This window comes from Mauremys reevesii, linkage group 1, assembly GCF_016161935.1.
Source record: "Mauremys reevesii isolate NIE-2019 linkage group 1, ASM1616193v1, whole genome shotgun sequence".
Lineage (NCBI taxonomy): Eukaryota > Metazoa > Chordata > Testudines > Geoemydidae > Mauremys > Mauremys reevesii.
This window is the reverse complement of record NC_052623.1, coordinates 319,657,690-319,729,778: the sequence shown is the minus strand read 5'-3', so window position 1 is coordinate 319,729,778 and position 72,089 is coordinate 319,657,690. Positions and strand designations below refer to the sequence as shown.

The 72,089-nt window shown below is 43.4% G+C and overlaps 1 protein-coding gene across 1 annotated transcript; it reads left to right on the top strand.

Moving 5' to 3' along the window:
* The first annotated feature begins 26,238 nt into the window (after window positions 1-26,238).
* Window positions 26,239-43,990, top strand: GPR37 (G protein-coupled receptor 37). The gene is made up of 2 exons (XM_039520799.1): window positions 26,239-28,326; window positions 42,708-43,990. Exons 1-2 carry the CDS (start codon window positions 27,232-27,234, stop codon window positions 43,524-43,526), a joined length of 1,914 nt encoding a protein of 637 aa, XP_039376733.1. The 5' UTR covers window positions 26,239-27,231; the 3' UTR covers window positions 43,527-43,990.
* Window positions 43,991-72,089: the final 28,099 nt, after the last annotated feature.

The window sequence follows — 72,089 nt, the reverse complement described above, 5'->3', positions numbered from 1 at the left end:
TTGGCACAGTATTTTCCTGCAAATATTGCTGTACTTCACTGAATTTTATGATAAATGTACTGTAACAAACTTTTTAGTGCATTGTGGTTTTAACAAGCACCTTAAAAAGCAGCTTTAGAGACAGATCATATGGTATGTGAGGCAGAGGAGGAGGGAATGATTTTTGTTCCCTGATAATATCACTGCCAGTCAAACCATAATGGCAATGTGACACACCAATAATATGCTGATACCACTGTGCATTGAAGGGAGATGGACAGGTAATGACATATGCACAGCAATCTCACAAAATATCTATTGGCCAAATTCTGAGGGCCTGATTCTGATCTCACTTATACCAGTGTGAATCAGGAGTAACCCCCAAAGTCAATGGAATTACACCAATGTAAACCAGGCGTCTCATTAGTTAGGCCCTTGTATTCACTCTTTATTCAGGCAAACACCCATTTGCAATGATGGGCATTGCTGAATAAGGACTGAATAAAACTGAGCTAGATTGTGTAACAGCCTGAACTGTTGGCAGTTGGAGCCTCCTCATCCCAGGGAGAGCATCAGGAGCCATTTACCTCAGAGAGACACAATGCCGCCAGGAGCTTTTGGGCATACAGCAGCCCTTTCTGGGGGTGCAGTTTACTATCCCTAGTGCAGCAGGCCAGTGGATAAATCTATAAAGTACCTACCCCATTCTCGTTCCAATCTCTCCTTGACAGGCACTTCTCTTGTGAATGATGCCCATGGAATGCTGTCAGCTGGTAGTGAGTGGACAAGCAGCAAGCTGAGCTATAGCTACTGATCTGCTGATTGGTCTCCATTAGTATAGGGCTGGCCAGAAAACAAGAATTCTGTTTTGTGAAAAATGTCAAGGTTTTGAGATTTGTTTTTGTTCCTAAGTGGAATGAAAAAAAGACCTTTCAAAAATTGTGGGGTTTGGGGGAATTGAGCATGACCTCCCGCAAGCGTTAGGGCTTTCCCTGGGATGTGGGAGACCCAGATTTCAGTCCCGCTCTGCCTTTTTGAGTAATCAATGTATGGGCAATCACTAGCCTACACTTATGGTTCAATATTAAAAATATTTTAGAGACCAAAGAGCCAAGCTTAGTCAGTTTATTAGTCTTAGACAGAGCAGTACAATATGAAAAGGCAGACATACTACTACTTCCAGGATGCAATCAATCTCACAGCATTCATTCACCTTACAGAGAAAATCAGCTTTGGGAATATGCACCTAAAACTAGCAATATTTATTAGACACCTATTTACAAACTAGACATCATTATCTACATCAATCAACACTTAACCCACCAATCCGTATCAGCTTCTTTATATTGTTTTTCTGCACCACCCTATACCTTCCCTTATCTTTGTTTTGGGCACCACATTCCAGCTATCAATGAGTTGTGCATTACCTAACTATACCAAGCACACCATTAATAAGACATCTTGCTTCTGAGAGGATTTGTTTCTGTATGTGCCAAACTGTTGCCAAGTGTTATGGGATATACCTTAGCATGAGTGAACAGGAATGCACAGCATTCTGGGAAAAGCATAATATGATTCACAACATAAAGCTTAATATAACTGCCTAACATTTATATATAATATAGTGTACATTAATGCCATTGGTTGTAATGTGGTGTGCAATACGCATAACATATGTGTTGGCTAACAGCTTGATTCAGAAGAGGGACTTGAATCGGGGTTTCCCACATCCCAGGTGAGTGCCCTAACCACTGGGCTATCGGCTGTTCTGGGTGCTCACTTTTTCTTGTTCTCACTCAATTAGAAATTTCATTGAATAGTTTCAATTTTGATGAATCCACATTTTCCAATGAAAAAATGTCAACAAATTACTAATCAATTGTAATTAACAATATGCCCATGTTACTGTTGCTCTGTCCTCCCTTCCTCTTTGTATCAGCTATCTGTTACATCTTAGTTGAAACTAAGATGCTACGCATTTGGAGAAGGGAGTGTCTTTTACTGTGTACAAAATCCAGCATTGTAGGGCCTGGACTTGACAGGAGCCCCTAGGTGCTACAGCAATACAAATGAATAACAATAATCATGGCCTCCCCATGACCCCGTGCTCCCTAACGTTTGCAGGAGGGGGAAGGTCCTTCTGCCACCTCTCACACTGTGGTCCCATGTAAAGGATAGGCAGGATCTGACCTTGAGCAAGGACCTTAAGATCCAGTCCATGATAAATAAAAGTATCTTCATTTTAGTGCTTAAACATTCTCTCTCTTTAGGGCTTAATCCAAAGTCCATTGATCTCAATGGGACTCTTTCAATGGCCCTAGGATCAGACCTTATAATGTCTTAATAACCAGCCAGGCCACTGCTTCCCAAACCTCTTGTTCCTTTGCTCCACCTCCAGTGCCAATGTATCTATCTGGTGCTTCTAAGCCCATTCTTCCCCCGCATCCCCCAGCCCAGGCACCTATCACTAATACTTGCTCTTTCGAATTGTCCTTTAGTTACAACTATGAATTCCCAAGCTGTAATGTATTTAAATACTGCATATGATATCTTATTGTTAGACACTTAAGTTGCAGCTCATCAGTTTCATTTTTATGCTGCTACAGTGGATTGTTGAGTTTTCAGTGATAATAACAGTAACATCCTTAGAGGATATTCAGAGGGTTATTGCTAATGATACTAAAACGTCATCAATCTCGCAATGAGGTGAATATAATTTTTTTTTTAAACTGCCAAAGTAGTCTATGAAACCCCATTTCTTTTTCTAACATATATCTCCGCAGAAAAGGCTAAAAATCTCAGACACTCATCCTGCCTGGGATTCTATGGGATTTCATAAGCCCCTGCGAATTAATGTAAAGATCTGAGCCAAAGAGCATGAGCTGCTTTCCCATTCACATTTCAATAGTAATGTCACCTCGTGCTGCTTTTCTTTTTATCATGCACATCATGTCAGGTGCTATACAGCAGCATGACCACTACATTAAAAGAGTGGGCACAAGTTCAAATAGGCCCTGCTCGCTTTTTAACAGAGTGCCTAGTTCTTAATTAATACATTGTAAAATCATAGGCCCAGGAAAAAACTGCTAGAGAAGAGGAGGCTCTGTGAGGTCCCCAGTGCTCTCTGGATCATTTTATCCTCTTCCATACAGCTGAACACTTTTGGTTTTGTTCACCAAGTGGCTGGGTCCCTGACGTCTGCAAGGACCATCCACGCACAGAAGCCCTGAGCCACCAGTGACTACATAGCAGCCATACAGTGATGGATTCACTCGCTAGGGCCTTCCCCTGGAATGCGTCACCAGTGGCTGTTCCAGAGCTCACAGAGGGTGCAGGCCAAAGTTAATACTGACTCCATCTTATTAGTGTTGCTAAAGGATCCAAACAGAGCTGGAGGGGGAATGAAAAACAGGAATCCCCAATCCCCTAAAGCCCCCCTTCCAGCCTAGCAAGAAGGACCAAATTTCTAGAATATTAGCCCTTTTGCCTCAGTTTTCCAATGCCAAGTGCAGTTGTCCATACAGGATGTCACAATTGGCAGAAACCTAAAAGACCCATTTTTAGAGTGCCAATCGTGCATCCCCAGTTATAACTCTGTGTGTGAGGGGGGAGGGGTGTCAGTGCTTTTTTTTTTTTTTTTTTAAATCATGCATGTTAACGAAATGGCATTTCCATTTCTACAAGGCTTGGCTCACTGGGCTTTATTGTCAGACTTGACAATGACTGTCTGGGATAATAAATGACTATAGACCTTGCACCATTGTTACCAGGATGCATCCCCAACTCTATTTTTAGAAAATTCCTGTAAAGCTCTGAAGTAGGAAACACAAGTGTTTTAAAATGCATTTACTAAATCATAACCAATAACTATGTCCAACAAAACCGAGTTAGTGATGTCTAAGTGTAGTGCCTTTGTCTCTGTTTTAATTGTAATTTTATAATAAGTATAATAATTAGCAGGCATATATTTGGTAGATACCAACATTTTTTTTCTAAGATGGACATATTTTTGTCTACTAACCTAACAATCCATCTGAGCCATTAGAATTATATCTGATTATATACACTTAGGGCAATTTAGGACTTGAGAAGAATAATACATTGAAAAAATACTTTGACTAACCGATATTGCATTGAAAGTAGATTGAAAGTGTGGCCACCCTGGCCTATTAAATGCTAGTAGAACTCAGAGTATTTTATGCATTATACTGTCCTGGAGAAGTGCCTTAGGAAGTGTTAGTGTTCAGATTTTTAAACAGCTCTAACTGCTGCCAAATGCCTGCTGCTTCTATTTTGTGCTGACAGCCAAGTCCACTCCTGTCTCTTTCTTCCCGTGAATACGAAACATAGAGAAACAAAAAAAGATCTTCCGCAGCATACATAGCCAAGATGGAGGGGCATTTCACTTAGAGTGAGAACTTGTACTTCAGGTGGCTGCCAAACCGTTCCAATGTGAATTCAGTGTATCCAGCATTCTACATGCATTGGCTTAGACATGGTGTCAGTCCTCCGAGAGAAATAGTTACACGTCCTCAGACTTGATTTAAAATGTGGTGTTCAAAATAGCCTGTATTTTTCCAGTGGTACAAAGTCGACGAGTGTTGTCACTGTTTGATTTCAGTTGCTTGTTCTCTTCTTGTGCTCCTGTCCTTGTCTGGACTTAGTAAGTGACTAATTTGCCATTGATGATATTAGAAATTCAAAGTAAATTTCATGGCAGTGGGGGAGGAGGAAGGCTCTTGTCATGATTCTGCATTTTCTCCAGTTCTCTGTCCCCGTTTTGGCCAGGAGGGGTGCCTCTAAGTAATATGTGTATCTCAAATAAACATTTGAGCTGGATATGGTCCAACACAGCAAAGATCTTGTCAAAAAGTTAGGCAGCTAGTCTGCTGAGACCACTGCCTATCACACTGGCCAGTACTGTCTCATTGCTGTCTTGTGCTTGCTCCTCTGTCTGTATCCCCCTATTGTCTGTTGCTTTATACACTGGCTATGGCTACACTAGAGAGCTTACAGTGGCGCTGCTGTAAGCTATGTAGTGTAACCACTCTAAGCCAACAGGCCAGAGCTCTCCCATCGACTTAACTGGGGGCGGGAAGGGGGTGGGGCTAGGTGGGAAAAGGTGGGTTGGGGTGGGGACTTCGGGGAAGGGGTGGAATAGGGGTGGGGCGAGGGCGGTGCAGGGGTGGGAAGAGGCAGGGCCAGGGGTGGTGGGGGTCAAGCACCCACCAGGCAGAGGGGAAGTCAGCACCTACACGTTGGGCAGATCCTGTCTTTTTGTTTTATGTTTGTACAGCACCTAGCACAATGGAGTCCTGGGGCTCCTAGGAATAAATAATATTAATAACAATAAACATTAGTTCTGGCTTCAGACTTCCCCAGAATTTGTGGATGTTAATGCCTGACAATTTTGGTTGGAACCATCCCCAAATGAAGCATATTTTGCATGAGCTATTTCAATAGAGAATTTGCTTCAATAAACATGATGGGTCTAATAGTATAATTTGCACAGAGCCCTAAATACAGGGTAGCACAAAGCTGCACTGCCTGGGTAAGCACCAAGACAGATTGTGCCTCAGAAGACGCAGTCTCTCCAGGAGTTGACTGGTGGAGATGCACTTTATGACATGCATTAGGCTGCTTCAGATTTCTTCCCTTGCCGCTCCATTTCCCCCCACATTTGTAGTTCCAGCCCCACTTTGTAGATTGAGAGAGGAAAATGGGGGGAGGGGAAATGGCCCCAGACCTCTGCCTTCTCCTTGCCCTCTCTTAGGCAACTTTCTTGCTGGTGAGAAGAAGGTTGTAAATAGTACCCCCACAAAGCAGATCACGAGCTACCCTGTATGTACTGCATACCATAGAAAACAGGTCTGTTTGCATTTCCATTACCTTTGGTATATATGTTAGAACAGGTGTGTTTTGTAATGATTGTTCTCATTACTTTAAAGTGGTTTCCATTCATACTTTCCTTTTCAGTTACTCAAGACTTTCTTTCAAATAAACTTCCCCGGGGATCTAGTTCTGCTTACTTTATCTCAGTGCAAAGGGTTGGAAAGTTTGAGGAGAATTGGTTTAACTGGTTTTGATTAAGCAGGCATGGAAAAAAATATTTTTCCAGCATTTCCCAAGCAGAAAAGTGGCTGAAGCTAAGAATGCTAAACTTGGCTTTTATTTTAGATCTTATTGCAACTTAAAAAACAAGTTAACTTTGAATATCAATTCAGAAGATTTAAATGTATAAATATGTATAATATGCAAAGATATTCAAATATTTCTATATTAAAATGTAGTTTAAGAAAGGTGAAGTTACCTTTTTCTTAGCAGCAAAAGGCAAAGAATACAGAAAAGAAAATGATCCAACTTCAGATAAATCTATGATTAAGCATTTAAACAGAAGTGTTTAGATTTCTCAGAGATGCAAATCTGGGCACCTTTATTTAGGTGCTTATTAGAAATTTAGCACCCTAAATTTAGACTGCCATGTTTGAAAAAAATTGATCAGTGCTCATAATCTAGCTAAAAAAGCAACCATGCTGCAGTTCAAGGACTTTTGAACTCTGCTGGCAAAGTGGGTAAAGTTCTGCTCCTTTTGGAGGGCTTATGGTGAGTCCTAGAGCTTCACAGAGAAATGGTTGTATATTTTTAACACGGACAAAACAATGTATTTTCCCTTAATCTCAATGTCAGAAACACCTGAACTCTTCTAGTTGCAACATAAGAAAAAAATACAATCTGAGGAAGACAACCATCACTGGAAATTGTAGCTCAAACAGTTGCCTAGGCAAAGATATAAGAAACTCACAAGCGAAATTTATAACAGACAGTGTCGGGCAACTGTAACTATAGTCATCACCAACTGTGTTACCTATAATAACTTGTAGTATCACGTTGATCAGGCTGGGTTTTTTGGTAGCTTTTTAATATGACTGATTATATGTTGTTATTTTAACAACTAAGGGATGTTGCAGGTGTTTCTGAAACTTCTCTCAGTCATGGTTATTGTTATTGATTTCTTGTATTATGGCAGTGCATAGAGGACCAATCAATGCGGGATGCCCATGTATGAGGCACTTCACAGATTTATAGTAGCAGTTAATCTGTGTTCCAAAGAATCTATATAGATCAAGACAGATAAAGAGCAGGAGATTCAAACTGTTACCATCCACATTTTACAGACAGGTGCTGAGGCATGGACAGTCGAAATATCTTGTCTAAGGTCACAAAAAAAGACCTGTGTCAGAATCAGGGCTTTAACTCAGGGAATCTGAATCCCACTGCAGCACCTTAACCACAAGGCCATCCCTTTAGCTGCCTAGAAAATGAGAGACAACTGGATGTGCTGCTCCACAGTAGAGGAATGTGAAATGTGGCATCCTCCAAGACTCCCTCCTATCTCCCATGCTGTATATATGAAGCCTCATTACTAAATGTAGGATAGACTATCATTGTGCTGTTGATGCAAATTGTATTTCACTTGCCTTGTGGAGATTGCAGATTCAGGCCCAGTCCTATAGAAAAGTTTGAGTGATGCTGCAAGTTGACTGCAGCAGCACTTACTCATCCCCAAGCAGTGAACACAACCTTGCAGCTCGGCAGAGGTCATCCATCGGAGTCGTCGCACTCCTCCAGTCACAAAATCATGCCATTTACACCGCCTGAGCCTTTTCTATTCACTGACGACTTTGCAACTGGAGCTCAGTTATTCTAATTCCCTCTTCAGAGGGATCTTGGTAGGGCATCTACATCTCTGCAGCTAATTCAGACTGCAGAGGTATGAGTGTTCACTGTCAGATCACAACATTACACCTGCCCTACATTCTTTACATTGCTTGCTGCCTATGGTTCTTTAAATCCCTTACCAGGCTTCACTCTAGCTCCATGTAAGACCTACTCCTTGAGCTTTGAACTGATGGGTATCTGTGCTTATATACCACCCATGGTTTAAAGATTCCACCATCGTGTCTGAAATCAGCTGGAGATCACAGTCTGTTATGACAGCCCTACAGCATAACATTCCCTCCCACCTCATCTTGTTTCCTTTGATCTCTCCCCATTTTCATTATTTTAAAATGGACCCTGTGTTTTTAAAAAATATATTTCTACTCTATTATGATCTTATTTTAATATACAACACTCCAGCATTTTGGCTAGAGGGAGGAGAGTAGTGATCTCGAAATAGCACCATATTGTATGCCTGTGAGGGTACGTGTGTATAACTGGGTGTGCATGCATATATACTATATATAAAACGTACATTTTAGTGTTGGACAGGTGTGTGGCAACTTGTGAAATTTCCTTGTGTATTGTATGAATTTCAGGATTTTTAGTATGTTCTCTTATATATTTTGTTGTATAAAGGTTCCATTACATATTGGGTATGTATATAATTTCAATCAGCTGTTGTTTGTATGCAATTACATTCTTAATAAAACGTAATAAAATGAATTCTACAATTTAATATAGTACTTCCATGTTCTGTACTAGCTGCCAGAGCATACTTATATTTTATTGAAAAATGCACTGTAGGCACCCACATGTTGGGATTTGTGTCCCTTAGGGCAACTCCTAATTTACTGAATGCCTGATGAAGATGTTTGTTTTTACTTGATTTATTTATTTTTGATAGTATAGCGGAATGGCTAGTGTACAGGGGATAATCTTGATGGATTTGCTATGACAGCTCTGGTGTTTTATAAAATTTTCTACCCCAGAGAAATCAGCTCTCCTGCATTGAGGGCTCACAGGAAGCAGAGATAACTGCCATTAGCAACCATGCATTCATAATAATTCTGTTTTCAGATTTTTAGAAACAATTTCTGGATCCCCACCCAGGTTTAAGATCATTGCAGGGAACATCAAGAAAGCAAAATTCTTTTGGATGTGAGTGGAAAAGGTAACTGGGTGTTTAGCGTCACTTACCAGCATGCAATCACTTGCACTGTGCACTTTCTTTCCTCCATTTTGACAGCTGTCCTTCACGGTTGTTCTGTCACCACCTTTGTATTTTTCAAGGAATGAAGACACTTATCCCACCCACAGCCCTCCAGTTAGGAATCCCTCCCCTAACATACAGCCTGAGTGTTTTGCATCTGTCTGTCTGCAGTCATTAATCCAAAGACCTTCAATGAAGTCAGGACTCTCACCTTACAGGCTGGCTGTTTTGGTTTCATTTTACTTTCCCGCTTTCATTAAATCTTTTTGATCATCTATGGAAAATAGCAGCCTTTAATTTACTTAATTTACTTTAATTTCTCTGGGGTGCTCTAGTGGATGACTTACCACACTACTGGACCTATGCAAACATTCTTTCTCCTCCACAAAAACATAATGATGGAAGACACAATACAGAGAGAACTAGCTTCCTGCTGCTAGCAGTTTTACAGACATACAGTAGCCTTTGTGATACTAGTATGCTAATGAATATATGTGTTTTGTTTGTTTCTTCACATAAATATACTGTTACTGGATAACAGAAACCTATGTTGAAGCGGACACAATAAAGACTTTTGCCGATACTGAGGTATACTGCAGTAGGGCACAGTGATATAGACTTTGTCAGAAGGGACCATTATGATCATCTAGTCTGACCTCCTGCACAATGCAGGCCACATAATCTCACCCATCCACTTCTATAACAAACCCCTAACCTATGTCTGAGTTATTGAAGTCCTCAAATTGTGGTTTGAAGACCACATTAAAGACCTCAAGCTGCAGAGAATCCTCCAGCAAGTGACCCGTGCCCCATGCTGCAGAGGAAGGCAAAAAATGATCAGTTAAACCCTGAGCATGTGGGCAAGACTCACCAGCCAGCACCCAGGAAAGAATTCTCTCTAGTAACTCAGATCCCAACCCATCTAACATCCCATCACAGACCACTGGGCCTATTTACCAGCTGATAATCAAAGAGTATGTATGTGTGAGTGTGTATGGATAATGTGTGCATTTTTGTTCCAAAGCCAATTCTCCCCCTTTTCCCGGCGTCCAGTTGAAATACATTTTGACAGTGGCTGTTAAGAGCAAAAGAATGAACAAATCAAAGGGGATAAAACTCATTTTACAAATGAGTTTTTCAATTATTGTTAATCTGTGGTCTATATATAAAACTGAAAAGAACAATAAATGACGTGTGCTTTCCACCTAACCTTAATCCAGAGCCCCTGTTTTTATATAAACCTACCAGTATGCATTTTATTTGAAGAGACCATTTTAAACATTTCCTCTAGTTAGTTATCCAGGCTTCTTCTGCAGGATGTCTTGGATGCTCTGTTCTTCATGCTTCTGAAGAAATACCTTCTTTGAGAGGATAAAAATAATGTACCTGTATTCAGACCAGATTCTTGGCCCTCAGTCTGACCCCTTTGCCCTACTGTAGAATAAATGTGTCAGAAAGGAGCCCCAAAAGGGCAGCTGAGGGGTCTCCTGATAGGGGAATCCCTTTGCAGGGAGGGCTAGCTCAGTGGTTTGTGCATTGGCCTACTAAACCCAGCATTGTGAGTTCAAGCCTTACAGGGGCTGCTTAGGAATCTGGGGCAAAATCAGTACTTGGTCCTGCTGGTGAAGGCAGGGGGCTGGACTTGATGACTTTTCAGGGTCCCTTCCAGCTCTATGAGATAGGTATACCTCCATATATTATTTGTTGGCAGAGAGCTGGCTTTAAAATACCCTTTCATAATCCCTCCAGAGTAGGGAGTCTGTTTAGGGCAGGAGGGAACACAGACAGCGTTCAGGTTACTTTTGCAACCCTGGGCCAGTGCAAAGTTACATAGAGGGTTGTTGTAGTTCATGTACATTAGAGCAGATCTGAGCACCAAAGCAGGCTACAGGATCAGGGGATTGCAAAGGTGGCTTTACCCCTTCACTCTCTCAGGCCCTGCAGATAGTGGTGCTTAGCCAGCTCCAAGAATCTGGCCCATCATCTGTCTGAATCACATCACTTATCATGCAAATGCAGGCACTGCAAAGCACAAAAGCTTGTTTCTTTCATCAACAGAAGCTGGTCCAATAAATTACATCACCCACCTTGTCTCTCTACTATCAGCAAAACTGCAGTTTTAAAACATTCCTAATCTTAAAAAAGGCACTATGGGATATTTTACTGGCCACAAGGTAGACAGGGCTTTGGCATTATATTGTATGGGAAAGACATACTCTAAGAATCCAGTGCCTGCTAAAATCATGCTGAAGCACTGGTTCAGTACTGATTCCAAGGGAAGCATCTGGGTTTATCATGGAGCTTTTCCATCTAAATATTGATACACTCTGACACTATTTAGCTTCAGAAATCGCAGCCCGAGGTGGTGTAACTATAGACAGGATTCATCTCTAGCTTCAGGTGCCCCATATGACACAAGCCTATTGTGCTTTAAAGGGGGTTGGTGATGAAGAGTTTGCATCTAGGAGTGCCTCTTCTCCTCTGTGATCCCATGACATCCTTATTAAGAGATACCGGCAATTGGAACAACATTACCATAGCTCAAGAAAATAAGTCTGCCAAATTAATATAGGAAATTGTGCACTTACATCAGCCTCTTTCTATAGGAGGTGGCAGACACATACAGGCAAGTAGCCACTCATGAGAACATGTGATCACAGGACAATGCACTGAAAATACCACTCTAGCTGCTGAGAGGCAGTTAATAGCTTTGGGAAGGTTGTCAGTGAGCAGGGAAGTGAAAGGTCTTTTATTATGGGGCAGCAAACTGGAGGAAAAGAGAGCTAGATGTAGAGGGGGGAGGGAAATAACCCCTCACAGGGAGAAAGCCTTATCTGTGATAAATGGAAAAGGGGACCCAAATTAAATCACAGATAAGGCTGGTAACTAAGAGCCTGATCCAAAGCCCATTTTGGTTAACAGGAAGACTCTGACTCCAAAGGGCTTTGGATCAGGCCTTAAGTTAGGGAACATTCATAAACACAACCTATGGAGTAAGAACTTTATGAAAAATAGAAAATGTCTGAAATGAAGAGCTGGCACACACCATAAAGTAGTGAACAACCCCACTCCATGTATTAATAGGGGGAGGGAACGAACAAGAATATACAAAGTGGGTTAATAATGGCAGCAACAATCAAGGGCTTGTTCCTGAAAGGAACAAGCAGAGCCCTCTGGTTGAAGCCCAGCAAAGCACTTAGACACGGTTAATTTTACGCGTGTGAGTAATTCAACAGAAATCATTAGGACTTAGGTTAAGTATGTGTTTAGGTGCTTTGCTGGATCAGGACCAGAGTGCTCAGTACCTCACACGATTGAGCCCAGAATGGGTTAACGTTAGCCAAAGGGATTAATAAGAGGTGAAAGGTGAGTGGAAAGCACTAGTTTGCAAGTAGGCCCATTAGTAAATGAGGAGGTGTTGGCATTTATGATTCTAAGACAGATATATTTTTAACATTTGTGTTTGTTAAGAAAAATAAAGATAAGAACTTTTGGCAGTTGGAAAATAAGAAAGACATGAAAAACTAGCTATTGATAACATGCAGGTAAAGAAATACTTGGAAAATCCAAACATTCAATCAGCAAATCCAGACGACGTGCATCCCTGGCTGTACCCTAACAATGCTGAACCACTGACAATTATTTTTGAAAAGTCATGGAGAACTGGAACACAAACAAAGGAGTAGAACAAAACAAGTGTGACATCAAGCTTTGAAAAAGGAAAGATGATTGCTCCTTCATTCATTCACCAATCAGTGAGTCTAATTTCAGATCCTAGCAAAATAACAGAACAAGTGCTGAGGAAAAAAAAAAACCCTGCAAACATTCAGAGGATAATAGAACCAGGAGCAATAAGCAGCATGGGATTAGAAGGAACGAATCATGCCGGAAAAAAACGTGATTGCTTTTTTGATAGAATTGCAGAAACAGTGAATAAAAGATATACAGCATGATTTTAATAAAGGATTTAATACAGCATCTCACTAAATCTCACAAAATGAATTCAAATTGCCTTGGACATGAGCACTGTCAGATAGATTGAAAACGGAATGAAGGTTCCTAGACAAAGTGTGATGATAAGTGGCAGCATACTGTGGGGAGGTGTGCAATGGTGCTGCTGAAAGGTTTGAAGTTAGTTCTGCTTTTGACATCAATATTAAAGACGAGGTAAACAGCATGTACGTGAACATTACAGAGAATACTTAGAGCTGTTGCAAAAGGCAGTCATGACTGATAAATAATAATAAAAAGGACCTACAGTATTGAGCTTAGAAATATAGACAGTAAATAACACACTGAGATCTAACTTAGTGAAAAGGAAGCAGCAAACTAATGCATTTTAGGAAGAACCATCCACAGCAGGAAGAAAGCAACCTGGAAAGCATAAATTCTGAGACTAAGGCCTGGTCTACACTAGGCGTTTAAACCGGTTTTAGGAGCGTAAAACCGATTTAATGCTACACCCGTCCACACTGAGAGGCCCTTTATATCGGTATAAAGGGCTCTTTAAACCGGTTTCTGTACTCCTCCCTAACGAGAGGAGTAGCGCTAATATCGGTATTACCATATCGGATTAGGGTTAGTGTGGCCGCAGATCGACGGTATTGGCCTCCGGCGGTATCCCACAGTGCACCACTGACTGCTCTGGACAGCAATCTGAACTTGGATGCAGTGGCCAGGTAGACAGGAAAAACCCCGCGAACTTTTGAATATTTCCTGTTTGCCCAGCGTGGAGCTCCGATCAGCACGTGTGGCGATGCAGTTAAAAATCAAAATAAAGAAAGAGCTCCCGCATGGGATGTGATCGCTGTAAGGGCAGGCAAATCTGTTCTATCAGTGCTCCGTTACAGAAGACGAAATTCAAAATCATTTAAAAAAAATCTCCAGACAGACGCCATAGCAGGGGCTCAGCGCACTGCTGCGTGACAAGCGTAACGGAAAGCCAAAGAATCAAATGGACGCTCATGGACTGGAGGACTCAAGCTATCCCACAGTTCCTGCAGTCTCCGAAAAGTATTTGCATTCTTGGCTGAGCTCCAAATGCTTCTAGGGTCAAACACAGTGTCCGCGGTGGGTCAGGGCATAGCTCGGCAATTTACGCACCCCCCCACCCACCCCCAGAAGTGAAAGGGAAAAAAATCCTCTCTTGACTCTTTAACGTCACTCTATCTTTACTGAATGCTGCAGATAGATGCGATGCTGCAGCACTCAACACCAACATCCTTGCCCCCCCCCCGCCATGGGTGGCTGATGGTGCAATATGACGGGTACCCGTCCTCATCATCAGTCTATTGGCACATGGGGCAGTGCAAAAGGACTGGTAACCATGCCGACTAGCATCAGTTAGGTCAATCAAGGGCGCCTGGCCCTAATTTTTCCTGGTAGATGGTGCAGTATGGCTGATAACCATCATCATCATAGCAACAGGGGGCTGAGCTCCATCAGCCCCCACCCTTCATGTGTAAAGAAAAGATTCAATTGCCCCTGGACTAGCAGAGGGATGCTGGGCTCCTCTCCTCCACACTCTTTACTGTCCTGTCTGGACTATCATAGCAGCTGGAGGCTGCCTTCCACTCATTTCTCACTAACAAGTCACTGTGTCTTATTCCTGCATTCTTTATTACTTCATCACACAAGTGGGGGGACAATGCTATGGTAACCCAGGAAGGCTGGGGGAAGAACGGAATGAACAGGTGGGGTTGTTGCAGGAGCACCCCCTGTGAATAGCATACAGCTCATAATTTCAGCAGGATCTGACACAGAGCAGCTGTGCTCTCTGGTTCTCTGATACAGTGGTTCTCTAGTACACTTGCCCATACTCTAGGCAGGACTGATTCTATTTTTTAGATACCAAAAAGGAGGAATTGACTCAGGGAGTCATTCCCAATTTTGGCTTTTGCACCCCTGGCTGATCTCAGGGTGATGGTGGTGGTGGCTGATCTCAGCCAGGGGCACTTATGACAGCAGCAAATGGTGCAGTGCAAAAGGACTGGTAACCATGATCATCTTATTACCAATTTATGGTATGGTAGATGGTATAGTATGGCTGATAACCATCTCTACTGTCATGCAAAAGCAAAACCATGCTGCTGTGTAGCACTGCTGAATCGCCTCTGTCAGCGGCATCTAGTACACATACGGTGACAGGCACAAAAAGCAAAACAGGCTCCATGCTTGCCATGCTATGGCATCTGCCAGGGCAATCCAGGGAAAAAAGGTGTGAAATGCTTGTCTGCCGTTGCTTTCCCAGAGGAAGGAGTGACTGACGACATTTACCCAGAACCACCCGCAACAATGATTTTTACCCCATCAGGCACTGGGATCTCAACCCGGAAATTCCAAGGGGCAGGGGAGGCTGCGGGAACTATGGGATAGCTACGGAATAGCTACCCACAGTGCAACGCTCCAGAAATCGATGCTAGCCTCGGACCGTGGACGCACACCACCAATTTAATGTGTTTAGTGTGGCCGCGCACACTCGATTTTATACAATCTGTTTTGCTAAACCGGTTTATGTAAAATCGGAATAATCCCGTAGTGTAGACGTACCCTTACACTTTGGGATGGTGGTGGACAGCAAATTGGACTTGAGTTTGCAATGTATTTTGTAAGACAAAAAAGCCTAATGCAAGTTTGGGTTGCACAGGCAGAGACTTAACATCATGGAGCAGGGAGAAGAAAGCCCGCCTCTGTACCTGGGGTAGATGGAAGGATAAGGGTCTCGGTGGTGAATGAACCTGAGGGGCCTGATAGCGGGGCCTAGTGTACAATTCAAGGGGAAGAACCAGAACAATGAGAAAGGCAGTCAGGATCTGAATGGTGATGGCTGGAGTGACAGTCAGGCACAGGTGAGATGTGGCAGCTCCTTCCTCAATACTTCCTTCAGACTCAAAGACTTAGACTTTACGGCCAGAAAGAACCACCATGATCATCTAGTCTGATCTCCTGAACATTGCAGTCAGCAGAAACTCACCCATCCACTCCTATAATAGACCCCTAACCACTGGCTGAGTTACTGACGTCCTCAAATCATGATTTAAAGACTTCAAGTTACAGAGAATCCTTCATTTACTCTCGTTCAAACGAGAAAGTGACCGATGTCAGCACTGGAGGGTAAAACCACCTTAAGGTCTTTGCCAATCTCACCTGGGTGAAAATTTCTTCCCAATCCCAAATATGGCAATTAATTAGATCCTGAGCATGTGGGCAAGACCCACCAGCCAGACACCTGGGAAAGAATTCTCTGCAATAGCTCAAAGCCCTCTTCATCTTGTGTCCCATCACTGGCAGTTAGAAATATTTGCTAACACCAGTTGCAGATTGGCTACATGCCATTGTAGGCAACCTTGTGATACCATCCCCTCCATAAACTTACGAAGTTCAGTCTTGAAACTGATTAGGTTTTTTGGCCCCACTACTCCCCTTAGAAGGCTGTTCCAGTACTTCATTCCTCTGAGGGTTAAAAACTTTCTTCTAACCTCAAGCCTAAACTTACTGATCGACAGTTTTATATTCATTTGTTCTTGTGCCAACATGTGCCCTTAAATTAAATAATTTCTCTCCCTCCCTGGTGTTGATCCCTCCGATGTATTTGTAGAGAGCAATCATATCTCCCCTCAGCCTTCACTTTTTTAGGCTAAACAAGCCAAGCTTCTTAAGTCTCCCCTCGTAAAGCAAGTTCTCCATTCCTTTGATCATCCTAGTAGCCCTTCTCTGCACCTATTCTTTCCTTGGGCTGTTTTTCCCCTTCAAGCTCCTTCTCCATGTTCTTTCAGGAGAACTCCTCCTTCCCTTCAATGACTGTTTTCTTTTTTCTCAGCTTCCTCCTTTCTTCTCTTTCCCTCCTTTTTGTCATCACCAGTCTCTTCCTCTTTTCTACCCCATTCCCCTTATGTCCTACCGTCCATTCCCCATTCCTTTATATAGCTACTGCTTGCCCGCACTTGTCACTCACACTCTGCCACTAAAACACCACAGATATCCATACACACAACATACACACACACTGGCCTCAGCCACCCTTACATGTGCCCACATTGACTCACTGTCCCCCCTCCAATAGCTCCCCCACCCCTCACTGCACCACCTATTTCTTGCTTGCTCTCGCTCTGTCTCTCTCTCTGTCTCACACACACACATGCAGAGCCCCACCATCCAGCTCCAAACACCCATTTACTCACCACAGACCCACCATCTCACTCCTGCGTTACACATCTGATAATTACTGAGCATAGATACTGCTCCACTGACACCAGCAGCAGAAGAGTTTTCCTTCTGAGAACTGCTTAAACCCAAATCAAGTGCAGGCCTATCTAGAAAACAAGTTCCATAATAAAGTGGCATCTCTCTATCATAGGAATGAAACTAGAACATCTGGAGAATCATCTAAGACAAGTGAAAAACACAAGAGACAAGATGGAGGTGACAATTATCCACCTGGCTATTTACACCTCTCCCAGGAACTTTACAATAGAATTAATCTCAATCTCTCTCTCTTTCTTCCTTTTCCCTACCTTTTTGTAGAAATAGTTTGATTATTTTTAGGTCTCTCATTTGTTTATGTTTGCGTCCATGCGTGAAGAACTTATTGAGGGAAAGTTAAGCTGAAGTTCTCAAAGTGGTTACTTCCATATTTGCTCTTATCTCTTGCAGAAGCAAGTTCCATAGTCCAGCCACAGCTCCTGTGAAAGTTCTGTCATCTGCATGAGCCTCCAATTTTTGGCTGGAATACAGATTTCATAGGAGACCAAGGTTGCAGAGGGAGAGCTGACCTCTCAGGTAGTTTGGGACATTCCAACAGAAGACTTTGAATTTCAGAACAGAGTCCTGGAACTGGACTCTGTATTAAATGGGGACTCAGTGCAGAGAGTGGAGATCCAGGATGATATCATGGTGATCTGTGTTGCTAAGCAGAATGACTTCAACTTTAATAGCAGTCAGTGCCTCTTCAAGGAGTATGGCTCCATTCCTAATTAATTGTAATTGTAATAATCAAGCCTGGAGGTCATGAAAGAGTGGAGCCAGGTCTGCGTTTCATGAAATTAAAAATATTGGTGAAACAGGGATAGTCGGCTGAAGTGTATAAAAGAAGATGAGAACAAAATGAGATCGAAATCCCTGAAGGGAAAGAGCCTTCTCTCGGGATACTGTAGAAATTAAAATTCTTGCTCTGGTGGGAATGCTCGTGTATGTTGAAAGAGGGCACTGGATTCTGCAAAATACTGAAAAGATTAAACCTGCATCCACAAGTTCTCTCTTGCCCTTTTGTATCTCCTGTTGATTCTTGTACCAGGGAGAAAATCTTAGATGCCCTTTGAAAGGAGAGAGGGAGGGAGCGAGAGATGGGGAGGGAGAGAAAAAAAAGACTTCACTATTTTTTCCTGATCTGAATTCTGTGAGCCAGCAAAGGAGAAAAATACTGTATGTACTACAAATCGATTTATTGGTGAAGGAATCTCCCCATCCCATGTGTTTCCTGCAAAGGTCTAGGGGAGATGTAGAATAATAAGACTTTTCTGTCTGGGAATGGATTCTCTGCACAGAAACTTCTGAAGAAGATTACTGATAAAAGAGATGAAACCAGACACAGGTGTCTGAAATGGAGTCATGTGGTGCAGATGAAGATGTGCTTTCAGACTCTTTGTCTCAATCTACATTCTGACAAGGAAATGCACTGTTATAAATATTTTGCTTCCTTTTCTATCTGATATAAATACAACTTGCTCCCCTCTAAGCAATGGACCAACTTCATTCCTTTCCTTCCTCATTCCCTGTTGTATGCTTGCTATGACCTATGTTATTAGATGCACAATTTATTGTTCTGCCTCATAGACAATGAATAGGACAGAAATGTAAGTAATAACTGGTTGTATTTTATTGTGGAATGTATATCACTTGTTTTGTTATAAGTAACAGAAACCAGAGGGCCTGTCTGCGATTAATGGCTAGCTTTGTATTTCAGAACAAGAATAATTTTTAAAACAAGGATCTACTGAGCCTCAGCGATGTGAACATTTGATGCTGGTTCTTTAAGAGAAAACTCAAACCTTCCAAAAGGAGAGCTGAGGAAAAGTATTATAGTTTAAAATCTGAAGCTATACAGGGACAGTAATCCACACATTCAGATTGTCATATGCTTGCCTAATGGAGTTCAACCCGTGCAGAATCACAACAGTAAGCATAAGTAATTCCCTATCTTGGGACAGAACTTTGAGTCCCTCTTTTCAAAATTGGCATTTTACCATTGAACCAACAGCTTGGTCCATAGCCCATTGAAGTCAATAGAAAGATTCCTGGGCTTTGGATCAGGCCCTAAATGAGAAATTCCACTGACTCTATTCAGTAGAAATCCGTTCTATATAAACTCAGACTTTTTGACAATATAATGTGTCAAAACAGGAGAGAGATAAGGGGAGGAGTTGTCTCTACAACTGGGTTTATCTAAAGCGAGGAAAGGTGTCTCTCAGATGAGAGAGTTGATAACAAGAAAGGATTCGGTAACTACAGTGAGCAAGATGAATGTGCCAGGGTCTGAAACCAACAAAGTACACACATTACTTTAGGTAGATTTACTCTTCCCCCTCTCATTGACCAGCTGTAGGATGTGAACACTGGTCAGAGCTCATTGGATAGCAGAAATTCTTTCTCACTGCAGCATAATAACACATTCAGACTAAGTCGCCTCAAGAGAATGAGTCAAAAATGTCAAAAAAGCAAGCTGTAGACACTGAGATCCTATTGATTTCTTTACCATAGCTGAAAAGTAGCTGGACACCAAGAGAGTGTAATGTATGTCCTTGGAAACCTTTCAAATGCTATACTTCCGTACTCTAATAAGGGATTATGTCCTTTTATTGTCTTTTCTATCATCAGATATATTGGCTGCAAAGACACCTCCAAACCAAATTTCACTTGTCCAAACCAAATTTCACTTGTCTCAACCAACAGAGAAAAGTTAATTTTTACGTGTTATAAATACAATAATCTTCTTTTGTTTTGTCAGTCTATTTCTAAGATGATATATGATTTAGCACAGAGGCTGTGACAATTTGTAGAACTCCTTTAGCAGAACAGAACACTACAGAGGGATAAAAAGCTTCTGAATTGGAAGTAGAATGATACTATTAGCAGTGAAAGAAATATCATTAATCTTAATGGAAGATCTTATCAGAAGAGCTAAATAGCTAATATGAAAGTTACCAGGTTGGTAAACTAAAAGACCAGAAACATTATGGACCACAGCAGAATTTATTAATAGAGAATTTGAAACCATGGAAATCAAATTTTCAAACACATCTTTTTGAACCTTTTGAGGGGTCAAGCTCTGCAACAGAAAATTGATAGAGTGAGGATAGTTGTAATGGCAAATTAATTGTTTTAAAAACCAATTAAAGAGACTCACTATAGTTTGCGAGAGCCAAATAATGATAAGAAGCACCACATCAACCCAAAACCTTCACAAGACTACATCTCAGTAAGATAAGGAAGTGCCCCTATGTGAAATCACTCCTCTGATGGCAATTCTTTTACATGAATGTCCTGGCAAGATTAAAGCTTTAGAGACGTCCATAAAAGACTCCTATGGAAGCCATATGAAACAATGGGAGAGCCTCACCCAGTCAGACGAGATGACTATGTGGTTAGATTCCTAGAAAATCTTTATTCCTGCTCTTGAGTGTCCTTTCCACCAAACAAAATACTTAATGAAGTACAACAATGGGGCAAAATTGTCAGCAAAGAGCAATAATTTATGGGCCCTGTTTTGTGTTAAAAAAATCAGTTATCGGTATTATTCTATAAGCCAGAAGGAATGCTGACACAGAGAAAGTCAAGCATTACTCATTTCTCACCTTACCATTAAAGGATCAGTGATGTAAACCAAACAATGCTTAACTTTCCTCTTTTTGATCCATATTTGATACCAGAATTATACAAAAGAACAATGTGTCTGATGACTCCTGTCTACTGTTTCCCTATGAAAGCTAGAAGCAACACTCTCACTAACACCACTATCCTTTAGGAACAAGCAGTGAATTTATCATATCTCTTTATAATGTCCTGTGGGAGCCTTCAGGAAGAAAGGCACCATAAATGTAAGCTCATTATCATCAACTTCTTTTATGCACCACCTGAGCACAGAATCAAACAGGAAAAATATGAAAAAAATTAAAAATATATTTTCCTTGCTCTTCTTTTCCTGATGGTCATATTTTTCCCTAATCATAAAGATTTTTCTTAGCTAAGACTTGCTATTTATTAAGCACCCTAAGAATCTTCTTGACCCCTTAGCAATCCTAAGTATTCTTTACATTACTGAGACAGAAATGGCTTAATTAACATTATGGAACATTTAACATGATTGTGCCTGATTCACTATACTTGTTCTCAAGTCTAGAAATCTCTTAAAATTGCCACTGTTGCACATCTCAAACAAAGTAAAGAGGGGGTTCGGGGTAACTGAGAATTTTCAGAGCTCTTCAGGAGAGGGACTTTCTGTTACTCTGCATTAGTACAATGCCCTGCGAAACAAGTTCTGAGCTTGGTTCTGGTAGTTAGGCTCAGATCCTCAATGGTATTTAGGTGCCTACGTCCCATTAAAAACAATGGGATTTAGCAACTAAATACCTTTGAGGATCTGGTCCTTAGTCCCTACTGTAACACACACAAATAATAAAAAAATAATAAGTTAATAATGATACAAATATGGAAGGATCCATTCTTCATTGTGGGCTTGATCCAATTCCCATTGCAGTCAATGTTAACAGTCCCAGTTATTCCAATTGAAGTTGAATCAGGCCCTAGATGCATAGGCACCAAGGGCTACTCTAAGCCTTCCTCTTAGCTTAATATCAACCAAGGAAATCTGAAGCCCAACCCTTCAAGTGCACCACACAGAATCATAGAATATCAGGTTTGGAAGAGACCTCGGGAGGTCATCTAGTCCAATCCCTGCTCAAAGCAGGATCAACACCAACTAAATCATCCCAGACAGGGCTTTGTCAAGCCGGGCCTTAAAAACCTCTAAGGATGGAGATGCCAGCACCTCCCTAGGTAACCCGTTACTAGTGAAATAGCTTTTCCTAATATCCAACCTAGACATCCCCCACTGCAACTTGAGACCATTGCTTCTTGTTCTGTCATCTGCCACCTCTGGAAACAGCTGAGCTCCATCCTCTTTGGAACCCACCTTCAGGTAGTTGAAGGCTGCTATCAAATCCCCCCTCACTCTTCTCTTCTGAAGACTAAACAATTCCAGTTCCCTCTGCCTCTCCTCATAAGTCATGGGTTCCAGCCCCTAATCATTTTTGTTGCCCTCCGCTGGACTCTTTCCAATTTTTCCACATCCTTCTTGTAGGGTGGGGCGCAAAACTGGACACAGTCCTCCAGATGAGGCCTCACCAATGCTGAATAGAGGGGAATAATCATTTCCCTTGATCTGCTGGCAATGCTTCTACTAATGCAGCCCAATATGCCGTTAGCCTTCTTGGCAACAAGGGCACACTGTTGGTTCATATCCAGCTTCTCATCCACTGTAACCCTTAGGTCTTTTTCTGCAGAACTGCTGCCTAGCCATTCGGTCCCTAGTCTGTAGCAATGCATGGGATTCTTCTGTCCTAAGTGCAGGACTCTGCACTTGTCCTGTTGAACCTCATCAGATTTCTTTTGGCCCAATCCTCCAATTTGTCTAGGTCACTCTGGACCCTAACCCGACCTTCCAGTGTATCTACCTCTCTGCCCAACTTAGTGTCATCTGTGAACTTGCTGAGGGGGCAATCCATCACATCCTCCAGATCATTAATGAAGACGTTGAACGAAACGGGCCCCAGGACCAACCCCTGGGGCACTCCGCTTGATACCGACTGCCAAACAGACACCGAGCCGTTGATCACTACCCGTTGAGCCTGACAATCTAGCCGGCTTTCTATCCACCTTATAGTCCATTCACCCAATCCATACTTTTTTAACTTGCTGGCAAGAATACTGTGGGAGACCGTATCAAAAGCTTTGCAGTCAAGAAACATCACGTCCACCACTTTCCCCATATCCACAAAGCCAGTTATCTCATCATAGAAGGCAATCAGGTTGATCAGGCATAATTTGCCCTTGGTGAATCCATGTTGACAGTTCCTAGTCACCTTCCTTTCCTCCGAGTGCTCCAAAATGCATTCCTTGAGGACCTGCTCTGTGATTTTTCCAGTGACCAAGGTGAGGCTGACTGGTCTGTAGTTCCCCAGATTCTCATTCATCCCTTTTTAAACGATGGGCACTATATTTGCCTTTTTCCAATCATCTGGGATGTCCCCCGAACGCCACGAGTTTTCAAAGATAATGGCCAATGGCTCTGCAATCACATCAGCCAACTCCCTCAGCACCCTCAGATACCTTTCATTTGGCCCCATGGACTTGTGGATGTCCAGCTTTTCTAAATAGTCCTTAATATGTTCTTTCACCACTGAGGGCTACTCACCTCCTCCCTATACTGTGCTGCCCAGCGCAGCAGTCTGGGAGCTGACATTGTCTGTGAAGACTGAGGCAAAAAAAGCATTGAGTACATTAGCTTTTTCCACATCATCTATCATTAGGTTGCTCCCCCATTCAGTAAGGGTTCCACACTTTCCCTGCAGAACTCCAAGACTTCAGTGGGGGTTCCCCAGGGGGAGAGTTCACAGGATTGGACCCATGGTCCTGATTTTAGTCCTTGCTCTCACAATTATAAAATATGCCTTGGGTGATCGGTGTGCTTTAACTACCTTGTTTTTGTAAGTTGAACTGAATGGACAAGGGACTTGGGAGAACGGTGAAAAAAGAGTGGCTTGAAGGCTTGTTTTGGGACAGAGCCAGAAATATTTTTCAATGCTTGGGGGCTGACCAAGGGGAAAATAATATCTGCAAAAGGTTAAACTTGGACAAAAACTGAAATAACAGGGATGCAGGGACTTGCATTTTAAAGCAATTTCAGTGGAGATTTTAGTGTGCCTGAGGGTGGTCAACTGTGGCGCACTGAGAAGGAGCAGGAATTTCGTGGAAATCTGAGAAATGTGGTGAGAGTCAAGATTTTCTCTATATAAACTAATATAAGAGTGTGTGGAGGCGGGAGAGGGAGAGAGACACCTGGGCCTGCCTTCCCCAAACATTTAGAACACAAACAATTGCCTCTCCTTGAGGAGCTGCTGATGCTTATTTGCTGCTGGGATAGCATCAAGCACATTTACACCAAAATTTACAGTCCCATCCTTGGATATCCCTTTCTCCACCAGCCATTACTCTGCCTGGGCAGCTCCCATTCTCTTCCTGTTCCTTTTCTCAAGCTTTACTTGCTGAAATCATCAGGGCAGTGAGTTTCTGGAAAGTTCGTCCACTGGGAAAGGTAATGCCATAGCACTTCTACCCCTTGAGCAGACCCTTCTCATAAGGTATGTCTACACTGTCCTGTGGGATCCCTCAGACTGGGCTCTAGCCCGAGCCCAAATGTCTACACCGCAATTTATAGCCTCGCAGCCTGAGCCAAGGAGCCCAAGACGGCTGACAAGGGCTAACCACTGGTGGTTAATTGCAGCATAGACATACCCAGAGTCATGCAATTACACCAGAATTCTTTTTTAAATTAAAAAAGTAAGTTTCTAGCCTTTGTGATTATAGAGAAAAGGTTGAAAACCTGAGTGTAACCAATGCAGTGACATTTAGTAGAGTCTGCACACAGCCTGAAACAACAGCTCTATGAGGTTTGATCTGTACTATCTAAATGCAGGGTTAACTCCTGGACTCCTTATTCTAGTAGCTCTGCCAAAACCACCACAGCAGAGGATTCTTTGTGGAGCAGAAGGGAAGAGAGCTGTGGGCCCACTGACTCAAACAGCTACACTCCAGCTGTTGGGGAAAGTACTGGGGCCCCTGCTACTGCACAGATGCCGCCACTTATTAGGAAGGAAACCCCATGCTGCTCCCCCAACCTCTCTGGGAGGAGAGCTCCCTTGCCACAGTTCCTGCCACTCCTGAGGGGAGGGAACCCTGCTGCCACCTTTGCCTGTCTGGGAAGGAAGAAAGCCCTAACATGCTCAAAGACTAATGGTAGGTCCATGATCCAACAGACTTACAGACTTCCCTTGTGTATTTGGCCCCTGCCATTAACACTCTAAGTGGGGTTGAAGTCAGAGGATGGATGAGGGACCACAACAAGAAAGGGGAGGTCTTGGGGGGCCTGTGTCCTGCTGCATGTAGGGTCCCAGGATGCCTTAATCTGGCCCTCATTCTTGCCATCCTTACCGTTGGATGCACATCTTCTCCTGGGGGGAGAGCTCCCCTCTCCAAATGCATGGGGAATGAGATAACACTGATGGAAAGGAAGATTACTCCAGTGGTTAGCATGGGAGCCGGGGACTCCAGTGCCCCAGTTCAATTCCCTTTTCTAGCACAGTCTTTTCCGTGGGCAAGTCTGACTCCCAGTTCTCAATCTGTAAATTGGGGATACAAGAGCCCTTCCCTACCTGATAGGGGTGTTGTGAGGGCACATAGATAAAACCTATTTGATGCTCAGATGACAGAGGCTGAAATTGCAGGGACTAGTAACTCTCCATTTAAAAAGAAAAAATCAGTGGTTCCTTCAGGAAGCCTTTCCCACAACCAGAAGGTTGCATTCTATTGTGCATGTAAACACTAAGGGTTCCGCCCTACCACTGCCAGCCATTCTCCTGCAGGTGATGGGATCCATCCAGGTCTTAACTTTTGGAGCAGGAGAGCCTCTGTTCTAGCTCCACTGCCACCAGCAAGCATTCACGTGCATTGGCCAGTGTGCAGGCTTGGGACCAAGGTGCGAGCAGCTGGCCGCTGGGAGGGAAGCGGGTCAGGATGGGACAGGAAGGAACAGGAGTGCTGCAGGCAGGGAGAAGGTAGCAGCAGCAACAGTAGCTGGATGGAGAGTGGGCAGCAGTGGGGGTGGCGGGACTGGAGAATTACAGGAGGCCAGGAACACGATGGGGGGGTGCAGTGGGGCGTGTGGGGCAGCAGCAAGGGAGGGAGCCCCGGGGCTGCTGCGCCTGCAATGTCCGGGCAGCTCCTGCACGGATCTAACCCTGTGAGCCAGGCAGGTCTACCTAGGCTGGGTACGGTGGGAGCAGCGTCTTGCCTGGGGGAGGGGGGTCAGGACCCAGCTCCTGTGCACACGGAGCGGAAGCGAGCAGCGCAGCCACCCCTCGGCTCTTCCAGCCTGCGGCGCCTGCCGCGACTCGCCTCTGGGGCAGCAGGTCGCGCGAAGAGCCGCGGTGCCGGGCCCCTGGAGAGGCGCTTGCGCACTGCGGGCCCCCGTCCCTCCCCCCAAGTGGAAGCCGCTACAAAGGGGCGCGCAGGCGGCAGGAGGGTTCCGTGAGGCGCGAGCTCGCCCCGGGGGAGGGAGGGAGGCGAGGGGCCACCCAGCTCCAGGCAGCGGTAGCTGAGCCGGCGCTCGCAGGCAGCTTTCCCCCTCTGGCCATGCAGCGCCGCGCCGGCTCGCTTCTTCCCACCGCCCCTTCTTCACGCCCGTCGTGCTGGCGAAGGAGAAGCAGCCGATCAACACGTTACTAGCGGGGGACTCCCGGGGCTGCTGCTGCTCCCCTCTGAACTTGCAACAGGCAGGAGGAGCCGCTTGGCCGCTGCTAATTTCATGATCTAATTTCACCTTGCGGCGTTACCCGCTGATCAGATGCGATCGCTAATCCCAGCAAGAGTTTTGCAAATCTCTTAAGCACCCTGGGCTGCATGCAGCAACCTGTTTACTCCCAGGCGCTGGAGAAGAGGAATTAGTGTTTGCAATGATGTGGCAGGGGGGAGGGAGCTTGTATTTTCGCAGAGATCTTTCCATGCAATAAAGACAAGCCTCCGGGATGAAGCCAACATCGAGAGGACGTGAATAGGCAGCTCAAGACCCGGTGCAACTGTTACCACAGAAAGGGCGGAGCGCTGGATGGGGGGTTCCTTAGCGTTTGCACTTGCTACGTTAATTCGGAGACGTTGATGCAACTTCTCAAGGTTTGTCCCGCCAGGCTCGGGGGGACAAGAGCCCTCCTCGGCGTGCAGTTTATTTTCCCTTCGTTTGTTTTCTGGTCTCTCTCTTTCCGTTCAGTACATTTTCTGCGGCAATGAATCGAACTTGAAACGTGCAAAGGGATCAACAGTGTCCTTGATTAATACCCATCCTCGTTCTCCCCACCCCCGCTTTCCCCGTGCAGCTGGAGCCGGTGTGCGGGTGTTTGTCAGCAGCAGTGACATGGGTCTAACTCCCGACGCCACCAGCTTGGGCAGCAGCTGTTTATAAAGGGGGAGCCACCGAGTGCCACCACCTCACCGCCATGCAGCTCCACCGCGCGCCCTTCGCCTTCGTCTTGGCCCTGCAGCTGCTCGGAGCTTTGACCCCCTTCGCCCAAGTGCCTGGCCCCCGGGCACCCTTGGCACGAGCGGATCGCGAGAGGGAAGGTGCTCAGCCTGCGACCCGGCGCCAGGCAGCCCCTGGGCTGCTCCAGCAAGTGCTGCCCGCACCCAACGAGGAGAGCCGCCGGGCCGGCAGCGGATTCAGTTTAGGAAACGGGGCCAGAGGATCCTGGCAGAAAGCGCTCGCCAGCAGATCCAAAGCAACAGCCCCACACGCAGCGGCAGAGGAGGCTGCCCCGCTGCACGGGGCTAGGGACGCTGCTGCTGAAGCTGCCCTTCGCTTGGGCGTGAGGAGCAGGAGCCGTGGATTTCCTGCCGTGGAGCCTAGGGGGCAGCCTGGTCCTCCTTGGCAGGACCCTGGCGAGGGGAAGGTGAATACGGACCGATCCGGAGCTATGGGGATGGGAGGATACTCTGCTCTCCCGTGGCTTGCAGTGCACGGGGAGGAAGGTAGCAGCCATGCAAGGCGCAGCCCCAAGAGGCTTGCCAGGAGCAGGAGAGGAGCCAGCGAGCTGCAAGGCAGGGGCAAGGAAGGAGGGGGAGGGAAAACCAGGGGCCTTAAGAATAGCAACCTGGTAAAGCCTTTCAACAGCTCCTTGGGCAGCCCTCCAGCCAGGGGTGATGGCGAGGGAGAGGACGCCCCTCAGCTGTTGCCTTTGAATGGCTCCTCCCGGGATGGGCTAGAGAGGGGCGCAGGAGCCCGCAGCAATGGGACAAGCCGCCGGGCCCGGCTCAAGAACCCTTTCTACCCCCTGACCGAGGAGTCGTACGGCGCCTATGCGGTCATGTGCCTGTCCGTGGTGATCTTCGGCATCGGGATCATGGGCAACATGGCAGTGATGTGCATCGTGTGCCACAACTACTACATGAGGAGCATCTCCAACTCCCTGCTGGCCAACCTGGCCTTCTGGGACTTCCTCATCATCTTCTTCTGCCTGCCCCTGGTGATCTTTCAGGAGCTAACCAAAAAGTGGCTGCTGGCAGACTTCTCATGCAAAATCATTCCATACATTGAGGTAATTACAGTTGTTCATAATAATAATAATAATAATAATAGCTTACATTTATACAGCGCCTTTCCTCCCAAAGTACCTTACAAACTTACACTCTTTGGTAAACTTTAGACATAGGGATTCTTACCCCATCCACAGCAACCATTTCTGCAGAAAGAGGAGGCCTCTGGTAGCAAAGTGAGAAGACATGTATAGTTTGTGCGTCCATATTTTTTTCCATAACTCAGACTTGCTATGTATTACTAGCAGAGTATGTTGACAGCTACTGAATAGAGTCATTGTCCACCGGGTGTGTAGAGGCAATATGCCCTGTTTGGAACAGTAAGATCACTTGGTCTTCTGTATGGCACATCAAAAAGACAATTTTCTTTTCCAGCCGTTTCTCCATCTACAATTTTTAAAAATTATATTAAATGTGGAAATTGTGCACGTTCATTACAGCCAGAATCAGCTTATTTTACTGCCAAAAGTGCTTGCAATGAAGACTTTCCTCCCATTCCCTAAACTTTTTTTAAAGAATGGAAAATTAATTTATTTGCCGCACCCACAATTACACAAGAAACTGAGGAATATATTGGCAGGTTTTCAGAGCTGCTAATACTTGGGTATTTCTCACATAGCCATACAATCTGATAAAGGTTATTGCTCTCACTCAGGCTGATTCTACTACACTTCTTTTGCCTCCTGGGGCCTTGAAGGGAAAGTATCTTTAAAAATTGTTTGTCTTTCTTCTTGTAAAGCTGATCGTCCGGTGAGGGAGGTGCCTTTATAGTCAAAGAACCGGGAATGTGATATGTGCACTGTTAACTTATCCTTCTATTTCCAAATCCACAAATTATTATTTGGTTTTTCTTAAAAAATGACCCAGGTTCTATTTAATTCCTAACCTCTTGGCAACTGTTCAGACACTCTGCCAACCAAGCTTTCAGCCAGCTGGCTAGACTCTTGCTACCGTTCAGGTTCTCCACTTTATTTATTTACTGGAAGCAGAAAACTGAAGCTTATTAGTAGTGTGTGGCCCATAATTCTGGCAAGCTGTACTGTGTGCCTTTGACACTATATGTATAACATTATTTCTTTACCTGAAGGTATGGGGTAGGTGAGCAAAAAACAACTGTTGATCAACTGGTCCTTAAATGGTTTATTAGGCGCACAGGAAACTATATTTTCATTACTAATTATAGTGTCAATTTCCACATCACTAAGGTGCATTGAATAAAATATAAGTAAATGGTCATATATGTTAGGGATTAGAATCAGACATGTAGCCATTAAAATAGCTGTCATCACTTCTTTATATTAGGCACAGCGTATTACTGGTGTTCCTGGGTGGTGTGCTACAGTTTGATGCATCTAATTTCAGTCAGTGGAGTCCAGTGGTCAACAGTTTCCATAGTACATTAACTTAAAATAAAATATTAAAAAGCCTAAATTATGAAGTAGAAACATTAAGCAAATTTGGTTATTAATAACCAAATTTATTTTGTTGAGAATGGATGGATAGTAGTGAATATAATGATGGTCAGAAAATTGAATTTTGTGATTTTAAAAGTCCCATTTGCCAGTAATTAATACACTAAATGAATAAGCAGTATCCATTTCAATGAAATTAATATCTATTAATATCTATTATTTTTAAAATATTTCAAGACTTTCCTATAGTGTTATTTCACACATCCTAATTTTCCTATGTTGCATTTTCATACAAAGTAGGAAATATTTTTTGTTATCATTGTACTCCTGATTCCTGTTACATGTCAGTGATTTAAAATGGCTTTTATGTCCTGTATTATCTGACAATTGCACAGTGTAGCCACATCATTCTTGAACATGATTTGCTTATATTATCAAAAGTTTGGATTTGCAAAAGATCTGAATACTTTATAAACTAGAGAAAGTTACAAGAAACTCTGTCTGTTCTGATGTAAATGTTACTGATTTAAGTAGGTAAGAGATAAATATAATCTTCCAGAAATCCATAAGCAGCAACTAGTTTTATACACATTTAAACAATTAATTCAGTGACTTAGGATTTATGGTCCTGTGTCACATATGTGCTTTTGAAGCCACTTGTGCTCAGTTGAGAATGTCTGATTAGCCAGAGCAAGTTATGTAACTGTACGGTGACTCAAGCTTGCTTTCTACTGTATTTAAAAGTCTTAACTAATGCAATGAACTATATTGAATAGTCTTAGTTTAGCAATTTATGCCTAATTGCTATCTAATAATGCTGCTTAACGGATGTTAATTGTGCAGAAAATTTTTAACAAGCACATACAAGCAATTATAAAATTGTGTACACTTCTGTGAAAATAGATTTATTTAAAGATTTTTTTTTCTGTCTGAGCTTCCAGCATTATGTCTGAAAGGTTGGCCCTCTTAATAGCATCTAATTTAAAGTGCACTTTCCACTTTTAATAAAGATCCGTTGCGGCAAACCATAAGCATGCATTTCTGCCCCATAAATCTGCCACACTTGGGTCATCTGTAGCTGTCTTTTCAACTGCATAACTGAAAATAATTAAAAGAATATTGAACACCTTCTGGAGAAATAAACTTAACTGATTAATAAAGGCTCCAATGCCCCTTACCAGGGCCGGCTTTAGGAAGTGCGGGGCCCAATTCGAACATTTTTGGCGGGGCCCCGGCAGGGATGACTAAAAAAAAAAAACATGTAAAAAAAAGCCTTTCATTTCTTAGCAACTGGTTCCCTGTAAAAAGTTCTGCTTTAAGGGATGTGCCACAGTATGTATTTTTTGTACCAATAGGGTTACCATACGTCCGTATTTTAAAAAATTCCTCCCGGATGGCGATTTAAGAACCAAAAAGCTGGACATGTCTGGGAAAATACAGATGTACGTTAACCAGACCTAAAGTTCTTTTTTAAAAAGATGAGCCTGAACTAGAACTGAGCTCCGTTTCATGTGTGTGGATCCCCGCCACTCCCTGGGGGTGTGCTAGGGTGTCCAGATGTCCAGATTTTATAGGGACAGTCCCGATTTGGGGTTCTTTTTCTTATATAGGCTCCTGTTACCCCCCACCCCTGTTCCAATTTTTCACATTTGCTCTCTGGACACCCGAGTGTGTGCCCATGTGTGGGTCCCAGCTGCTCCCTGCCCCCCCTCATTGAAGCAGGGTTACTGCCCTGGGAACTGCAGGGCAGCAGTGGACATGGGGCTGGCTGGAGGCAGGGCAGGGGCTGACTGGAGGTAGGGTCTGGCTGCAAGCAGGGCAAGGGGTGTGGGGCTGGCTGGAGGCAGGGGTGTGTGGGGTGGGCTGACTGGCTTCAGGTAGGGCTGCAGGGGGGTGTGGCAAGGGTTGGCAGCGCTGGACACAGAGGAGTGCGGGACTGGCTGGCTTCAGGCAGGGGCGTGCGGCAGGGGTTGTCTGGAGACAGGGCAGGAGGTGCGGGGCTGGTGCGGGCAGGGGCTGGCTGCAGGCAGGGCAGGGAGTGCGGCGCTGGGTGCAGGCAGGGGGTGCGGGTACAGGGGGTACCGCCCACCCTGTACGGTAAGTGCCTCCTCCTCCCTCCCCCACCAGGGTAGCAGCAGCAGCCCGGGGTTCGGGGGCTATTTAAAGGGCCTGGGGCTCCTGCTTCTACAGCCCGTCCCTTTAAATAGCCACGGGAGCCTTGGCAAAGCAGTGGGGTTCCAGGGGCTATTTAAAGGGCTGGGGCAGTAGAAGCAAGGGGAGCCCCAGACTTTTTAAATAGCCCCCAGAGCTCTAGCAGTGGGGCTCTGGTGGCAATTTAAAGGGCCTGAGGCTCCAGTCCTGCTGGGAGCCCCAGGCCCTTTAAATTGCCCTGAAGCTGGGCCACCCCGGTACAGCGCACTGTCAGGGCTTGTGTGCGGGGCCCTCTTAGGCGCGGGGCCCGATTCGGGGGAATTGGTTGAATTGGCCTAAAGCCGGCCCTGCCCCTTACACATGTTTAATGAGAGGGGAGAGAGTCCCTGAGGATCATAGCTTGGGAGGGTGCAGAAGCTAGGAGTGCCATCAACTCTGTGTGCTGCTTTTTAACCTTGTGTTCAGCACCTCTGAAAATCTTCCACTTTTTATTTACATGAAATTTTTGGCTTGAATAATATACGTTGTTTTCCCATCCACTTTCCTTGATAGTACTCTCTAAAAGGGATTTTAGGAGCAGCACTCAGGTCAGAGCCAGAAGGTATGAGGGTTCAAGCAGCACTGTAAAGGCAGTTGGCCTTGGCAGATCCTCCCCCTCTGGGCATTGAGACCCTCAGCCTCACCGGTATAAGAGAAGAATTAGAAGAAAACTCAGGAATGCTAAAAGATGGTGTATCCATTCCCCTTTGTGCAATGGAGCATTATGCACTCCATGGTTGGTTTTTCATTTTCATATCCTAATTAGGCTTTAATAGAAAGAAGTATGGTGACCGGCAATATTAATGATACTTGCACTTTTCTTCTTCAGAGTGTTTTACAAACATTAACTAAATGGAACCAGAAGCCTGCTTTGAAGTGGGATTTTTATAGTTTGGAAACTGGAAGCAGACAAGTTAAGTAACTTGTGTAAGGCCACAGTTACTTGTTTAAGGTGACCATGATTAGAAACTGCCCCCAACTTCCAGACTTTAATTGGAACCTCTCTCTAGTTGTATGTGTCCGTCCTGCATTTAGAGGTTAGAATAGAAATGTGACTGGTTTGGTTAAGATAGGCTGAAAATAGAGATAACATTCTTTAGTGAAATAGGGTACCTTTGGAGGGATTTAATTGCTCAGGGAATGGGAAAGGGGTGTAGAATATATCACCCTTCAGGTGCTGATTTGAATCCAGCTCAAGTTGGTAGTGAATAAAAGTCAGTGTCTTCTGATGCCTTGTTCATTGATCTGTATACAGTGTGTTAGTGGCATCAGTCCAGTTTCTGGCAGGCAACTTCCAGCTCACTAAAGCCACCACACAATTATCATTTTTAGTGGCAAGTGTAAAGACTGATTTGGCCTGGAAAATTGACTACTCTCTCTCTACCCCAGAGTTGGTCCCGTTATTGCAAATTTGAGGCACATTTATGGGAAAGTTGGCCATTCTGTGCCTGTTCCAAGGCTGTTCATACAGCCTTGTTTGATACATTTGGCATTAATAAAACAAATACATTCAATATTTTGAGCTTTCCAGAGCAAGGACTGGTACAGGGCATAGCATCTTCTGCATTTAACAAATAGTAATTTTAAAAGAAGTTTTTAATAAATTGGTACGTTTTCATTTTATAGCTGCATGATGACATCAGCCACTAGCACTGTTGTATTTGGTGTTCTGTCAGTGTTTCTTTCCTCTACACATCTCTGTCTTCAGAGGGTTTATAAATTGACCTTAAAATTTGCTTTTGGCATTAACTTTGTATGCGGTATTTCAGCGTGGAAATGAATTTGTGTCAGACTGGGTTTAAAATTGGGTCAGCAATATTTGTCACACAATTGTAGAAAGAAAAAGGCAGCTTTATCACAGGCACCACTCAATATTGTCTTGGCAGTGGGCTGTCCTTTCTCACAGATACTGAGTGCTTGTGTGACAGGGTGTTCCTATTAAGTATGAATGGGTAGGTTTAACAATAGTGTCATGGTGCTAGTGCTAAGAATCAGGTCATGAACACCTCATCTAGAATGGTGAAGAGTTTGAGCCTCGCTTAAGAAAACTGCCGTTTCCTTTATTAAAAGTCTAAGTGTTGTTTACTTATGTTTATTGGTAGGTTTTAAAGAAGAAAGGGAACTAAAATTGACTCTATTACAAATTTAAAAAATAATGATTGTGTGTTGTTGTTTTTTAAAGAAACAATAAAAACCATTTAGTCTGAAAAAGCATCATGTTCCTTACTGTTCTTGATGAAGAGTTGGTGCAGTAATGTCTAGTTCCAGGGTCATGACACTAGGGTTAACTATCCCCTCCAGCAGAATTCAAGAACAGCCACCTGAAATGAGCACAGAATACCTGCACCACCAGGACATATGAAAGGGTAACAAATACAGAGCAGTGTGCCAGGTAGCACCATGATAAGTGCTCTTTGCTACTACAGAGGAGCAGCCACATTATATACATCTGCAGAACATTTCCATGATACCAACGTTCATGATTCCCACAGGGCTTTTCTGATCCTGAACTTGATATGCCTCTTCCTCCAGTATACAAATGCTGATTACTAATAGGAGATGAGTATTGTGTTTCTAGTCAACTCTAGGCATGGGATTATTTCATTTTGGACCAGAGTAATAGGCAAAGTAGCATCACTGTATGTAGCACATCTAAAAACATAGAGCAATGAACAAATGTTAAATATCATTTTATCATAGGAGGAACAAGGATTTATATTTTACTTCTGTATTTTTGTTGTTTCATTGTAACAGCTATAATTTGTTCCCCCCTTCATTCAACACAAACATTAAATAATAAAAAGACAACTTAATACTTTGCAGTATTTAGAGTATAATAGACATAGAACATATTGCAGATACTGAGCTGATTATATTTGTTTAATTAAGGCAAAAATGACAAGGATTTAGGCGCCACCACAGGATGTTGCATTAAAAATACCCTAAGAACGAAGAGTTGGTGTGCATATAGAGCAGTCAAAATAAGAGAATAGACTATCAAGTCTCAGAAAAAACTTTTACAGTTTCTTTATGGATATAACAGGAGTGTGCAGGCAGGGGCTAATGCGGTCTCATTCTGAGTTCAGAATCAGTTCATCCAGTGGCTCTCAGTATTTTCTGTATAGTGACCCCATGTCACAACAGAAAATGTTTCCAGATCCCCTTCCCGTGTAGCCATAAATAGGGCCCTACCAAATACATGGTGCATATTCGTCAATTTCATGGTCATAAGCTTTTAAAAATAATAAATTTCATGATTTCAGATATTTAAATCTGAAATTTCACAGTGTTGTAACTGTAGGGGTCCTTACGCAAAAAGAGGTAGTGGGGGGGGTCGTGGTATTGCCACAATTACTTCTGTGCTGCTGCTGGCGGTGGCACTGCTTTCAGAGTTGGGCAGCCAGAGAGCAGCAGTTGCTGGCCAGGAGCCCAGCTCTGAAGGCAGCAGCACCACCAGCAGCAGTGCAGAAGTAAGGATGGCATGGTATGGTATTGCCACCCTTATTTCTGTGCTGTTGCCTTCAGAGCTGGACCCTAGGACTGCAGCCACCACTCTCTGGCCACCCAGCTCTGAAGGAAGTGCAGAAGTAAGGGTGGCAATACCACAACCTCCCTACAATAACCATGCAACCCCTCCATAACCCTCTTTTGGGTCTGGACCCCCCGTTTGAGAAATGCTCGTTTCCCCTTTGAAATCTGTATTGTATAGGGTAAAAGTACACAAAAGACCAGATTTCACAGTAGAGATCAGATTTCACGGTCTATGACACATTTTTCACGGCCATGAAAGTTAAAGAACTATGAGCTGGATGAATGGACTAGAAGGTGGATAGAAAGACAGCTTTCTCATCAGGCTCAACTGGTAGTGATCAATGGCTCCATGTCTAATTGACAGCCGGTATCAAGCAGATGCCCCAAGGGTAGGTCCAGGGGCCAGTTTTGTTCAATGTGTTCATTGATGATCTGCAGGATTGCATGGATTGCACCCTCAGCAAGTTTGCAGATGACACTAAACTGGGAGGAGTGGTAGATACGCTGGAGGGTAGGGATAGTACAGAGGGACTTAGACAAATTAGAGGATTGGGCCAAAAGAAATCTGATGAGGTTCAATGAAGACAACTGCAGAGTCCTGCACTTAGGATGGAAGAATCCCATGCACTGCTACAGACTAGGGACTGAATGGCTAGGCAGCAGTTCTGCAGAAAAGGACCTAAGGGTTACAGTGGATGAGAAGCTGGATATGAGTCAACAGTGTGCCCTTGTTGCCAAGAAGGCATTTTGGGATGTATAAGTAGGAGCATTGCCAGCAGATCGAGGGACGTGATCGTTCCCCTCTATTTGGCATTGGTGAGGCCTCATCTGGAGTGCTGTGTCCCGTTTTGCATCCCACACTACAAGAAGGATGTGGAAAAATTGGAAAGAGTCCAGCAGGGGGGCAACAAAAATGATTAGTGGGTTGGAGCACATGACTTATGAGGAGAGGCTGAGGGAACTGGGATTATTTAGTCTGCGGAAAAGAAGAACAGGGGGGATTTGATAGCTGCTTTCAACTACCTGAAAGGGGGTTCTAAAGAGAATGGATCTAGACTGTTCTCAGTGGTAGCAGATGACAGAACAAGGAGTAATGGTCTCAAGTTGCAGTGGGGGAGGTTTAGGTTGGATATTAGGAAAAACTTTTTCACTGGGAGGGTGGTGAAGCACTGGAATGGGTTACCTAGGGAAGTGGTGGAATCTCCTTCCTTAGAGGTTTTTAAGGTCAGGCTTGACAAAGCCCTGGCTGGGATGATTTAGTTGGGTTTGGCCCTGCTTTGAGCAGGGGGTTGGACTAGATGATCTCCTGAGGTCCCTTCCAACCCGGATATTCTATTCTATGATTCTATGAGTTTGGTGGGGCCCTATGCCATAAAGAAAGGTCATGCCCCCGAGGTCAGGATGTCATGACCTAATTTACATTTTTGTTTTGTTCAACAATTCTTCCTTAATCCTCTCTGCCCGTCTTATTTCTGTTGCCTTTTCCCACTCATTTAATTTGCATCTCTCCCTTGATCAACTGGAGGATCCACGTCTAAAGTTCTGCAGGCGAGGACTGAACGCTGTGGGAAAGTGGCCAGAAATAGAAGTAGGACCAGCTGATGAAAGCTTTAGAACGTTCAGTTCACTGCTGAAGTGAATGAATGGGGACTGGCAGACTAGCACAGAAGGGCAGGGGGAAGAGAACTGATGCAATAAGCTGGCTTACTCCTCCAGTGAATGTTTTCATGAATTTAATGTTACTGTTTAATGACTCAAAGATTGACTAATGGCTAGGAAGTGACTGATCCAGGGGCTATGCCAACTCTGAAGGACAGCCCTGGTGCCCAATAAAATCCTGTTTTAATGTACATCTTGTGTGTGTGCAATATCTTGTAAATATTTTTAAACAAACAACATGAAAATCTTTCAATGAGATATTTTTAATGGCAAAGTATTTTCTGGGTGTGTTTTGTTGGTGAGAAGGAGGGGAAATCTGTGATTTTCTCCTCTTTCCTAATTAAGGTTTTACTGAACAAGACAGTTGGGGGAGTTTATTTTCCTCTTAGCATATCAGATTTGTTTTCATGTAATTGGAAATGTGGAACTTTCAGTTCTGATCTAATAAGAGAAACACGAGCCTTGCCTGCTTGTGTCTTCATGGACATCTAAGGATTGAGGGAAAAGTTCTGTGATGTAAGAGATCCACATGGAACAAAATCAGAAAATTAAGTGAGGAAAGTCTGGCTAACTTAAAAGTATAAATTAATTGTATAAAATCAAAGGCATAGTGGCCCTGATTCACCACTGTGGTGCTCCAGTTTTAAACTTGTGTAACACAGTCTCTAATCAGAGGGGTAGCCGTGTTAGTCTGGATCTGTAAAAGCAGCATGCATCTGACGAAGTGGGTATTCACCCATGAAAGCTCATGCTCCAATATGTCTGTTAGTCTATAAGGTGCCACAGGACTCTTTGCTGCTTTTACAGTCTCTAAGGTGCCACAAGCACTCCTTGTTCTTTTCGCTGATACAGACTAACACAGCTACCACTCTGAAACCTGTCAATGTAATCAGGTTTTTGGAGTAAAGACTGAAACACTGGGCCAGATTCTTCGCTGGAGTAAATCAAAGCCAATGGAGCAACACAGATTTATACCATTTGAAGATCTGTACCTCTGTCCTTACCCACCCTGTTGTACTTCTTGACTGGAGTTCTATTTACAGTGAGTTATCTGAGTTCTGCAATTATCTAGGCATACCGCCATGGGTTAAAGATAGAGCTTCGCTCATAGCAGTGGTTTTCAGCCCATGGGCCAGTTGTGGCCCAGTCAGCACATAGCTGCAGCCCATGTGACATCCTCAGAGCCATACAGGTAGTATATATAGAGAGCTGCATATGCAGCCCACAATGATAAATAGGTTGAGCGTGACTGGCTCATAGCTCATAGATATCCATGTCCCCCCGGTTTTGTCAGTTTAACTCATTCATATCACTACTGTGACATATTTTTGAAGATTAACATGCAGTTTGTTAATATGGAGGCACACACTTAAAAGTAAAACTGTTTATAGCAAAGTAGATTGAATGCCCTGGGGCCAAATTCTCCCCCTTCACACAGGCTGTGATCAACACCCATTGATCTCAGTGGGCATTACTCATATCCTGCAGGGGGGACAGTCAGACCCCAGAATTGTGTCAGTGCCTTGAAGCAAGGCAGTTAGAGTGAATCCCTATTCGTATCTATTCTGGATGAGCTGGAAAGGATTTAGATTAGAGTGTTCCACTGCATTTTGTTTTTTTACCATTTTTTCCATGGAATCATTACATTCATTAATGTGTGCAAGATAGAAACCACTGCATGAGCCAGACACATGCTAGCATTATTTAGCATGTTTCATCAGTAAACCAACAGTTGCATTTTGAAAGCTGACTTCTCCTGTTCCTAGCTAAGTCGTCAGTCAGTTAATATGACAGGAACCCCGTAGGTTACGTTTGTTCATGGTAGACATGCCTTCTTTTGTTAGTCCAGTTCTAACTGCAGCTTCTAATGTTTTAGCCATGGCAAAACCTGATATAATCTATAATGGGGCTCTGAAACCACTAAAAGGAGGTGCTTGTGCTACTCAGTTAGAATAGACATTAAAAAAGAGGGAAAAAAGTTTACTTAAAAAAAGGCAACATCTCTTTTCCTGTACTGATTTTTGCAGTTCCCTCACCATTTTAAGACTCGGGAGCATTCCCTTCTCTGCATATGTAGAGACTCTTGGCAAGAGGCTAAGAGCCGTGTTGATCCATTTGGTATTTCTGTTGGAAGATAAGGTGGTTAAAGATGTTGATGTCAAGAATACACAAAAGATTTAAGTTTCAGAGACAATCAGAAATTGTAAATTTGCCACTGTGACAGCTCAGCCCTGATGTATGAAAATTCTTTTTATTAGCTCATTTAATCATTGCTACTTTTTAATGCTTATTTAAGATTTTCCTGTAACTCTAATTTCTCTTTAGTTATTTTTGTTTTTTGTCAGAATTACCAAGCGTTTCTTTGAGCCTTATCAGATAGTTTAATTCTCAAAATTAATAGCTTCACTGATTTAAAATGTTTACAGTGCTGCTTTGTCATCATTAATTATTCCTCCCATTGCAGGTTAATTAATAAGAGATTGCATCTTACTCATCCCCTCTCTCAGGAAGCTGCCCAACTAAGCCAGTGCCTAACAGTTTTAATCCCAAGGGTCTAATATTTTGCAGTGATATTGAATTTTAGCAATCAGATATGGCCATTAAATGCTCAAGGCCAACATGAATGATACATTTATATAATTGCGTATAATTGCACTATCTATCTTTGCAGAACTTTTAATGGGATGTATATAAACAAGAATATTTCAAAATTATGATGGAAATAAGAATGCATTTTGAAATGCACCATTATAGAATCTTAATTATCTCACCGCACATTGAATTTGAGTAAGCAAAAATTAGCCAGCTGCCCAATATCTCCATAAATGTTACCAGTTAATAACAGACATGGCTAATCTATTATACAAGTAAGCATTCTTCTAAATGAACAGGAAAATCATTTAACAATTCCTATTAACATACCTTCACTGCTCTTTCGCACCAGGACATTTTAGGCACAGCAGCAATCTATAAAATGATGAGAGTAAATGAGTTAGAGAGCACCACAACAAAATTGAAGGATGTAATCTTTCTCCAATTGAAGTAAACAGGAGTTTTGCTTTTGAATTTGAATTGAAGTTGAATTTATTGGAAACCGGATTGGGCTAAAAATGTATATGGTCTTCTCACAAATTTGTCTTTAGGAACTGAAATATAAACAATATAAAATGATAGGGAGTTATCTTTTGTGACAGTACAAGATCCCTACTTACACATGGAATGACAGATATTAGAGTTAGACAAGATGTGATGGGTCATCCTGTCCATTGCTCTGTTAATGCAACATTGTTCCTCACAGTGTATTATTGAAAGCTTTGTCTAGTCCAGTTTTAAATTGCTTGAACAATGGGGCATCCACCACTCCTCTTGGCTAGGGTGACCAGATGTCCTGTTTTTACAGGGACAGTCCCGTTTTTTGGGACTTTTTCTTATATAGGTGCCTATTATCCCTCACCTCCTGTCTCATTTTTTCACAGTTGCTATCTGGTAACCCTACTCTTGGCCTGTATCCTAGAGTGCAATAGCCCCTGCTACTCGGACATGATATTCAGCCAAAAGTTTCCTGTGATCTAATTGTAATATTCAAGATAAAGGGTTAGATCCTGGCTCCACTTAAATCAATGAGAGTTTTGCCATTTATTTCAGCAGGGTCAGGATTTCATCGTAAATCTCTTTGGGACAGATTTTCAAAGGTATTTATATGCCAAAATATGTAGCTAAGCAGCTAGGGTAGGATTCACGGGGGGGAGGGGAGGATTTAGACTGAGTGTTGCAGTGCCCACATTTTACGTGCCTTGCTGCATAGGCACTGGCTCTGGGGCTGGCGCACCCACAGGAAAAAAATTGTGCGTGCTGAGCACCCACTGGCAGCCCAACTGCTCAGCTTTTCCCCCTCTCTTCCAGTGCCTCCCACCTGCTGCGATCAGCAGAGGTGGGGCTGTTGGAGAAGGGGTGGAGTGGGGGCAGGGACTGTGGAGGAGCAGGGGTTGAGCACCCCAGGGGAAAGAGGAAAGTCAGCACCTCTGCCCTGCCACCAAGTGGAATTTACAACCCCAAGTTAGGCATCCAGGCTCCACCTAAAGTGCATTGGGTGCCTATAAAAAGGATTAACAGAAGGCAGCGTGCTGAGTAGGGAGCTGCCTAAACTCAGTAAGAAAGACTGAGAAGAGGGGTGTGTCCTAATCTCCACCTCTCATAGAGAGTTAGGTGCCTACGTCTGGGGTGGAGGGAGGTGCCTCCATTTGCTGGAGAGTCACAGCCATGACCTTTCTCGTCGGTACTTAAACCAGGTCAGTTATTTCTCAAGAAAACCTGAGGAGGAGATGCTGTCACTAGTGCACCCCTGCTCTCATAGCCCTGTGGTTACAGCACTCCCCCAGGATGTGAGAGGCCAGAGTTCCAGTCCTAGCTCTGCCTGCTTTAACAAAGTACATGCTGCCTGTTCAAATAGTTCAGTAGTTGTTGGAGCAGAGATATAGGTTTCCCACCCTAATTACTGGGCCCAAGAGTCATTCTCCCTTTTCTTTCTGCTGGCCCAATGAATGTTTAATTATTTATACAAAGTGGAATGGCTTCATCAGGAGAGATGAGACACCTCCCTTACCCCTGACCTAAATAGTCCATGGGGTGAGTGATTAGGGCAGTCCCCTGAGAGATCTGAGATGTAGATTTAAATCCCTGCTCTACCTCAGGCAGTGAACCGAGGTTTCCTGCATGAGTGCCTGAATCACTAAGCCAAAGGTTGGGGGAGGGGGCACCGAGCCTTCTCCTCTGGCAGTGGTGTTTTGTATGTTTTGTATCTGTTAGGTGGCCTGAGAAAAGCTTTCAGACAGAGCTCCACAGGCAGCACAATGCCTATGCACCTGCAACAATTGGTGGTAGCTGAGTAGACAGGTTGAGGATCAAAATTTTAGAATTTAGGTGCCTAAAATGGCAGATAGATGAATCCTCTTGTGGATCTGGCCCCTACAGACTTCAGGTGCCTACAATGTTAGGTGGTAGCAGAGCCGGCGTTTTCTAAATGCTAGTGGCACCCAAAAGGCAGTTGGGCATCTGAGTCAGCCTTATGAATCCCACCCCCAGCAAGATTTGTCAGATGCGCCAAAGCAGATTAGGTGCCTAAATCTCATTGATTTCAAAGGAGTTAGGCCCCTCCCCTGCTTTTGAAAATCCCTTTAAACATCTAGCTGCATCTTTGGGCACCTAAAGACCATTGAAAAGCTGGCCCTTTTACTACAGCACTGTAAATTCACGGACAGAATGTCTTTAAAGGTAAACATAGCATAGTAAATTACATTATGGCTCTTGCATTTTAATAGTGCTGGTATTTTTAAATAGCAGTCATTTTATATGACTTGGAATGACGTGAATTGCAACTAACTTCACCTGATATATGAGGAAGGAGGATTTTTAAATGGAAAACATTCAAATAAACAGACATTTTACTAGCAAATTTTATTGTGACGGTGCTGTATACAAGCTGTATACAATGTTAACAGCTTGGGATCTAGCCTGTAGTCATCTCCTATATTTTTTAAATATATTTCAGACAGCGTCCATATTAAAAATGTGTTCACTTTTCTCCCATACAGGTAGCTTCTCTTGGAGTCACTACGTTCACGCTATGTGCCCTCTGTATAGACCGATTTCGTGCTGCCACTAATGTACAGATGTATTATGAGATGATCGAAAACTGTACTTCAACAACTGCCAAACTGGCTGTTATATGGGTTGGTGCTCTGTTGTTGGCACTTCCGGAGGTCGTTCTACGCCAGCTGACAAAGGAAGAGTCTGCATTTAGTGGCAGCCCACCTGGGGAACGGTGCGTGGTAAAGATCTCTACTGAATTACCTGATACCATTTATGTATTAGCTCTCACGTATGATGGTGCAAGACTCTGGTGGTATTTTGGCTGCTACTTTTGTTTGCCTACTCTTTTCACTATTACCTGTTCTCTGGTAACAGCCAGGAAAATCAGACGAGCAGAAAAGGCTTGCACACGAGGGAACAAGCGACAAATTCAGCTGGAAAGTCAGATGAACTGCACAGTGGTGGCTTTGACCATTTTGTATGGGTTTTGCATCATTCCTGAAAACATCTGCAACATTGTGACTGCCTACATGTCCACAGGAGTCTCTCGGCAGACTATGGATCTCCTCCACCTCATTAGCCAGTTTCTTTTGTTCTTTAAGTCCTGTGTGACCCCAGTCCTCCTTTTCTGTCTTTGCAAACCGTTCAGTCGGGCCTTTATGGAATGTTGTTGTTGTTGTTGTGATGAATGCATCCAGAAGTCTTCAACGGTAACAAGCGATGACAATGACAATGAGTACACCACAGAGCTTGAACTCTCCCCTTTCAGTACCATCCGTCGTGAAATGTCTACTTTTGCTTCGGTTGGGACTCACTGCTAATTGACTCTATGGCTTTATTTGCAGTACCCCTAATTTTTTTAAACTTCATATTTTTCTTGTTGGAACAAAATGCAAGGACAAAAATGTTGCTTATAAGAACTACTCTGTAAACCGATTTGCATATTAACAGTTGTGCTTTGGAAAATAATTTCTGTTTAGTTATTAAAATGAGAGAGCCAACATGGAGTTTTAAATCATTATATTTGGGATGGTGCTAGTATTTTATTGTTTGACGTAGGGGGAGAACCATGTCGACCTACTTTATTTAATTTCTTGCTAATTTTTTTATAATCACTGTAAATTGATTACATAAACATTGTGGGTTTTTGCAGGATGTTTAATGTAAAAGATGTGGTGGAAAGTATTTGAAGCTAGTTTTAATCCAATTTACTGTACAATATTGTGAGAATATTTGGAGTTTGGAAAATTTACAAGGTAGTATAATAATAAATGAGATTTTATTCTTTAATGTCATTGTCAATTTGTATTTAACTATTTAAATATTATTAAATTGCCTTAATAAGAATAAAAATCTTTGCTTTACACAGAATAATTTAAATTGACCATATTTAATTTACCATTCATGTACTTACCCTTGAAAATAGTAGTTACCATGTTTAAAGAACATGCTTATAATGGAATTGGTTTTACATGAGTGGTTTTTAAATGTGCATTATGAAGGTTTAGTGTGCTACATTTAAAATTTTCTTTTTTAACTTGTAGTTATACAGTGCCTAAGTTACTTTGGTCTATTTGAGAAGTAAGATTTACTTTCACCTTGAATTGTATTATATGTGGTTTCATTGGCTGAGTTTCTTTTCACTTTTTTCTACACTAAGGACATGCCCTCAATCTGCATGTGTAACTCCCACAGGCATCCATGAGAGTCCTACTGCAGAGTCAGGGTATTCTTTTGCCATAGGGTTGGTGACAATAAACATGAGGGACAGGAAGATGTGAAGAGTGAACTTTTTTTAAAACACAAATGCATTTTCAGACACACAAGGCCTGATCCAAAGCCCATTGAAGTCAATGGAAATATTCCTGTTGATTTCAGTGGGTGTCTGATCAGGCCCATATGCCCTAAGTATTCTGGGATATGCAGCATAAATGTTAGAAGTGGATACACTGTAAACAAATCATGAGTATTAATTATTTATTTTTCACAGAGGCCACAATCCTCTACAGGCTCACACTTCACAACCTGTTTTTAAGAACCGTGTTGTGTTTGGCTGATTGTTTCTTTCTGTCTACAGACCTGTTAAACTAGGAAATTGAATTTATTATTTAAACCATTGTTTTCTCAAGTGACAAAATGAGCATATTTTTGTCCTCTGAAATAAAGTATGGGTATACCTAATATAGTCCACCTTCTACATGCTCTTTAAATGTCTTGGCAAAATTGATGTGACTTCTGAAAAGAGAGATTTATTTTCCTTTATGTGGAGTATGCTAGATTTTATACATTTACTTTGTATATCGGTGTGGGAAAAAATAATTCCTCCTTACTCTCACTTAAACATACACCAAATTCAACAGAAAAAGTAGTTATTCTGTGTATGTGTCCACTCTATTCTTTGTATCTGTTAAAATTAAACAACTGTTATTGCATTAGGTCTTGATTAATCAAGCTATTTAAGCATGTGCCTATCTATAGTCAATAGAATTATTCTTTAAGCATGTGAATAATCCCATTGACTATAGATAGGCACATGCTTAAATACTTGCTGAATCAGGACCCAAGTTCTCCAGCTGTTTTGTAGTGTGGTCAATCATTTCTATAGACAAGAGATCCTCTTGTAGACATTTCCTTTTCCAATTTCCTTTCTATACACTTTATGGGAGCTAGAGTGCTTGATTACATTAAATAAATTATGGACAGTATTAAGCAGACAAGATGAAAATAAACTTCTTTAATGTGATATTGGCAGCTGCTTGGTTACATGTCCCCATGCCCCCATTTTGTTTCTGCTGTCTATTTCTTCTCCTGAGCTGCAAGAGTCAACATTTACCCTGTACATTTGTTCTAAACTATCATTTTGCAGTCTGAATTTGGTTCTGTTTGCGACCCCTCTCCCATTTTGGTGATGAGTGTGGTTAAATGTACCCCTAAGACAGTGGTCCCCAACCTTTTTGTGGCCAGTAGCACATTCATGTTTTCAGAAGAGTGTGGCAGGCCGGGGACCGAGAACACCGGCACCTGCAGCCCTGGAGTTTGCTGTCCTCAGCAGGGGTGGGGCCACGGTTTCACGCTGGAGAGAAACTGCAGCCCCGCGCCTGCCAGGGACAGAGAACACCGGCGCCCGCAGTCTGCAGCCCCGGAGTTCTCTGTCCCCAGCAGGCATGGGGCCGCAGCTTCTCTCCCCTGCTGGGCACTAGGCAGGCGTACATAAATGCCCCAGCAGGCGCCATGGTGCCCGCGGGCACTGCGTTGGGGACCACTGCCCTAAGAGATCTCAAAAAGAGACTGGGAACAGGAGCACAGGGTGCAGAGAGATGCTATGTATTTAAAGTGTAGTTCCAAAAAATCACTTGGAAACTTTCATCCTTAAATTTATATAATTTTGGGTGCAATACTGTGCAGTACAGCACAAAGCTGCAATTCCCCAGGGGCAGATGAGGACAGATTATGCCTTCATTTCTCCTCTAGCTTCACAGCCTGCAGTGGGAGTGTATAAACTGCACCTGGAAATACCATTTTCCATCTAGATGTTCAAAGCTATATATCTCGTATAGCCACTTCACTGAGCTATCCTTCCCCACTGACACATCTCCATACCTATACATTCATTCTTCCAGAAATATTGTAAAATAAAAAAATCAAAATACTGCCAAGAGAAGACAAATGAATGGGTAGGATTTGAAAATCAATAGCAATTGCATGGCTTAAATCCCACTTACTGCTTTGAAAATGTACAGTGATACCTCTGGCTTCAGACAGGGGGCCTTCATAGTAACGTTTAATCTTGCTTTTTGTGTTGCTGAAAACAGCATTGTTTAAGATTGTTTCCAGCTAGTGTCTTGGCCCTAAATAGTTGTTGGACACTGATGTGGCCCTTTTATTCTCATTTGCATTCTAAATTGATTGGACTTGTTCCACATTAACAGGTTTGCATTGTTCAAGAGGCATAATGTAGTGATTGTGCCAGAAGTGTGGCTTGTTAGTGCATGTAGGTGTCAAATGGTAAATGAGGTCTTTTGTTTGCTGAAAAAAACGGGTACTGTATTTTTCCCTATCCTAATTCCAGGATTGCCCTTCAGAAATAGCTTTCATTTTCTTAGGATATTTTTTTCTTCTTTTGTTTTTCACTTGTTTTCACTCACCACTATTTCCTTGAATTTTTATCCTAAGTATTTCTAGAAGTATCCACTCCTGCATATTTTGCATATTAATTGAGCAAAAGAATGAGATAACTCACAGGACTGCTCTGGGGACACAGAAACTTTCACATCATGGTCTGTATCCTCCATTCCAATAAACTGCCTTTACATCCCTATAACTCCATGAAAAACACAAAAGCAATAGTGCCTGCCTGTCTGCCTGCTGAGGCAGGGAGGCACAATTTAAAGGTTTACCCCCTGCCCAACAGCTTGAGTCATGCCCTCTCTCTTACCCTCACCTTCAGCTCCCAGATGCTAGCTCCCCATGGAGAGGCAGGGGCAAACAGCTGGGAACTGCAGGGCGGGGCTGCAGCTTTAGCTCCTTACAGCTCCCAGCTGTTTGCTGCCGCCTCTCCACACCACAGCTCCCAGCTTGTGGCTCCAGCGGGGGGGGGGGGGGGGGGGGTCAGCGGCACCATGTGACTGAGCAGGGCCAGTGTGTTGTCTCTTGACTTCTGCGCAGTGGGGAGAGGTCCCCACTGGTCCAAAGCCCGGAGCCCCCACAGGTGCACCCTGGCTCTTGAACTTTTGAAGATTGTCATATGTGGCTCAGATGGTCAGTCAATAAAATAGAAGTCTATAAAATCATGAATGATGTGGAGAAAGTGAAGAAGGAAGTGTTATTTATCCCTTTACATAACAAAAGAACCAGGGGTCACCCAATAAAATGAATAGTCAGCAGGTTTAAAACAAACAAAAGGGAGTGCTTCTTCACACAATACACAGTCAACCCATGGAACTCGTTGCCAGGGGATATTGTGAAGGCCAAACCTATAACGGGGGTAAAAAAAGAACTAGGTAAGTTCATGGAGGATAGGTCCATCAATGGCTATTAGCCAAGATGGTCAGGGAGGCAACCTCATGCTCTGGGTGGGAACACTCGATAATTGCCCTGTTAATTCCCTCTGAAGCACCTGGCATTGGCCACTGTTGGAAGATAGGATTTTGGGCTAGATGGACCATTGGTCTGACCTAGTATGGACATTCTTATGTTCTTATCAGCCCATAGTCTAAATCAGTGGTTCTTAACATTTACTGCAGCCTGCACCCCTTTGGTTCTCAAAAATATGTTCTCCTCCCCCCTTAAAAAAAGTCGTTGAAGTAGGTCAGTTCTTTAAAACTAGATATAACTATAGAAAGAGATAGAATTATATAAAGTTAAAATTTAACGCAGTAATCATTAAAAATGTATAATGTTAATACATACATAGGTTTGATGAAACAAAATAGTTGTACTTACGTGCCTGTGCTTAATTTGTTTTTTCGATGATTTACCTTCTAAAAAAATCTGACATGTCTCACATCCCCAGAAAGGGCATCTCGCACCCCCAGGGAGTGCGTGCACCCGAGGTTAAGAACCACTGGTCTAAATAAACAAGGTAGACAAATGATGTCTGTATCTCCTGTTTAGAGAAGGAGAACTGAGAGGCTAGGGCCCAGATTCACAAAGGTACTGAGGCATTTCAATACTTAACCCATAGGCTTCCTGATTCCTAGTGGAATTTTCTGCCCTGAGTTAGATGTCTAGACTCTCCATAGTGCTCAGAATTAAAGCAGGGACTTGAAACCCAGGTCTCCCACATCTGAAGTGAGTCCTGCAACCACCACACACCAAATTAGGCCCAGCTGGTGAAAGACAAAAATACCCATTCCTGTCTAGTTTGAGAATCCCAGTTTGGCTTGCACTAGGGCTTTAAGCAGCTTGTTGGCTGTAAAGTGGCATCAAGACTTAGGTGGATTTGCAAATGCCAAACAGTGGAAACTTAGGCACCTGTGCTGTTAGACAGCAGATGAGTGGTGCTTTTGAGAATTTCAGTGGCACCCAAATGTTGGACTTAAGCACCTCAATGGTTTTGTGACTATGGGTCCAATGACATGTTTAAGGTCATAAAGGAAATCTATAGAAGAGCTGGAGATTGAACCCAAAGCTCCTGAGGCCCTGTTCCATGTTTTAGCCATAAGACCATCCTCCTTCTTTTTACCAGGGCGTTAAACAATTAGCATAACGGTATTTTTCTATAGCTTTCAGACATGTTGTTTAAAAGAAAAGTGGTAAGCAGTGGTTGTCTGCAATAATGTCTCCTTTTTCTTTCCTCCAGCTGTGCAGAGGTCAGTCAAAGTAAATGTGCAGCATCTATGAAGCATCTGCATAAAAGTCTCCTAGGTGTGTTTTCTTATACTTCAAGAACTGGCCTTCTTCACCATTGCCTTGCACCTTGTGGAGTTATTTTACACCTGAGTATAATGGGTGTAAAACACTGCCAGTCTTTCCCAAAGATGGGCAACTTTTATACCGAAAGGAAAATTGACTGGTAAAGATAAGTGACTCACCTAAGGTTACATAGAATCAAGTGTCCATGACAGGCACTGTCCCGTTCAGGGGCAGTGTAGAGATGCATCAACCTAGCAGGATCTCTTGAGCACACTAGAGGTGGGATTCACAAGTGGGAATTTAGGCTAAGCGTTGTAACTACTAACTGCTTGCAATCTGCTACCCAGTGGAATTCACAACGCTGAGCTGGGTGCTCACGCTGCTATACAATGCGTAGGCATCCACAGACCTTGAAGGAGAACTTGCTCCACATTTTTGCAAGGATGAACTCAGAAACGTTCTGTGCTACAACTTTGGTTTTGCTTTACAGCTTATTATTAATCAAAGGTTAACAGCCACTCATATTCATGTTGTTTATTAGTAAGATAGCTATCAGGATTATATAATTCTCAGTTTACATCATTTACTAAATGGCAGAATCATAAATGAAGACTTGCTATAGATTAAGGGAAAAACTTTTATTTTGCTTCTTAAATCTGCATAAATCATCCTTAATTTGTGTGTAGTTAGGAAAGTAATTTTTCCTTTCTAACTAAGTAAACAGCGCTCAGGATTCCTGGTCTTTTATCTAGATAGGCCAGATTTATCTTGGTCTGGGCCCATTGAAGTCAGTTTATTTACATCAGCTATTAATTCAGCTTATTCTTAGTATGAAAAGAGGAGCAATGATGTCCACAATAGAAATGTAATCATGGCTAGACTGACTTTGAAGAATACAGATTTGGAGAAACTGCAAATCTGGGGGCGGGGAAATGAAATGTTAAACTGATAGCGGTGTCGGCTTTTTAACAGGAAAAGAGGTAAAAACATTACAAAGGTATCTCCTGGTTCAATTTTATAATTGAAGTGAGGGTCCAGAACTTGTATAGTCTGGAATAACCATTTTATAGCAGCTGGACATGCATGTGATAAATCCCAATGAAGACATTTCAAAGTACTTGTGAGAATAAGCAAAACTGAGCCTGTTACCTGTTGTGTCAAAGGACTAGATGCTGCCCTTCAGATATGCCTGTGGTGTTCCAGTTTGATTCAACGGGATCCCTGCATGTGTTCTTGAAGGGAGAACTATTTGGTCTTAAAGCTTTACATAGGGAACACAAAGCCGTAGGTAAAATGGCAGCCCATCTATGTCTGCAGTCAGCAGTTATACCCAACATTTTTTCCCCTAACTGCTCTGCTCTCTGATTGGAAACTAATTACGCTAGCTGTTTCTATTGCTTCTTTGAGTGGTTTATTTCACTTACTAACTCTACTCTAGATTCCCTTGGTGCTCTTCACTCCCTTCTTTAAATGGTATTCATAAGAAAAACCTCACTCCTTTTGCACAGTCCTGCAATCTGACCGATCAAAGATAAGTGATTCTTCTCAGTATAAAGTGTATTTACAAATAAAGAACTGTTCTATCTCCACACCCAGGCAAGCAGCATAGGGGAGAAATCCTGTCAGAACTTGCTTGGGAGCTGTTTGATGGGGGTGGTGTTCGAACATGACTATGGCATTAGTCCTGGATCTTGCAGTAATCCCTCTGCATGGCCACCATCATGGACTTTGCCTCCATGGGTTGGATAGGGTTAGTGGCATTGTCCCCTTGCAAGCACACAGGGGTTCCCCTATGTAGTATAATGCAGGCTCAGTCAGCATTATTGCATGCATCAACACTCCACTGAATTAACTGGGGCCACAGACACATCCTGAGGGGGCTTTGCTGTCAGCTGCTGACTGTGGAAGGGAGGGACAAAGGAGGGGCCCAGAAGCAAGTTAATTTGCCATCCATCTTTCAGTTTAGAATTCTATGGATGACTATATCTGTCCCTATGTTCCTAAGGGGTCAAACAGGTGGGGCACTGCATTCTAGGTGCTAATGTGGTGCTCCTGTACTGCCATGGGAAAATGGTGCTGGAGTTGTTCTGTTAAGGGACCAAAACCAATCTGATGGAATACTGGCTTATTTTCATATGTGCTGCCTTATTCATGTGGAAAATCCTTTCAACTAAATAGACCGTCCCAGGAGGTAAGCAGGTTGCCTGATGTTTCTGATACGATAATCAGTGGTGAAACAGTTAACAATGTTACCATTTACACAGGCATCACTGGGCTTCAAATGAATGAGGGCAGTTCCTAGATCTCTTAATACTCCTGTGTCAGCTTGTCTTGCTCGAGGCAATACTATGTCTGTTCATATTCAGAAGGTTCCCCGGCTTGAAGGGGTTGAAACTTTTAAAAAAACAAAACAAACAAACAAACCTCAAGGAGAACCTGACTCCTCATGATCTGTGAACTTTGTTTAACTTTGGATTTTCTCTTCTCTGCTTCTGCCCACCGCTATCACTGTAGCACACTCAAGGAAATTAACCAACGCTTCATTACACACGTGAATCATGCCCATACACAGATTAGAATTCTGCAGTTTAACTAGAGCATGACAATGAGCAGGCACAAAATTTGTTGGTGTAAATTGTACCTGCAAGATGGAGGCCATCTGTTACTGGGTTCTATCTACACCATCCTTTCTCAACATTGTAGTAAGGGAGTCGTTGTTTCTAGCAACTTTACTAATATTATTAATGAATTGTCTTTTCCTCTTCGAAGGCTTATCTTTTCCAACACATACCGCTGTTCCTTAAAGCTTTCTTGTTATTTATCTTTCAGTGCTATATCCCTTCATTAGATTCTTTGCTTCTGCTTTTCTTATTTGTACAGTTTTATTTGTTCCTGCTATCCTCTTTACAAGATGTTTTATACTTCAAATACTCTGTTTTTTCAGTCTTAGAATACAGTCGGCATGTGACAGGATTAGGGCTGGTCAGGACCCAGAATTCCCATTCCACAGGAAATGCTGAAGCTTAAAAAACAAAACAAAAACATTTAACAGGAAATCCAAAATTTGCATTTAGAAAAAAGGACTTTCTGATACAGCTTCACTGCTATTTTTAGCAATGGTAGCTAGAGTAAAGCTAGAACAGCTATGCCTCCCGAAAGTGCAATCACCCCTTCAATGGCAGTGTAGACATACTCTGACAGCTTTGTTACTTACATTAAGAACAAAGGCAAAATACAAGTCTAGGTTGTAACTAAGATAGTGTTGACTGTGTTAGATGTAGGGAGGGGAGACTGCCTGTTTACCAGGGCCAACTATTTATAGATTTTAAAGCCAGAAGGCAGAATTAGATAAAGTAGTCTGAACTCCTTTATAATACAGGCCCTAGAATTTCACCCAGTTACCCAACTGTATTGAGCCAATATCCTTGTCTGACTAAAGCTTATCATCCAGCCTTGGTTTGAAGAAATCAAGAGATGGAGAATTGTGATGGCCTTTGCTTGTGGGGAACATAGCCTGGTGATCAGGGTTTAGGCCCTTCAAACTGCAGAGGGGAGAGGTTGGTAGGGGAGCCCAGGCCCTCCCACTCCACCATGCGACAGCCCAGGGGCCTATGAAGGCTATCAAAAGTCTGACAGTCAGGGACACCTTAAGGCTGCCCTCCTTAGCCACTTCCTACCACCCTACAATTGTCCAGAGTTCACCCTCTGTGCTGAGGAGAGGTGCAGGGGGTTCAGTTCATTGCATTGCATCTCCATGTGGCATGGTAGCACCTTCTCTCTTAGGGCAGTGGCTGCCTCTTCCCATGGCTTGGCCCTTGGCCAGTTAGTTCCAAGTCTCTCCCCTGCTGGGGTAGTCCATAAAAAACACAATGGGAATTAATGCAAACAAACTGAGTCCATGGGTGGGGGGAAAGGCCTCCCACTCAGGGTCTATCAGAAGCAGGACCTCACTACCCTCAGGGAGGGACCTTCAGGCAGTTGCTGATGGGAGAGATCCTGCTTTCCCTTAGTCCTTTCCTCAGGAGCTTCATGGAAAAGGTCCTTTCTCTTCCCTGGCCTGCCTGCAAATGAGCTTTTCTGCTTTCTTTTAACTCCTCCTCCAGTCTGGTTATCTCTCACAGGTATGGCGGGCCGGAGGAGAGAGGGAGTGGGCTGTGTGACCCCAGAGCAGCTCCCTAACCCTTTGTTGCCCAGTGTGCAGAGGTGAAAATAAGTCGGGACGCCCTGGTACAGAATACCGGCATGAGCTGGTGCGCCGTACCGGGGCGGCCCGGCTGCCCCAGGTGGCAATTTAAAGGGCCTGGGGCTCCCAGCAGCAGCTGGAGCCCCAGGCCCTTTAAATTGCTGCCAGAGCCCCGCTGCTGGAGCCCTGGGGTAGCAGCAGCAGCCAAGGGCTCCGGTAGCGGCGGCCAACCCCTGGGCCCTTTAAACTGCTGCCGGAGCCCCCGGCTGCCGCTGCTACCCAGCTGGGGGAGGGCACTTACCAGTACAGGGTGGGCCAGGGCTGGCTCTGACCTCCCTATCCCCGCCCTTTCCGCCCGAGACTCCACCCTTTCTGGGGGCCAGAGCCGGCCCCAACCCAGCCCCGTACCAGTAAGTCCCTATTTCTACTTTCACCCCTGCCAGTGTGCGGTTTGTATACCCCGTCACAAGAATCCACTACATCTCAGTTTGTTCCAATTGTTAATCACACTCACTGTTAAAATATGTTAAACATTTTGCTTTTACTTTTACCAGGGCATATGTGGACTAGTTCCAGTTATTTCAATGGAATTACTCCAGATTACATTGGCATAACTGAGTTTGGAGATTTGGTTCGTTGAGCTCTGAAATATGGGATCTGAACTTCTTCAAGTAGGTCCATTCGCTGCTTGTTGGATACTCAATGTGAGTTTTTCTGAAAAACGCAGAGTAAAGTTCCTCTCTTTAACATAACTCTTAAAGAGGTTGTTCTTCCTTCCTTCCATTCAGTCAGCCTCCTTACATGGCACACAGTCGATTAAAAATATTCTATATATGATACTTTATATAGTGCCTGGCTCCTATCTACTGTCAGCACTGCACTGTCTCTATCTCTTAGAGATTGTGTTCCCACTAACCCCAGAGGTGGTTTACATTTTTTGTTACTAAAGTATAATCATTTTCCATTTCCAATCTTTGTTTTTAATATAGCTTTTACTCATTCAGCTATAGAAAGATGGTTTGCTGAAGGCAACATCTGGTAACTGGCAACAATAAGTAAATAAATAAATAAACAAAACAACCCATACCCTTGCTGTCGATAAAAAAGTTATTATAAATACATCACAGGCATTTAACCCAGCATATAGTATTGTCTGCTAAAGAGCTTCCCTTCAAGGTAACATTTCTCTATATATTTCAGATATCATTAAAAATAATAGAATGTGTCTTTCACTACTGAAGACTTGGGGTCATATGCTAATCAGTAACATGGGGTGAAAACTGGAGTAACTGTAGTCACTTTAATGGCATTACTCCAGTCTTACTCCCATGTAACTGAGATCAGAATCTGGCCTTCTATATTAAAGGCTCTATTTGCACTAAGCAAAAGGCATTGAAAGATTGCTGCTTGCAGCACTTGTATATAGATGTGAGTTGTACAACAGCCAACAGTCAATCCTCCACATACCTATTCCTCAAAAACAGCGCTGGGCATTTTGAAATATAGGTGTGTCATGAGTCCCAGGACACATAGGCATAATAATGGTTGGTAAGTGTGGATGCACCAAAACAGTTCTGTCAAAAATATAGTTATAGTGTGACTGTGCAAAACCACAGCAATAGGAAGCAGTGCAACGAACCACTCCATGCAGTCTCTGTTCCTTTAAGGGGTTCCTCATTTGTGTGTGTGTGAGGGGCTACCTGAGACCCAATCCATCCATTGAGTATTCCTTTCCTCTGCAGCTCCTCCAAACCAGATATTTCATGCTCATGACTGCAGTAGCCCTCTGGGACTGGAGGATCTGTGTATCAGTAAGGATTCTCTGGCTCCATCCCTCCTCCACCCTTCTCAGCCCCCACCACTCTGTACAGGAAACCCCTGCAGAGCTATGGTCCCAAATCATTCTAGTGGCCCCCAAATCATTTCACAGTAAAACTGCATCTATTCTGCTATCAGAGAGACCACTATGCTCAGAGGTGGGGGCTGGATTTGCCTTTTAGTGCAGACCCGTGGCTCAGGTGTTCACAAGTGAAATCAGTGTGATGACTACCAGTCAACCTTTATTTGCATCACAGAACCACCATGTTATTTAGCACAATGCAGCAGCAGGGCTAGCAGTCTGCTCTGCACTGGCATAATAGGGGTGTTACTGGTGAGAATGAACAACACTGGCAAAACTGACTAGGGACTTTTCACACTTTGCCTGACTGCACCGAATGTTTGGCTTTCACCAGTGCTGTTAGTCTCTCACTTTCGTGGGTGTTAAAATGTTATCTTTCCTCTCCCATTAAAACAAAATAAAAAAATAAAAACCTAAGACCAAATGCAATTTGAGTATGTGAGTTTCTACTGGAATACTATTTTTTTTAAAAAATTACCATTATTATTATTACAAACAATAACCTATTAGTTTAACTTAAATGATCGCACTGAGGACACTACACGGTATGCCATCTTTAAGCTTCTGCAGCCTGATGACCTTAGGGAAGTTTTACAGACGCCTTGCCACAATTCATTTCTTCCCCAAGCTGAGCTACCAATCTAGTTGCTTGTATTCATTTGCCACAGTTGATTTCTTTGTTTGCCTCTTTGACCCTACAGCTACAAATGTGTAGTGTCAATGAAATATAGGGGAGATTGTATTTTAAGTTATTGATGATAAGAATTAAAGTCTAAAGTGCAGAGTGAGGTTATCTGGTTCTTTTCCAGCTGAACTGAGTTACTTTAGTCAGTAGTTTGGCTTCATCTTTTTGATAATATCCTTTTTAGGGTTAACTTATATATATTTGAGCAGCACTGTATTAATGTGCTTATTAGTCTGGAATAATTTAAGTCAGACAAATATCTTCCTGACAGAAAACTGTCAGGTCAAGTCTGTCATGGCATCATTCACTTCAGGCTATGTCACAATTTCATTTCTGTGCCACAGCTACAACAGTACAGATCCTTTGTTTTATTTATACAGTTCAAATATTTGGGCTATATTTCTTTTAACCTACTTGGCTTTGCTGTTTGCCAGAGTCCTTTATTAGATGATTCTATACCTCTTTAGCTGCACAGAAGGCAACATTCTGCTGATTAATATTGAATGATAATTTCTCTAAAAATAAAAAGCAGCAAATCTAGGACAAACATGGCCTTATTCTCTAGCATCATGTAGGTCAATAAAGAGGTCTCTAGGTCACTGATGAGAAGTAAGTTAAGGAGAAATAGAACAAATCTCAATATAATTCAAAAGGCTGGCTTTTTTGTGTTCATTCTTTTAAATGCCCTTGACATTTGGCCAAATTAATGGGTTAGATCAGGGATCAGCAACCTTTTGCATGTGGGGCCCTTCAGGGAAATCCACTGGCAGGCTGGGCCAGTTTGTTTACCTGCAGCGTCCGCAGGTTCGGCCGATCGCAGCTCCCACTGGTTGCGATTTGCCATTCCAGGCCAATGGGGGCTGCGGGAAGCGGTGGCCAGCACATCCCTCAGCCCGCGCACTTCCCACAGCCGAACCTGCGGACACTGCAGGTAAACAAACCGTCCCAGCTTGCCAGATGATTTCCCTGACGGGCCGCATGCCAAAGGTTGCCGATCCCTGGGTTAGATTGTGCCTTTCCCATGTGAAAAAGATAGAAAGATGGGGCAGGAGGGGAAACTCTGGGAGGAGTTTTCTCCAAATTTTTTCATTAGTGGGACAAAGTTGCCCACACACACTTATAGAAGAAGCCTACGGTGCCACCTCCAAATTTTTTTAATTCTTTGAGATCCACTGTAGGCACAGGGACACCTGAATGGAGCTCCTGCGTCTCCTCACTGGTTTGAGGCTCACGGGGGCTTTTTGATGGGTTTTCCCTGATTTTAATAGTACTTCATAATAAAGTTAACTAGTTACCCTCGTCTTATGGTTGCTTTGGATTGCTGGAGCACTGCAAAGCAGGCAGAGTAAATTAGTGAATCTGGCCCTATGCTCATAAATATTTAGTAACTTATTTTATCACAGTAATGACGTCTTTGTGGCCTTCACTCTAGCACTCTGTTGTTCAATAATTGCTATGAAGTGGGAATAGACTCCTGGTTTTTGTGTGTGAATTATGTGTTACAGCCAATTAGTGAGGTCTTGCTGGTCACTATAGTGTTATGTCTTTTGGGACGATGGTAACTCAGCTGCAGTTCTTTTAAAAATATCAATATCACTTTTTCTGGCATCATGAGTGGAAAAACTCTCCATAATGCAGTGATATATATCTTGCTGTGACGTCTTCATGTTTTTTTCACTGTTAATTTCTTGGAAAAAAAATATTTGATTCCCAGTGGCCAAAATCTTTTTCAAATGTTTTTAAAATAAAGCATTGTTTTTTAAATGAAGCATAAAGTGGAATTATCCAAGTACCTCTAATGTGGCCTAAACAAATGGGATCCCCAGTTCCATGTTTAATTTCCTGTGCTTCATTTCCCAGGAAAGAGTTCTATTTTTGTGCTGTATTGGGTATTCACATTCTCTTACAAGTTTTTCCTTATGAACTGCAGTAGAATCCACAACCTGAAATATGGAACGAGCAGAATTGTCTGAAACTGGAAAATAGCCACATATTGATTAATATCCTGAGGGTGCACAAAACAGTTGTTTATAGAGGTATGTAACCAATGCTGCCAGGCTTCATAATTCTTTATGATGTCATCTCAGCAAGGCAATTGCCTTATCTAGCAATCTAGCAAAATATCTAGCAATTGCCATGCTGATTTAATAAGATCATGGAGAGTTATAGCTCCTGCTAGTTCGCATCCAACTCAGGGGAAATTCATTGCAAAATAGTTCTGTCATTTTGGGTGATTGGTCATAAGCAAATAACAGACTCTCTGAACCCTTCCAGCTGTCTGTCTTGCATGGCTTTAAATACACACCTTCTCCCTAATACTAATGCTTTTTATGTAAATCTCTTAGGCCTACACTACACTAGAAAAGATTTGCTGGTAGAGCATTAGATTTACACTAGGGCTTTTGCTGGCATTAAAATGTTGTTAAAAAATCATACCCCAACTGATATTACTATACCAGCAAAAGTTTTAAGTGTAGACCCGGCCTTAGACTCAAAACTGGCCTACTATTCTGCTAAGCAAAATATTCCATTGCCATTATAGGTCATAACCACAGAGAACCACAGAAAAGCCTGAGGTTACACAAGGTGCACACAATGCTGCAGATAATGCACATGCTTTGCTTTACTACAGCTCTGAGGTAAGCTGAAGGAAAGTATGATTGTCTGTATTTTCCATTCAGTGCAGTAACAGAGCTCAGAAAACTATCTTCCAAATGCTTGAAAATACTTGAAAGGCTGCTGGGAATCCATAACTTGAGAGTGGTGTGAGAAATGTATATGGTAAGTACAATGTATGGAATATAGACACCTGGGTTATCTCTTAGGATGACATTTATTTCATTTTCGCTGTCACAAAAATGTGCTTTGTGTACTTATATACTTCACTTTTTACATTCAGTGATCAGGCATTCTGAGGTAAAATGTGGCAAAAGCCAATGTAAAAGTGTAATGAACTTTTCCAAATGTCTTACTTGTTACCATTTACATTTTTACGTGTTAAGTTGTTTTACTGAATATAACAAGTGAAATCTCAGAGTTCATTGGCAGAGTCCCTGTTAATGAGAGAGGCATCAATCTATAAGGTGCTTTGTTGAATTGGAGCCTAAAGAACTTATTTACCCAATCTTCAATCATAGAATATCTTCAGTACTGTGTATCTTGGAGGAAATATACTTTAGAAAATAAAGAAAGATATTAGACATTTCCTAAAAGCAGCTTTATCCACAGGAATGGATAAAATCTGGGAGATTCCATAGATGTCAGATGCTTAATAGGTGCTCTTGCTTCCAAGGTACACTAGCGTGCACTGACCTGAGGAGTCATCTAAGGTGCAGCAGCTTCCCTGATGCTGCCCTGTGGAACGCACTACCCAGAATCTCTGCTGTGCTGAAGCCTTACTCCCAAAACGCCCCTGCTACCTCCAGTCCTGTCCTATGCCAAAGCTTGTGAGGGAGTCTTCATAAGGCAGCCATACATCAGTCCCCCACAATGCCTGCACCACGGGAAATCCTCCAGCACCTGAAACTGGGGTTTTAAGTTCCCTTCACACCTCTCTGACCTTTTTACTCAACACAAAGGGGCTTGAGTAGGGGTGAGGAACATATCCAATATCTCAGATAATAAGAGTTTTCTCATGTCTTTTGTCACGTTATTCCATTGTCCAGTTGTCCTCAATGACATAAAGGACTTCCTACTATTTATTATTATTAAATATTTATATTGCAGTAGCACATACCAGCCTCAGCCAGGTCATCACCACAATTTAGGAAAGCAGCCTTATTCAGGTTATCAAGCATATTTCCTAACCATAGACTATTATTGTTATTTTTTATTTAGTATTAATATTATTTATTATTATTATTATTATTATTTTGGTACCCTCACTGATTGCCTGAAAACAAAATTTCCTTTATTTTTCTACAAGCACAGCTGGTAATCTACCTGTCATCCTATTTATTTTTGTGTTGTGTCCTTGCTAAGCTTGTACCATCATTAAAACTGAAATAAATAGTTGCGATTGCACTTTTATAGTGATTTGTAATACTTTTTTTTAAATTAGTAGCTCATCTAGTAAATGTAACCTTACTGAAATGTGAATATTTTTAGAACTTAAGTGCCTATTTTTTAGTTATTACATAAAATGCATGATAAATTGTGAATACAAGAAAAATGTAAATTGGAAGTTATATAGCCCATTTAAAAAAATAAAGTAATTCAGAATCCAAGGAGTCCAAGATGACAAGTTGTATTCCAAATTAGAAACTTTTCTCTTCAGAAGGAAAATGATCATGTCTAAATAGATGCTAATCCAACCATTCAATAACTGTATAAGAGCAAAAGAAACTCTCAGCTCTTCACTTATATTTCTTGGGAGTTGACCTAACTGAACAGCTACATTCAGATTCATATTATCTAATCTAATCTATCTATCATGTAGATGTCATCTTAGGAGGAAATAGCAAAATCTTTACAAGAAGCTGTATGGATAAAAGAACCATACCAGATCTTCAACAGTGAAAGAACAATAAAGCTTCCAACTTTCCTAATTAGAAGACTAGAAATATTTATAGTGAATATAACTACTACATTACTCCTGTCTCAGAATACGCTACCTTTGAAATCCCAACAAAGATCTTTAATAATTTAAATACTACCTTCCTAGTTTTTATCTGGTAGAGCAAAAGATCTTGAATATCAAATTAAGTAATAAAGTGCTGATGGCATTAAGGATACATGGTCCTATCTGACCTTAATCTTTATCATTTCTTATGTGAGCAATAAAGAGGTGGATTTCTTTTTCCCCATATAGCTGTATTAAAATGGCTGAACATAGGAAAAAAGGCCCATTTCTCCGTTTTAGGTCATTAACTACTCTCCACTTCACCTTAGTCAAAGCTCCACTTAAAATGAATCCTTTATTCAGTCAGTTCCTCATGGGAGTACTAAGAAGAGGAAATAGGCATATGTATCAATAGGTATTGTGTACCCATTTGGAATAATCCTGTTCTTAAGAGAGGTCAAAAGATGACATACATTCAAATATTGAAGCTGTGTGGCATTATAATACAATTATAATTTATAATACTGGACTCCAGAGAGATTATTTAAGAATAAATCTGATTTCACCAATAATTAGGGACATTAAACGAGGCCCAAACTAAAACTCTGGATCTGAACACTCCCAAAATTTGGGGAAGTTTGTCTCACACGTTTATTAAGAGAGAAGACGAGATGCTATCCCTGCTCCAGCCTCCTTATACTGTGTAAAAGGGCCAGAGTGGCATAAAGAGCCCCCAAAAGCCGTGATCCAGCCAGTGCAGGATTCCCAGGTACAAGCGCTGTGGAAGACAGCCATAAGGTTGCCTTTTGAGGAAACCCTTGCAGACTGTGGTGTTGGAGAGGAAGGAGGGCCATGCATGTCAGGAGCAGGGCTGGAGAACATAGCACTGCAGGTATTCTGAGCACTGCTGCAGCCCAGGAGGCTGTTGTAACTTAGGCAGGGAACCCAGGATATCAAGTTATATTGGAGGGAGGGGGTCTCCAGCCCCCACCGGAACCCAGGATTGGGAGGGTGGAAGGTCTTATAGAGGTAGAGCACAGAGTCTCACCCAGAGAGGCTATAACTGCTGTGACAGACCCAGACCAGTGGGGTACAGGAGTCTGGTAGAGGGCAAATATACTGGTCACTAGATGAGTAGTTTTCTGTTCCCTGAGTGACCCGAGCAGGGGCTGCACTAGAGTAATGAGGAACCTGCTAGAACCAATTAAGGTAGACAGGCTGATTAGAACACCTGCAGCCAGGGCCGGCTCCAGGCACCAGCATTCCAAGCTGGTGCTTGGGGCGGCAATCTGCAAGGGGCAGCAGTCCCTGTTGTTTTGCCCCCAAGCAGCGCGCCGAATTGCCGCCACTGGTGGCAGGGGCAGTCCATGTGCCCTTAGGGCGGCACGCGCGTTTCCGCGGCGGCAGCAATTCAGCAGCAGCTTCTATGTTTAGCTGTTCGCGGCAGCAATTTGTGCGCTGCTTGGGGCAGCAAAAACTGTAGAGCTGGCCCTGCCTGCAGCCAATCGAGGCAGGCTAATCAGGGCACCTGGGTTTAAAAAGGAGCTGACTTCAATTTGTGGTGTGCGTGTGAGGAGCTGGGAGCAAGAGGAGAAAGGAGATGAGAGTGAGAGGGTGTGCTGCTGGAGGACTAAGGAGTACAAGCGTTATCAGACACCAGGAGGAAGGCCCTGTGGTGAGGATAAAGAAGGTGTTTGGAGAAGGCCATGGGGAAGTAGCCCAGGGAGTTGTAGCTGTCATGCAGCTGTTACAGGAGGCACTATAGACAGCTGCAATCCACAGGGCCCTGGGCTGGAACCTGGAGTAGAGGGTAGGCCCTGGTTCCCCCCAAACCTCCCAACTCCTGATCAGATACAGGAGGAGTTGACCCAGACTGTGGGTTCCACCAGAGTGGAAGATCACTGAGGTGGGGAAATCTGCCAATAAGCGCAGAACCCACCAAGATAGAGGAGGAACTTTGTCACACTGCATAATGGTATTCAGGTAAATAATGATGATCTATATCTAGTTTTAAAACATCCCTTTACAAAAACATAGATGAAAGTGAATACATAGTTTATTTGTGGTTATCCTCTTACTAATGGCTTATTCTGATTTTCACACACAGTGCAATGCATATAGCCAGTGGTGGATTAGCTACTGGGCCAACAGGGCCTGTGCCCAGGCCAATTGGGGGCCCCCCAAAAAATCGGTGCCCCTGCACCCTGACCCACTCCACCCATCCGGTGCTCCTGCTGGGGCACGGGGTCAGGGTGTGGGGGCTTGTCCCACTCTGCCCGCCTGCCCGGTACTCCTGCTGGGAAGTGGGGTCTGGGCATGGGGGCTTGCAGGAGTGCAGGACAGGTGGTTGGGTGGAGTGGGGCAAGCCCCGTGCCCCAACCCTATTTCCCCAGCAGGAGTGTGAGGGCAGCAGGGGGACTGCTGGTGGAAGGGGTGGGGAGGAGTCCCCCACTTCCTCTGGCCCAGGGACCCAAAAAAACCCCTAATCTGCCCTTGCATACAGTGCTCGTGCTCTCCAGTTGTGATTACGGGAGGCTGGTTGGTTCACTTGCCAGATAATCAAGGTACATCCCAGGAATCCAGTCAGGTCGGGGGGTGGGGGGGAAAGGGATGTGCCTGTCTAAAAGAACAAAATGGGGGAGAATGAGACAAACTCTCCAGACCAAATCCTGGGGAAAGGAAGAGGACAAGACTCTGCTTTCATTCATGCTACTGTAAAACAGTGGAGTTGCTCCAGACATGCAACAGTATATCAAGGAACAGAATCTGGCCCTCAGTCCTGTTGTAATAACTGGGACCTAGAAGGCCTACCTCAGTTGTGAGTCTATTTGTGAGAAAGAGGAGGGAAGTTTATGAAATGGTTCAATCACGTGTAATAACAAATGTTTGTGGGAAAAGGTAACGAAAGTCCAACTCAGCCTATACAGAAGATTGCTGACAAAAATAAGTAAAGGTGAAAAAATGGAGACTGAGTTAGTCTAAATAATAAGGCTTTACTGATATCACTCAATAACTGTGCTGAGAGACCATACCTGGTAAACAAGAAGAGTGTGGCACCAGAAGCCAATGAACCATGGCATGTTGTAAGTTAGGCCTGACTGGTGAACCAAATAATAAGATGGACTATTTTACCAATTACCTCTCTTTGGGGCACTCGAAAAGAGACTTTCGGGGGTGGGGCCATGTAGATTGATTGGAGGATTCCTGAGGAAGGGGGAAGGCTATCAGCCTTCTGCTCCACTCCAGGAATTTCATCCTTTGCCCATGGACCCTGAAGGTCATTGCATCATTGGAAAGTCCAAGCCTCAGCAGATCAGCAGGGACACCAGTCCATCACCACTGCATCAGCAGATCCCAGATTGGGAGATGAGCCAGAGCCCAGGGAAAATGCTGTTGTGGTTGACCTGCCAACCTAGAACATGCATATGTGACCAATCTGCTGCCTATAGTCCAGAGAATATCAACAAAAGCCATATTTCCCCCACCTTTACTATCTTGTCTCTTCTCTCGCTTGTGTCTGTCTGTCAAAAGCAGGAAAAGTGACCACCCTTCACATCTCGGAACTGAGCAATGAAACAAACCCTTTCCTCCCCACAAAGAAGGGTTGTCCCTGGGACTTTGCTAGGTTTTGGTTAAGTTTGTTTTATATAATCATTCAATTTCATTTTTAAAGTGCAGCATAACTTGTTTTAGCTCCTTTTCTCCTTGTATATCGTAACCAATACATCTGCAAACTTGAGCATGAATTTCATAGTGTGTTTGCCATAGAACTAAGCAAACCAAGGTGGCTCTGTGCCAAACCCTTGAATCTTCTTTAAACTGTTTAATATTGCAAAGTTTCAGGGTGATGTTAACACCTTTGACTTTTGGGGCCCATTTATTCCATAATACAACAGTCTTTACTCTCTCAGTCAAAACTCACATTGAAATCAATGTGATAGAATTTGGCTGTGTCCTAGCTCCTGCAACTCGAGATGCTCAGGACATTGAGCGCCATAACAGTTATTTTACATTTAAATCTGTTAATCTGTGTGGGGAGAGGGGGAAATGGGAGTGCCAGTAGTTAAAGCAATCCCAGGTAGATTTAACTTGACTGACCAGCATTTACTGATCAGATCATTCTCACGGGTCTCCCTGCCCTTAGCAGCACTGAATAATCTCTGGCGTGTACAAAGCACTGACTCTTTTCTCCCACATTCAGACAAGCTGTGGGCCACCCACCACGTCCCTAGACCCATCTCCAGGCTGGGGGAACGGGATTAGGGTTTGGAATGGGAGTTGTATTATGTTGATATTGGCTCTGTCAGCATTCGTTTTCCTGGTGAAAATAAATCCCGGAGGGCTTTCAGGGGTGTGGTGCCCAGCGCTTCTAAAACTCATACCTGAAGCCTGACATTCATAGGGATGGGCTTCCACGGTATTGGATCCAGAAGGAATGATGCCACTTTCCTCATCCCCCCGCAAACTGGAGCTGAAAGTAGTTTTCCCCTCTTTGTTTCATCCTCTTTGCTGGCAATAGCCAGAATGAGCTTTGCCCAGAGCAAGAGAAGGTGGAATCCAACTGGAGAGTCCAGGGACTGGTAGGTGCTGAACATCGATCTCTTTTGCTGGGCAGAAATTTACAGAACATAACTTGTACCTCTCCACAATCTGGCACTAGAAATAAAAGCTTGGGGTCAGCCTGGGGAAGTTTGCTTTGTTACTGCTTGTGGTGTGGATAAAATGAGGACTTTAGTCAAGCACCTTTTGTAAGCCCTAAATAACGCACAATATTTTGTTTACAAGTTACTTTTTCTCATGAAATTAAATGGTTTTAATGTATGTTAAAGGCCTCCATGGAGCTGTCTTCCCTTCCTCTTGAACCCAAGGGAAGTGCTCCATGCATCTGAGGATCCAAGTGGTGGGAAGGATGGGTACTGATCAGACTGGGGGATGGGGAGGTTCACAGACAAGATGAAGCTCCCTTTATGTTGGGAATCTCCGTTTAAGTGGGAGTTTCTGGAGGCAGCCAAAGTCAATCCATTGGAATTGTACTGCTAGGTATGAAGGGGCGGGCTATCAGGGGCACAGGCTTACACTGGAAGTACAAAGAGATCCATGAGGTTTCTCGGTGGGACTCACAGCTTATTCCCCAAAGTGAGAGGGGACAAACCTTGCCACCCCACCATGTAAGATGGGGGAAACTCAGTGGGAGGGGATCTCCATCGAGTTTTCTCCCCCCTGAACCCTCTCCCTTATTTGTTACTGCAGGAAGGGCAATCTTGCCATGTCTCATTTGCACTCTTCCAGGCTCTGTTCTGATCCTCATAGTCTCTTGGCAAAGATTTTCAAATGTGCCTAAGGGTTTAGGTGCACAAACTCCATTGACATTCAATGGGATTTGTGCTCCTAAATCTACTGAGTGCTTATAAAAATCTCCTGCTTTAGCTCCAAAATTGTTCTCCTTTTCACTGCGCTTTGCCTTTTTGCCCCCAGTGTCTGTTTCTAGCTTTTTTGTTGATCTGTAGGTGATCTCCCTCTACCTTCATCCTTTCTCTCTCCTCTTTTGCATCTTTCCTTCTTCCTGGTTTAAAATGCTGTTCATTCTGAGTCTACTTAGCGTAGTTTCAGAAGGCGGGCTTAGGCATCACAACACCTAATGCTTAGGCACCCTGCCACCTAGTGGATTTTGCAGCTTTGAGCTAGGCACCCAGATTCCCCGTACAATGCACGGGATTCACAGGAGCCACCATGCTGAACGGGAAGCCACCCAAGTTAGCCAGTAGGAAATACAAAAGAGACAGGTATGGCCTAAACACCACCCCTCTTAGGGAGCTAGGCACTTAACTCCAGGCTGCAGGCCTGCTCCTAGAGTTAGGTGCCTAAGCCAGATCAGCCCTTTCTCCAAAACAGCCAGATGGTAGTGGTGGTCTATAGCCCAGTGATTAGCGAATTCACTTAAGATATGGGAGAGCCAAATTCTAATTTCCCTTCTGCCTGACTCAGAGCAGGGACTTGAAACCAGGTCTCCCATCTCCCTCCAGGTAAATATCTTCACTGCTGGGTTTACAGGGGGTGCATGAGCACCTCCTTTTCCTGGCTGTATTTTTGTGCAGGGTTATGCGTGCTCAGAGCACACTGACCAGATTGGACCTCACAGGCCAGATAGACAGGGTAAAGCTTAGTTTGTGAATCCTGCCAGGGCTTAGGCATTAGTTAGGCATCAAACAGCTCAGTGGTGTCAGAATTTAGGCAGCTTTGTGAATGCCTAGTGGCAGAAATTGAGGAGACTTTACTGGTGGAAGCGTAGGCATTTACAGGGTTCAGCAGTAGCTGAGCGGGGGTTTTGTGAATGGTAGTGATGCCAAAATGTTGGACTTAGGCTCCAAAATTGGTAGTTAGGCACCAAAGTCCAACTTGTGAATCTAGCCCTTGGTGGTTCCATTGTGGATTAAATGAATCATCCTAGAGTTATGCTGCCACTAGAGATTTAAAGTAGGTCTTTCCACCTTACATTTGTATCATCTAGGGGCAAATAATTCAAGTCTCTCTTTATCGAGGTATAAGGTTACTTGCAATGTATTGTTCATCTATGCTGGACTATTCTGAAGATTTGGTTCTAGAAGTAAATTTCAAACCCACACACTTCAGTTCAGTTTGAAATCACTTGTATGCATTCAAACATCCTTAATATCACAGACATGGAAGAGCCTGATCCTAAAGTCTGAAGCAAAATTCCTATTGACTCAAATGGGAACAGGACTGGGCCTTAACACATCACAAGAGTCATAGAGACAGATACATATTGCACATTACATGCCTATGCCAGAAGCCATACCTAAGAATTCTGATATATATATATAATTGTGTCAGCAAAGTTAGCATGGCTTGAAATGCTAAGAGAAAATACTTCAACATTTTCCTCTTTCTTCCAGCTCTTTAATAAGGATGTTGACACAAGGGATTTGTAACATGGCTAGATAGTTCCAAATGAGGCAATTATAAATATCTATTTACAAGGTTCCATATAGCAATCAGCCAGTTTGTTTGCTTCCTCGTTCTTGCCTATTTTTTATAAATAGAAATCCCTCCCTCCATAAAATAACCCTCTCCTGGCAAACTACCTTAAACATTAATTATCTGAAAAATTCAGGGCAAATGTCTAGCACCAAGCTTACAAAACACTTTGAAATGAAACTGTTCTGCCAATGTTATTAGCCAGAGGAAATTAGCTTTCACTGAAGCTCTCACAGTAGATATTATAATAGTAAAGAATTAGAAAAGTTTCCATACAGTTGCAGATTCTCCCTGCTCTCAAAGTTACATTCATTTTTGGCAAAGCACCAAGTTCAGGAACAGATTTTAAATCTTTAAAAGTCTATTAAATTATATATATATTATATATATATGAAGTAATAGCATAGTATGAAGTAATAGCATAAAGCGGCACATAGATACACACACACACATATATATAACACACATATATATAACAAAGTCAGCTCACTCATATGTGACAATTAAATTGTTTGAAAGTTGTGTGTGTGTCTGTGTGTGTGTGTGTGTGTATCTATGTGCCGCTTTATGCTATTACTTCATACTGAGAATTATCAGCATGTGATGATTAAAAATGCATGAGGAGAAAAATGAGGGATCAAATACATAAGCAAAAAATCTGTGTGTGTCCTTAAATGGAGACAGCAATATCAACAGCAAATGTTGCCTTGGTAAGGAGAAAGTATCCCGTTAGAACAGATTAAAAATGTTGCAGCTAAAAAGTACAATTGTTCACTCTTTGCACTAATAAAGGAAAAATACACTAATAGGACTGTTGATTTTGAACAGTTAGATTGTAAAATACTAATATTTGGTTCAGCAATTTTAGTCTGATCCAGTGCCTATACAAGTTAATGGAGAGACTCCCAGTGACTTCAATGGGCTTCAGATGGGGCCTTCAAAAAGTAAATAGTAGTGTGAAAGTTTGAGGAATTTTCCATGTAAAACTTATGAATTCTGATTGATTTTTATGAACTGTGTGTATAAGGCTAATCCTCACTCTTTTGTGCTTTCTCTGTGAGTAAAGTGTGTGTGTGTGTGTGTTTAAAAATTCAATTTCATAGTCTGTGTTTTACTTGCTGACACTGTCATGTAGTACCTGAAGAGGGAAACCTTAAGCCAGAGGGTCCACAGCTTAAATGAAACTGAGAGTGAGAAATAGACACAGGGAAGCCTTGGGAGAGCTGGTGCTAGTTTCAGGACCTCGCCAATTGGACCACAGGTGCCCCACTGTCAAGAGGGGTATTAGACATAGGGTCTGCACCTGGAGTGTGTATCTGAGGGCCCAGAACCAGAAAGATGGTTCCTAAACTCTGCACAATACCAAGAGCACACAGGACTCAAAGTTTGGGTCCAGTAAAGCAGTCTGGTGAGTGTTCAGGAGAGGAAGTTCATACAAGGTAATAACAAATAGCAATTTAAAAAGAAAGTAGGAGCATACTAACTGGTGAGACAGGCTGAAGCCAAATATAATTACATGCTGTGGGTAGGATTCAGTCAGGTTCTGCAAGTCGCTACTGCCAGCAGAAAGTTCATGCTGAGGGGGATTGTGGTGGAGCAAGGTGTGTCTAATGGGGACAGATCTGGTGAGGTGAGTGGCTAAAGCAAAAAGACACTAATTCAAATATAAGCTGCCTTCCCTCAGCAGAGCCCTTGCAAAAGGATGGCCTCATGGCCTCCCTCAGGGATGAATCCCTCTCCTTGTGGTGCAGCAGCCCTCAAAATGTAATACTGACCCCTAATGGTGACTTGGGAGATGAGTCAGTGGGAGTTATATCAGGCCCTTGATGATTTTTTTGTATGAAGGGTGGTCTGTGTATAGTTGAGATGGGAATCTGAAGGTTTGCAACTCAAGCATAATTGCTTTTGAAAATCTTCTGTAGATTTGGAATTTTCTGTCTTTGGAAACATAGCAAAGGATATGCTGAAATTAGCACTGAGTTTGAAATAATGATGATGTTCGTCCATCGTGGTCGATGAAGACCTCAACAACTCATTCATTTGATGACCGGACTCTGTGCGTCCGAAGATGACTGATCAGTCCGATTCGGGTGTGGAACGTCCTGTCACACGTCGGGCAGACATGTGATGGCACTGTCGATGATGTGCGGTCAGCTCTGGACTTGCGCAGCTCACGCTTTCTTTTAACCTCAGCAGTATGCCTCGCCTCAGAGGTATTACTGCCTGTGTGAATGAGGCTGCGCCATGCTGGACGGTTCAGTGCGAGAGTTTCCCATGTGGCGGTGTTGAGCTCAAGGGACTTCAGAGAAGTCTTCAGCGTGTCCTTGAACCACCTCTTTTGTCCTCCATGGGAGCGCTTCCCCTGGGTGAGTTCTCCGTAGAAGAGCTGTTTAGGAATGCGCTCGTCTGACATTTTCACGACATGTCTGGCCTATCTGGTCTGGGCTCTCATCAGCAGTGTGTGAACTGACAGCAGACTGGCTCTGGTAAGGACTTCAGTATCGGGCACTTTGTCCTGCCATCTGATTTTTAGAAGCTTTCGCAGACAGGAAATGTGGAAGTGATTGAGCCTTCGTGCATGACTCCGATAGACAGTCCACGTCTCGCAGGTGTATAGCAGAGTTGGAAGCACCACTGCTCGGTAGACCTTCAGCTTCGTTGGTAGGCTGATCCCAGATGTTGGAGCGCAATCGGCCAAATGCAGAGCTGGCTTTAGCAATTCTGCAGTTTACTTCATCATCGATTGACACTGCTTGGGAAAGGGTACTGGCCAGGTACGTGAAGTGGTCCACTGTCTGAAGTCTCTGTCCCCATTTACAGTGATGGACGGTTCTGAGTACAGAGTGTGGGGAGCTGGCTGGTGCATGACCTCAGTCTTCTTGATGTTAATGGTGAGACCGAAGGTGTTGCATGCAGATGAAAACTTGTCCATACTGGCTTGCATTTCTGGCTCTGTTCTAGCATTCAGAGCACAACCATCAGCAAAGAGAAAGTCTCGGAGTACAATTTCCTTCACCTTGGTGATGGCACGCAGTCGCCTCAGATTGAATAGTTTCCCGTCAGTTCTCTACTTCAGGCCTACTCCTTCAGTGCAGTGTTGAAAGGTGTCAGTCAGAGTGGCAGAGAATATCATGCTGAACAAAGTGGGTGCTAAAACACACCCTTGCTTGACGCCGTTGGTGACTGGGAAGGCCTCAGATGTTTCACCGTCATCCAGGACATGAGCCATCATACTGTGATGAAATTGACGTACCATTCGTATGAATCTGTCTGGACAGCCGAATTTCGAAATGATCCTCCACAGGCCCTGGCGACTGACAAAGTCAAACGCTTTCGTGAGGTCCACAAAAGTTGTGTAGAGTTCACAATTCTGCTCTTGACATGTCAATAGTCCCACGTCCCTTGCGGAAGCCGCACTGTGATTCTGGCAGTAAGCCCTGCTCCAGGTGAGTGATCAATTGGTTCAACAGAACCCGTGCAAGAACTTTCCCCGCTGTAGAGAGCAGCGAGATTCCACGGTGATTGTCGCATACCTGGTGATTGCCCTTCCTCTTATAGAGGTGCACGATGGACGCGTCTATAAATTCTTGTGGAATGGATCCCTGCTTGCAGAAGGACTGAAACAGCTCAGTGAGTTTCCGTAGCAGCACGGGTCCACCGACTTTGTACACCTCTGCTGGTATGGCATCTGACCCTGGGGCTTTGCCACTTGACAGCTGGTTGATGGCTTTCTTCACTTCATCCTCTTCTGGTGAAGCATCCATGGAGTCATTGACTGCAACCTGGGGCATCTTGTCAATGGCCTCATCATTGATGACTGAGGGGCAGTTGAGAACTGCTTCAAAATGTTCAGCCCATCTCTGGAGAATCTGCGTCTTCTCTGTAAGGAGCATAGTGCCATCAGAGTTCAGGAGGGGAAAGCTCCCAGAAGACTGTGGACCATAGAGTGTGTTGAGGGCTTCATAGAACTGCTTATAGTCGTTCCTGTCCGCATACACCTGTATTTCATCTGCTTTGGCACTCAGCCACAAGTCCCGCATTTTGCGCAGTCGGTTCTGTACTGTTCTGCGAGCGTTGATAAAGGCGGTCTTCTTTGCCGCTGAGGATGGGTCGTTCTGATATGCACGATGCAGGCGGTGCTTCTCAGCAAGTAAGGCCTGGATTTCTGCATCATTTTAATCAAACCAGTCTTGCCATCTGCGTGTGGAGAGCCCCAATACCTTCAATGCATCTGTATGGACAGTGTTGCGGAATCGCTCTCAGTCTTTCTCAGTATCATCCTCAATACGAAGATCAGCAAGCTCATTCTCTAGGTCTTCCACTAGATTTTCAGTGATGCGGCTGTTCTTCAGCTTCGACATGTTGATCCTTTTGAGAGCCTTACAGCCTTGTGGTCGTCTCTTCGGCATGATACGGAGCTTCATTTTGGATACTATGAGCCTGTGATCTGTCCAACAATCAGCGCCACACATAGCTTTTGTAACCCTGACATCTTGTCTGGCCCTTCTCCTGATGATGACATAGTCAATCAGATGCCAGTGCTTGGAACGGGGATGCATCCACGAAGTCCTGTTATGGGTAGGGAGGTGGAAGACCGTATTGGTGATCAGAAGGTCATGTGCTGCACAAGTTTTCAGCAGTAACAGACCATTGCTGTTACACTTCCCCACTCCATTTTTCCCGATGACTCCTTCCCAGGCTGCAG

What these genes read in the sequence shown, in the direction of transcription:
- GPR37 (XM_039520799.1), top strand. Translation starts at nt 27,232, where the DNA reads ATGCAGCTCCACCGCGCGCCCTTCGCCTTCGTCTTGGCCCTGCAGCTG. An exon ending in AAATCATTCCATACATTGAG is followed by an intron (nt 28,327 to 42,707) that starts GTAATTACAGTT and finishes TCTCCCATACAG; the next exon opens with GTAGCTTCTCTTGGAGTCAC.